This window comes from Parus major, chromosome 1 (assembly GCF_001522545.3).
Source record: "Parus major isolate Abel chromosome 1, Parus_major1.1, whole genome shotgun sequence".
NCBI lineage: Eukaryota > Metazoa > Chordata > Aves > Passeriformes > Paridae > Parus > Parus major.
Genome location: NC_031768.1, coordinates 38,760,773 through 38,822,357, shown reverse-complemented (window position 1 = coordinate 38,822,357; position 61,585 = coordinate 38,760,773). Strand labels below are relative to the sequence as shown.

The 61,585-nt window shown below is 40.4% G+C and overlaps 2 protein-coding genes across 2 annotated transcripts in view; both read left to right on the top strand.

The window, feature by feature from the left end:
• The first annotated feature begins 10,160 nt into the window (after positions 1-10,160).
• On the top strand, positions 10,161-40,056 carry TM9SF2 (transmembrane 9 superfamily member 2). Its single transcript, XM_015638574.2, has 17 exons — positions 10,161-10,422; positions 15,081-15,148; positions 16,245-16,338; positions 17,029-17,156; positions 22,800-22,929; positions 24,512-24,636; positions 25,493-25,604; positions 27,508-27,587; positions 27,677-27,785; positions 27,898-28,030; positions 28,273-28,392; positions 30,550-30,607; positions 31,254-31,413; positions 32,891-33,042; positions 34,069-34,180; positions 34,792-34,963; positions 38,894-40,056. Exons 1-17 carry the CDS (start codon positions 10,291-10,293, stop codon positions 38,959-38,961), a joined length of 1,953 nt encoding a protein of 650 aa, XP_015494060.1. The 5' UTR covers positions 10,161-10,290; the 3' UTR covers positions 38,962-40,056.
• A 16,116-nt stretch (positions 40,057-56,172) lies between these two features.
• Positions 56,173-61,585, top strand: part of CLYBL (citramalyl-CoA lyase) — a 166,188-nt gene continuing 160,775 nt past the window's right edge. The window contains exon 1 of the mRNA XM_015635160.1: positions 56,173-56,227. Coding sequence (XP_015490646.1) covers positions 56,175-56,227 — 53 coding nt within the window. The 5' untranslated portion in view covers positions 56,173-56,174. The remainder of the gene's footprint in view (positions 56,228-61,585) is intronic.

The following is a 61,585-nucleotide window of genomic DNA, read 5'->3' as shown; positions in this document are numbered from 1 at the left end:
GTGTTGTTAGCAAATTCACCTGTCACATGCGATTCTTTTTGTTAGAGCTGCTATTTCCTGCTCCTGCCTATTTGCACAGTGACCCATGCTAAGTAAACCTCCCAGGGAACATACTATAATTTCCAGAGAGAAAAGGTCACTGAGAGCCATCTTCATTTCACCAGAACTTCACAAGCATTTCTGTCTCTTTCCTATGTAAATAACATGCATGGATTTTTTCACATCTGATCAACGTTCTTCCCACCAATCATAAATTGAAGAAGTAGTTTTGCATTTATCTGTATTTCACATAATCTTATTATCTTTGGCGAGATATAAATCAGCATGTAATTCAAAATTTCCAGTATTCCTCTGGTTTACAATGAAGTAATAATATGGAATAGCAGAGATAATAATTCCCCTACCTGGTGTTTTACTTCAATTTTTGACATCCTAATCCCATTGATTGCTAATTTAATTAAGTTTTACACTAACCTCCTTCCTGTTATTGAGTAGGACATACAAATAATTTTTAAAGCATGTGATACTTCAAAAATTGTATCAGCAGAGAACTTATACAAAAATCTATAGGAGGACTTACCTCTCCTGCTGTACTCTTTCCCCTGAAATATCTAAGCATTCCTAACACATCACTTTGAAAAGGGTAATGAGGGCACCTAAAAAAGAAGTTTATTTGCAAATGAGGCCACATAACCTTATTAAACCAGTTTGTGTCTGGGAGCTGGCAAAACCACTTCTTGCAGTCCACCCTGTAGAAACAACCTCTTGGTTGTTTCTAATCATTCAAATTTGGATGCTTAGAGACCCCACCTTCTAAAATATGAAAGGGAATTCATTATGGGAGGAGTTGCAGTAGGTTTGCTTGTTTTTCTCCCTCACTTGGGAACACAAAAAGCTTCATGCAAAAGATCTTAATATTTTTGTCTGCTTAGGGCAGGTTTGTATTGACTGATCCAGCAAATCCCGTTCTGTTTACAGTCACACACCATTGCAAAGAAGGCAAAGGCATTTGCATGAAACTACAACACTAGATCTGTAATATTTTGCTAAGTTTTTAGTCTGGACATTATTTTGCTATTCTTAGAGGAAACAAAGTTACTCCATTTTGTGCCACCTTCTTTCTCCACACCTTTCTTCCTCTTCTGTCTTCCACATACTTGGCTGATCCCTTGCCTCCTTTTTGCCCCATTCTGCAGCAGTTTAATGAAGACCACATGTCCCTAGTTTACCCGGCAGAGTGTTATATGGGACAGCATCAGAAGCCTTCCTTGTACTGCCTGCAAGCCATCTTTTATACCATTTATACCTTTTTGACTGTCAGGTCATCTTTCCAGGTGGTCACACTGGCCTCTCCCCATTCCTGCTGGGAGTCTCCTGCATCAGAGTGGTTTTTCATCCCATCTTCAGTGCCTCTTTTAGGAGCTGAGAGTTCTCCAGGGCTCCCTTTCCCATTAAAATTCCTTTCCACAAGACTGCATTTACCAATTCTTTTAGTCTGTTGAAGTCTTCTGGTTTAAGTTCATTAGTCCATTGCCTCTACTCACTCCTCTCCTGAAGCTCAAGAGCTCTGCTGATTTGTGATTTTCCACTCAGATCACCTTTCTCAGCAGCAGCAGCCTCTCATCCAGTTTTCCCACATTAACCAGCAGCAAACCACAAGCCACCAGCTACAGCTGCACACACCTCATGTCACTGCAGAAAAAACCTGCTCTTTATCCACAAAACTTCAGGGATGGGCTACACATTGTAATTGCCTCCTGAACACATATCTAGGACAGAGTTTCCAGTGCTGTGGGGTATATCCTATAGGAGTTACAGGCATCACTTTCCCGCTGCGCACAAAGAAGATGCTTGTGGCTCTGCAATCAGACTCCTTTTCTCCATGCAAGCATTTCCACTAGGAGCCAGGAAACGGCTCAAACGTTTTGGCTCTGTGCTGTCCCCCACTCCCAGTAAGACCTAGGATGTAACTGACTGGAAAGAGATGAATCTGGGAACTTTAAAGTTGTGTTGGCATCCCCGTCCCTGAACCAATGCACTTCTTTCCACAGTAACGGGCAGTCAGATACTCAGATGCAGATACTGATTTTGCAGTTCTCATCTTGGCTGCTGAATTTCTCTCTGAAGCCAAGGAAACTAGCATCAGGAAACCAGAAACACTGAAAGTTTTACACATCATCTTAAGAAAGGGCAACAAAAAAAAAGCCTCAGAAAATGTGGAGGCCCAGGGGCCGGTTACCAAAATGCCTCAATCCTGGAGGGGCAGAGGCAAGAGGGGAGAGATGCCCCACTAGAATAGAGTAAGAAAAGAGTAAGAAACCATGGGCTTTTTGCAGCCACATGTCGGTGCCTTTTGGGTTCTAGTGTTCTGATAGTGCGTGGGGATTGATGTCACCCTTGTTCAGCCCCTGTTTACCATTCATGAACCCTTCCCAGAATGTTCTTCTTTCCCTTAACCCTCACTGGCTGTTTTGCCGTATTGTTCCACCCCTGTTACCCCCTTTGTTCTCCCAATGAAGAGAACTCCCCTGCACCACTATCCCTAGTCTCTGTTCAACCTCGACCCTCAGATCTCCCCCTTTTACCCCATATTTCACGCTGTGCCCTTAGCCCAACCCTTGATTCTTGTCCCTGCACCTATTTGAGGCTGTGTTCAATAGACTAGTTGTTGGACTGCCAAATGAGAACCCATCTCTTTGTCTTAAATCATCAGCATTTTCTTTGGCATGCTCTGGGCTCAAAGACACAGGTTGCTCTCTGGGGTATCATTGCAGCACGCACAGTAACAAGCAAAATCCACAAAAAACAAGGTGCCTATAGCTGAAATGCAGAATTCACAAACACAAGAAAAGGTTTTTGCCTGTATTTCTAACAGAAACAGCCACAAAAAAATTCTGTTAGGCTGATGATCAAGAAAATTATCCTTTAGTTCTACCCACATCATTTTACATGGTATTTTAAACATAATATTATTCATGCTAATTTTTCAATTAAATTCTTCTAATTGCAATGTCCTTTCACTTCTTTTACTTCTAAGTGCCAAGCTTACAAGAGCTAAGCAAAACTCTTTTCAGTGTCAAATTCTCCCCAATTTAAAGGGCTAGGTGCACTGCACTGCCATTCCCATTTAACACACATCCTGCTTTTTGTGGTTCTCCGTCTTGCTTTTTTCCGCTTATTACTTTCCTTCCTTTCTCCTCTTTCTATTTTAGGCTGTCAAGGAGAAAGCAGTCCGACTCCCACAATGAAATGCTTCACCTGCGGAGCCTGCTGAGAGTGAAATTGATAAAGGACAGCACCAGCCCAGGCAATTTCACTCACAGCGGGCACTTGCAGGTGAAGCACTACCATAAAATGGAGCAAGGTTACTTGCCTGCTGCCTCACCAGTTGACAGCTGCTTGTTTCATGACCTTTTCAGTCATCTCCTGCTATGCACCACTTGCTCTGACCCCAGGGTGAGAGGCAGGAATCAGGCATGTGGCCCAGTGTTTGCAGGCAGGGGCTGAGCCCAGGTAAGTGGTCCAAATGTTCAATGCCTGGTCATGGGACTGTTCAAGCCACCTTCCCACCAGGAGTATCCTCGGGAGGATGTTTGCAGTCCCACCCACCCCTTCATGTAGTACAACAGTCCCACAGAGCTGTCACCATTGCAACTGCCTGACAGGACAAAGACAACTCATAGATGTTCCTGTAACATATCTATAAGCTACCAGCCTGATGCCATTTAAGACAACAATCATTTTATCTGCTGGTTCCCCATAGATCTATTTCAACATAGGTTTGATCCCAAGGGGTATCACTCACTATCCCTCCAGCATTGCTTTGCCCCAGTCCCACTTTCTTCACTATTTGAAAACCTTGTGTACTAAAGAACATTTTAGTCTGCTCAGGAGTTTTTTTTAAAATTTTAATAGGAATGATCCTCAGAGCCTGACAAATACCAGGGCTGATGTTTTGCCCAAGTCAGGTTAGTGTAAGAAGTAGTCATAAGAGAATTGCGGTGATGCAAAGTAGGGAAACTGGGCCCTGTCATCTACCCCCTTTTTCAATACTAGGAGCAGGACATGAAACTCAGAATCTAAAGATTTGGAAAGAACAAATAAAACAAACAAACTTTTGGTATGTAATTCATCATGTATTTAACAAGGTAATTACACTATTTCGTATCCAAGACCAAAATATTTTGAAATCTAAAAGAGCTCAAGTCTTTCAGGAGAACAGTCATAGAGTCATAGTTTAGATCACATGGATAAAGCAAGCTTAAAAGTTACAACAGATCACCTTTCTCATACTTCAGGGCACAAAATTCCAGGAACAGAAGGGATTATTGAGAAACTCCCTTTCTAAGCAGTGCTTCTTATGGAGTGCTGTATAGTCCTTGTTAGATACGCAAATACCAGGCAGTGCTAGACATGTGGCAAAGTAATTCCTGCAGCACTGGTGGGGGGAAATCATTGCTACAAATATTCTTTCTATAAATACCCATCATTCCACTTACAAAATTCAAGGACTGAAATTAAGACCTAAGGAGCACAGTGAAAACTCAACATACTTGAATACCCAGCTCCTAATTTGGAACATAATTCTCAATTGAAATTAGTGGAAAAATAGGCATCTCAGAAGGATTTAACTGCCTCAATGCTTTTATGTCTAGATTTCCAGTGGATGCATCTTAACTCAGCTCTGCAGCCTTCACTGTGCTGTTCCATAAGGCTTCTCACCATCTGAAGTGCAAAATTCACCACCAGGAACTGGCCTTGGGTAAATACCTTTATCGGTGATTGTGGCTGATTACAAGTGTGATTATTGTCATGCCATGGGAGAATACAGGGCAAGGACAGAACACTTCAGAAAGTGTTCTGTAAATTAGAAATTAATCTGTAAACCACAGATTAATTTCTAATAAGCAGATGGTCTCTGTGTGTTCCCATTCATGAGCTATAAACAGATTGTAATACCTTTTTAAAATTATTTTTTCCCAAGAGATCTAGTTTAACTCTTGTCAAAGAGCCTGAGCAGTGTCTTCTTGGAGGAAAAAATTCTACAGCAGATTCTTCTTTTCCCAGTTGATAGAAGTCAGTGACCACTAAGAGTGATTCAAGCTTGAAAACTTAAATAAAACTGTGCATTTAAGATGGCAGTAAAACTACAAGACCATGCTCACCGCTGAACAGGTAACCAGCTCAACTGATTTGGGGTCACAGATCTAGAAAAATAACGCATTTCTCTTTGTTTTAGCCACAAACATATTACAGCATAAGGGTTTGTTTCTTTACAGTCTCTGTAATTAATATTGATGTTAACAGCATTATACTTTTACACACTAATTGGTGCAGCCTGAACCAGACCCACTCCAAACATGGGAGATGTGAGCCAGGCAGGCAGCAATCTTCTCACACTTCCTTTTGTGCCAGTTTAAAACTCACCAGGGACCTCACAGAAACCTTACCAATAGCAACAGCTGAAATGAGTCATAAACGTAGCTGCTCCCAAGGTCCAGAGTGTGCAGGCTGCTTTGGCTGGTGCCACGTGTCCCCTCTCCCTCCCGGAGGAGTCTGGCTTGTGTTTGCTGCAAGGCATCACCACTTCCCTCTTGGCATGCTCATTTCTCCGAAGGCTCTGTCTGCCCCATTGCTCAGGCAGAGGCAGCTGAGCTGAATTTACCTTTAAATATACTCTAATTGTCTCAGCGTTTTCTTTTTTAGATGCAATTAATTAGCTGTTTTTACCTGACAGAACTCTTCTTTACCTATTTTATTCAGTCAGTCCTTTCTCTTTTTAACTTAGAGTCAGGCATTGGACTGATTGCATATTTCTAGTGCCCTGTACAACAGAGGGGAAAAAGGACATAAGCCTGAAAGGATTTATGTTAAATATTAATTTGAAGTTGGTCATAAAATCACAGGAAGCGCTCAGTCTAACGCCTGAACAAAGATTAAAAAAAATAATAATAAAAAAAAAATATGGTGCCATAAAACCAGACTTGCAAGTCATAAAAACCAAACAAAATCAGCAGTGGCACAACCAGATGAGTTTCTGCGCACCTTGTGACTACTCAGAACACCGCCTTGTTTACTTAGGTAATGAAAGGACAAGTCTTTCCTGAGAGGCTGTGGCTCTGATTGGGCCTGAAGGAGAAGCACACCTTGCATGCCACCAAGCCCTGATGAAGTCTTCACCATTATTTCTCATTTTATAGAAAATGGCCAACCTACCAGTGTAAGGGCTACTTAACAGCAGGGCATTTCCCCCCAGATATGAATGACAAGCAATATGAAATTTGTTGTTGTTAGTGTTGGTTATCTCGGGAGAGAAAAAGAATGTACTTATTTACAAATCTCTTTATTTCAGTTGCTAGGGGAGCTTCGGGTTCCAGGCTGCAAACAGGTATTTTATATTAAAGCTAAAAAAAAGGAAGTTGAAACTACAATTAGCAGCAAAATGGACATTAGTTGTATCCAGATAGCACCCTAAACATTATGCAACAGAGCATTATTTTGTTCTTCTGGTACTAAAACTGGAACAGAACTCTAACCTGTAGTGGGGGAAACAACTGTGCGCTTGCACCTGCCACAGCAAGGATTATTTATCTGTTCCACAGCAAGGATTATTTATCTGTTCCACAGCAAGTGGAACAGCCTCACAGCTTGGCTGCTAAGGTGCTCAGGCAAAAGGGGGAATATGCTAGGAGAAGGCATTAGTCACTGAGCTATAGAATATGAGGGACTTTGGGGACTTTGTTTCTGAAATGAAGAGCTAAACTGTGGGAACTGTGAATTCTCAGATGAAGAAGGCACCCCTTGGAGCCCAGACATGAGCAGGAAAATGTGAGAACCACTACAAGAATAGCAAAAGTATTCACCATACTTTCTGACAAAAAGAAGTGGTAACACTTTTCTAAGAGTGACACTTATGTCCCCAGAAGTTTCCAGCTGCTCTATATTCTTATCTTTGTGTTTTCTTATGACAATAATTTACCAGGACAAAAAAACAGAATGCCTTTTTGCATTGTCTTCTGTTGGTTTGTTAGTCTCTGAGACAGTATTTTTTTCTTGCATTTTATTTCACAGTCTTGCATAACCTTGAAATTTCTGTTGATAAAACCTATGATACTTGTTCTTCCACTACTTAAACCACACCCCCTGAACGATAACCTACGGCTATAAAACTCGCGGCAGGGAAATTAAAGAAGAAAAATTATCAAGCAAGTTCCCACTGAATTTCTCATTAGATTAGAGAGGATGGGTTTTGCCCAGCTTCAAATTGGATCTCAAGGACCATGGCCATTCCTGGGATTTTTTGTAACCCATGGTTATAGTTGCTCCAAAATAAATAGGCTCCAAACTGTTTTTCCACATCACCTTTGCTGAGCAGTGAGGAGGGAGCATCATAGCATATGGCACCACATCCACAGAAATGCTGCTTGGACCAGCTGACAGAGCAGTCCTTAAAATAGCTCTGAGTCAGCAGGTTTTGCAGTCACGAAGGCAGAGCAAGAAGAGGGATTTAAGCAGATCACAAAGCATTTATGCACACACCGCAACTCCTACTCATGGCGCAGCTTTCGGAGCGTTCTCAAGGAAGAGGAGGATTAGATGGCCAAAGGCTTTTAAATATTCTCTCATGCAAAGGAATGGAATTAGGCCCACAAAAGTAATTTGCTTGGAATATTAACCTGGGAAATGGGAGATACGTTTGAACTCCCTTGTGGCAGAAAAGAAACTGAACTTGGGTCATTTACAACCTGATTATCCTAACCATGAGTAATTTTAAATAAAAAGAGGGAACAGGGATTTCTTCTCCAGCTGCGCTTGTCATAAGGCTTGATCTTATAATTGTGCTCTTAGGATATCTACAGGATGAGACAAGTAGGAATTGGAATGAGAAAGGTAGAGGAATAACTTGTATTTTATATATATATAAATATATAGAGAGTTCTCTATATATAAATATATAGAGAGTTCAAAAATATTTAATGTATAGACTATAAATTAACATGCATTAATCTCAAACTTGAAGAATGGTTTGTGCAATGTTGAAAATTCATAAAGATTTTTTTTAAATAACCTTACCTAAGGACTGTGTTATGTGGTCTAGGTACTTAGATGCTCAACCCTGTTATTTGGTCAGATGCTGGGTGAATTGACCCACCTGAAGCTTCACCCTGCCCTAGACAGGTTGGCTACTGTAGGATTGTGTGATCAACAGGTGTGTCCCCTGAGCCCTGTAATAAATAGCAGAAATGAAATAAAAGAGGTTGTGAGAACCAAGGCAATTAGTGGAAATGCTGCAGCATTTACAAAAATAGTTTTTGTATTTGTATTGAGAGGGTGTTGTTTGGAGTTTCTGAAGCTGCACAAACCCAAACTGATGGAATGTTCTAGGAAGTAGGGAAAGGTAAAATAATTATCTGAGCAATGTCCTCTCCTACATTATCAAAACAGACATTTACATCTGCCCCTCTTATAGGGTGGGGGTTTTTGGGTGGGGATTTTTTTTCAGTAGATTTTTGTCAGTGCTATATGACAGCAGTGACATGGAGGGAACTGGGACACAGCTGAACGCTCAGCTGCAGTGGACAACCACCACAGCCAACATCTGTCTGTCTGTCTGCCTGCCTCCTCCCCAGCTCCACTCAGCCAGCTCTATGTCTCACCCTGAGAATTCAGTTTGAAAACTGTGAAGAGTTGTCCACCCATGAGAATTTAAAAAACCAAAAGCAGACAGGGATGTTGTTTGCCCTGGGTCTGGTATGGGCAGGATTATGCCATAGTCTCACAGCATGAGAGGCCATCCTGCCTCCTTTACCACACAGACTTCAGGGGTGATTGCTCCCTACCTAGCTCTGTTGGTCATTAATTCCCCACAAGAGCCCATGGGAAGAGAAGTGAGGAATAAAGACTGGATTTTCTATTTTAAAAAGATTGTATTTTGCATGAAATTTTTCATATTTTTGTTTTAAAAAAGCCTTGCTTCCCCCCCTCCCTGTCTTTTCAATGACAAGCATATCCTGCTGCATCTAGAAGAAGCTCCTGCTTTGTTTCAGTGCTTTGAAATTAATTCTATATTCTAACAACCCCTTCCTCACTTAGGAACTCTTGAACTAAAAACTATTGGGAATTCAAGGGTGCTGCCAAGAGAGGCTGGACATGGCAGTTCTCTCTTCTCAGTGAAACCCTTGAAAATAAAGAAAATCCACCAAAAACAAACAAACAAAAAAACCCACCAAAAACTAAAAAACCAACCAGATAAAAGTTACTTAAAAATATATAATTTATTTTTAAAAATGACAAAATTAATTTTTTAAAAAAGCAAGGACTGCAGGACAGGCATGAAGCCAGTGCAGCCTGACTGGGATTGGTGGACCCAGGCTTTGCCGGGGTTGACTGCCCAGGTGCAGGGGTCCAGAATGGCAGCTGAGCACCATTCCCGTCTATCACCTGTGCACATTCACAGCATCACTGAATGGGTCAGGCTGGAAGGGACTGCAGTGGGACACCTGGTCCAACGTCCCTGCTAAGGCAGGGTCATCCCACAGCACACGGCTCTGTGCTCAAATGGTTCTTGGGTATCTCCAGTGAGGGACACTCCACAACCTCTGTGGTCTGCTCCAGAGCTCAGTCACTCGGCACAGTAAAGAAATTCATCCTCATGTTCAGGTGGAATTTCCCGTGCATCAGTCTCTGCCCGATTCCTCTCGTCATATTGCTTGGCATCGCCGAGCAGAACCTGGCTCCATCCTTTTGGCACCCTCCCTTCAACACTGACAAACACTGATGAGGTCCCGCCGGAGCCGTCTCTTCTCGAGGCTGAACAGGCCCAGCTCCCTCAGCCTGTTCTGGTAAGAGAGATGTTCCGGTTCCTTGATCATCTCTGTCCCTCTCCGCTGGACCCGCTCCAGGAGCTCCCGTCTCTCTCGTACTGAGGAGCCCAGAACTGGACCCAGGCTGGATCCGGGCTGAGGAGAAGGGCAGGATCAGCACCCCGGGCCCTCCAGCAAGGCTCCTCCCGACGCGTTCCCGCGGGGTCGGGGCCGCGCTGCCGTGGCAACGGGGGCGCGAGACACCCCGGAAGCGAACGCGCGCACCGGCCCCGCCCCCCCGGCGCTCGGTCAGGCGGTCCCGCGCGCGGCGGGTGACGACGTGTCGCGCGCGCGCGCGAGGGGGGAGCCGGAAGCGGCGCGGCCGCGTCAGGGCGGGCGCGGGGGGCGAGAGACGGAGCCGCGACCCCGCTGCCGCCCAACGACCCCCGGCCCCGCCGGCCCCAGCCCCGCCGCCCCCCGGCCCGACATGGCTCTGCGGCGCCTTCTCCTCATCGCTGCCGCGCTGGCGGCGGCCACCGCGCCCGCCGCCGCCTTCTACCTGCCGGGCCTGGCGCCCGTCAACTTCTGCGAGGCCGGCAAGGAGAAGCCCGAGTGCAAGGTGAGCCCGGGGAGCGCTGAGGGGAGGCCCCTGAGGCCGCCCGGGTGCGGCGCGGCCTGGGTGTTGTCCCCTTGCCGCCGGGGCTGTGTAGTGGGGCTTGTCCGCAGGGTTTGAAGCCGCCCCGCTGTGCCGTACCGAGGCTCCCCGGCGGTGCGGGGGCTGTGGCTGCGGGGACTCGGAGCGTGGTTCGGTTCCCGCTGTGCTCAAGTTACTCACGGAATTGTTAGGGTTGGAAGGGACCTCTGGAGATCGTCTGGTCCAACCCCCCTGCCAAGGCAGAGTCGCCGGGAGTAGGTGGTCCACGAACGCGTATGAATGTCTCCGGAGGGGGAGATTCCGTGACCCTCTGGGCCAGTGCTTTGCCACCCTCAGTGTAAAGAAGCCCTTCCTCGTCATGAGGTGTAACTTCTCGTGTTTTAGTTTATGGTCATTGATCCTTGAAAAGGAAATCGATGAGACGGAGGACCCAGGGGAATGGCAGAGGTACTTGCCTGTCTCAGCTCCGGCCTGGCTGGGTAGTGACCGCGATCCCTTCCAGGGAAGGAGAGAGCTGTCGGCTCATCCTGTAAGTTACGGCCGCGTCGGGGAAGTAGGAAGCTCCAGCCGGTTATTTCTTGAGCCCTTTCAAATCCCTGCAGGAAAGGTGCAGCAATAGTGGCAGTGACAAGTCATGCTGAGGGGTGTGTGTGTGGTTCTTGGCAGGAGTGAGCAGCTGGTGGCGAGAGCAGATATCAAAGTAAGCATCCAGTCACACTTTCCTTGCTGTGTCTTCCTGGCTGTAGGAACGTGAAGTGTAGGGGCTTGTAGCAAGGCCCCGGAGTGTCAAAGCTTAAATTCACCTTCATGCCTGCAGAAGTGACGAGCAAAGTTCGCATAACAAACTAACTCATTTGTAAGAGTATTGGTGGAGACCATTAATGTAAATGCCCTCTGATGAAAAAATCTTCTTTGTTCCTTTGGGGCACCTTTTGAAATTGTTTCCTGCTGCTGTGATGGAAATTACAGCAGACTGTGCTTTAATACTCGAATGAGAAGGTTAAAGACCAATCAGTTTTACAATCCATAGTCTTACTACTGTAGAAAGTGGCTTTCACTTTCTGAGCTCTCAGCTTCTGTGTTGCATGAAACACTGGTTCATAATTCTTCAGAATAAGAGCCTGCTTAAACTACATGCTTTTGGTAAATACCGTGTGCTGACTTTATTCTTCTGCTGTCCTGAATCAGCAGAACCAGGAATAAGCCAAGCACATAATGAAGGCTCTTCGCTTGTAGTAGTAGAATATGCTGTAGACATTCTTTTATAGTACCACAGAAATGATGTTTGGAAGTGGCTACAGCAGGTCACATACTGCAACCTCATGCCAGCAGCATGAGAGGACAGAAAGCACTGCTGTTTTCAACACTAGATCAACTCAGCTCTACCTTTGTCTAAGCTTTGGAAACAAGCAAGCATGGAGTATCCATCTCCTCCCTGGATGACCTGTTGAAGTGCTGCACCACCCTCTTAAGGAATGGGGTTTTTTCAAATATGGGCTGAAGCTTTCAAGCTGCAAGTTTGTGTTTTTTCACAGCATCCCTGGAAAACATTGCAATGTTTGGATTATCCCTTTTTTAAGCTTGTAGAAGAAAGATTTATTTTTTTAAGTCAGGTGAACCATGTAGCCTACTATCTTTTGTAACCATCCTGAGACACTTATAGGGTGATCTTCCTCAGAAGCCTCTGTTTTTATTCTTCATACAACACATACAAAATGTTTGTCTTCTGAGAATTTATCATTTAATGAATGTGAAGAGAGGTACTTGGATAATGTAAATGTACCACTAGCAGGCAGCTGAACACCTCAACAGCTGTAGTAGTGCAAAAATTCTTTATGCAATTAGCCACCTCTTATCAATTTCCATATTAGACACAGGCATATGGAGAAGTCTAAAGCACTCTTCACGTCTAATACTCTCCATGTTGTCTGCAGCTGAATGTACTCTGGTCCCTGATAAGGAAAAACAATATATGGTTGGATTATTGCTGTATCATATTTATGTAAGTGGATTAAATTAACCTTCCTTGGACAGGCTTCATTTTTTACATTTCTCACAGATTTCTTGCAGCTATCACTGTTAATTGCAATGTCAATAATAGTGAATTTTCCTCTGCCTGAGGATTTCAATCCACATGCCAGATCTCAATACTTACTATTTGTCTATTATGATCCCTTTGATCTCCTGTCCTCTGTTGGTGAGATGGGATGAGATGTTAATGGGGCATGTAGCTAAGAGCAATGAGATATGTGGCTTTCCCCCTTTCTGCAGGTTTCTGCTAATCTGCATGGGCAAACTCAGTTTGGCTGTTTCTTCTGGTTTTGGTTGAAATAACAACAGAAATGGAATGGCATCTATGCAGACTTAAATAGTAATTCTTGTCTGAAGATTAAGAATACTTACTCACTTTTAAAAGATACTGATTGTTCCAAAAAGGGCTTGGTGTTGTATGGGAAATGGTTCATCAAATATGCTGATCTGCAGTAGTGCATATAATTTTTAAGAAAAATTGCAGCATTCACATGAATCTCTTATGAAAATATCTGATTTAAGGCCATGGTTCTGTGGCCAGCTGAGGCAGCCTAATTCCCTGCTGCTGAGAGTGAGAGATTTCATTCCTGTCTTCCTCTGGGCAATGTGTTCCTCTCCTCTGCATTGACCCAGCTGTTACTTGTTTTTTTGAGCTTAACATGGCAGGAAACTATCTAACTTTTTGCCACTCTAGTTTCCTGCTGTTTTAGGGAGTTGAAGTGGCTTACAGAATTATGGCAAGCGTGCACTACCCAGAGGAGAGCAGCCGGTCTGCATGGCTTAGGTCAGGGGAAAGATGAGCCTCAAGGTGTGTCTTCACTTAGTGGATCATGCTAACAGCTCACACAACTTCCTGTGTCTCCCAGGACTGCATCCTGACTTGCACATGGACAGCTAAAGTATATCAGCAAAACACAGTACCCAACTGAAGTATCTGAGCTGCAGATACATGTGAACATTTCCATCTCTTATTTTCCTCCAGATTTTCTTGGTTTTGCTAAACTTGAGGGAGTTTTCATAGGGAGGAAATGCTCTTCTGTTGGTAAGAAAATAGATGGCTTGCTGTTGAAAAGGTTGAGGGCTTGTTCTGGAGGGCATTCACCTTTGTTTTGCTCTTCAGCTCTTGTCTGATTACACAGTTAGGCAGCTGAATTTGTGTTGTGGTTTAACCCTAGCTGGCAACTAAGAACCACAGAGCTGCTCGTTCCCTGCTGACCCCAGTGAGATCATGAGGAGAATTGAGGGGAAAAGTAATTTGTGAGTTGAAATAAGAACAGTTTTATTGAAATAAAGTAAATATAATCATACTACTAATGATAGTAAAAATAATAATAATAATTTTAATGAATCGGAGAGAGAGAGAGGAATAAAACCCAGGCAAAACAAGTTGCACAGTACAACTGTGCTAGTCACCACCCACTGATGGATGCCCAGCCCATTGTGCCTGTCCAGCCAACTCTCCCAGTTTATATACTGAGTGTGGCATTCCACAGCATGGAGTGGCCCTTTGGCCAGTTCAGGTCAGCTTCTCCTGCCCATGCTCCCTCACAGCTTCTTGTGTACCTCAGTGCTGGCAGAGCCTGGGAAATGAAAAGTCCTTGACTCAGGGTAAGCACTGTCTAGCCCCAACTTAAAGCTTCAGTGTGTTATCACACTTTGCTGACCGAATACAAAATACAACACTGTCTCAGCTACTAAGAAGAAAATTCTATCCCAGCCAAAGCGAGGACAGCCTGCTGTGATACTAAGAACTGCTTTTTAAAGTTTAAGCCCGTTGGATTGGTTTACTGTGCAAGCAGGTAACTGCCAAAAGCAGTGTAAGGCAAACACTTGAAATTTATTGTAACTGCAAGACTAGAATAAGGGAAGGGATTTTGAGACTAAGCGGGAAGAGTGAGAGACCTCTCCCTTTCCATAGAAGCGGGCTAGCCCATCTGTAATGAATGTATATGTACACCAAACTAGCATGAAACTACAGCAGACTTAATTTTGGGTTCTTACACAAGAGTTGATAGAGTTACCGAAAATCTTTTATAGGAAGGTACGTGTGGGTATCCTTGCCTTCTCTTTGAAAAGCGATTCTGTTCAAACTTAAAATGTTGTATCAGTCTGAACACATCGTTGAAATTCTCATAGATCAGTTTTTAGTTACTACACAGATAAAATTGTGGAGCATCTTAATTAGGGGAGAAGTATTGGTATCATCTGCAGCTTTCTTCACGTTCTTGTAATACTTTTATTATACAATAGTTGTGGTGATGACTAATATGACTCTAACTTCATACATTAAACACTGGCAGCTGTGCTAAGGATATTATTTTTGTGCATGATTTCCTGCTATCTTGTAGTTGGAATGGTTATGTTAGCCTTTAAGTGTTTTTGTTATGTGGTCACTGCTTTTGTGATGGTTAGATAGTGCTTTACTATCTAACTCACAGCAGATATAGTTCATTAAACGTCAAGATGTACAATTACACAATTCCTACATTTTCAGCTTTCCTTAACCTTATTCAATCAAATCTATTTTTATATATCCATGGGAATTGAAGAAGTGCTTTAAATATAACTGCTGATTATCTCTGCTCTTTCAGTCTGGAATCGAGCTGTTTGTGAACAGACTTGACTCAGTGGAGTCTGTGCTCCCCTACGAATACACTGCGTAAGTATATTATAATGTTTGTGCTATTTTAACTGTCAGTTTTTCCCAAAAAATGGGTTTAATTTACTTAAAAGTAATATCTACGTCTTGTTGCAGCAGTGTGCCACTGAGGCATGGCTATTAATTTTGCTAACATAAGTTTACAAATGCAGAATTTTTGATGAGCAGATGGATGCCTACATTCCTTTGTCTCAGTTGCCTTTGCTCATACTTTAGTGCATGGATTTATAGGCCCTCATGCAGGTTGAATCTCTGTTGTAGTGTAACTTAAGGTTAAAAATACATGTGTATAAATATATGATACTTTACTGCATTAGTTGTCATTGTAGATCAAAGTATTACCTCTGTCTTTAGTTGCTGAGGCCAGATGAGTTGAAGTGGTAATGAGGTGCGAACATCCCATCAATTATCTTAATGAGGTGTTAAATGTTTTCTTTGTACACATCATAGGAGTGCACAAAATGTATCAGTGCCTAGTACAACTATGTAAAGTTTTTGCTATAAAGAATATTTTGACTGTTAATATTGAGGAGCTTAAGCACCAGTTACGTCTACACTTTAAAGAACACAAATGTGATGTATTTAAAAATAGACTGGAAAAACGTGGAGGATGTGCTATTAAATGTGTTAGTGAATGAAACTGTAATAACCTGTTCAATAGTGTTTGTTGTAAGGGAGCTGTCTCTGTCTGTGCTATTTTATTTTATATTTTAGTTTAGTTTTCCTCAAATTCTGGAATCTGGCCTGCATGTGTTTTTCTCAGAGTCATTATTAAACTCTAAGTGAAGATTTAATTCTTGTCTAAAATCCCTGTTTAAATAGGAAACTTCTAATTATTCAAAGAAATTTATGCTACGGTCTTGTGAAGAAGATGAAGCTTCTGAAGCTGATGAAGAGATTTGATTGTTGGTTCTGTTTTGTCTGGTTTATTTTCAAACCAGGATAGTGATTTTCACACTTCACAGGTTAAATGAAGAAACTGTTGTCTACAGGGAAAGCTGTATAGTTCCTTTACTTGTGATGAACATGTTGATTTGGGAACATTATTTGCAGCTGGGAATATTTTATTCATTTTTGTATCTTTTTTCTAATTCAGGTTTGACTTTTGTCAAGCAGAAGGAAAGAAGCGTCCATCTGAAAACCTTGGCCAAGTCTTGTTTGGAGAGAGGATAGAACCATCTCCTTACAGGGTTTGTTCTCTGACAGGGGGTGTTGGGTAACGTGTGCATTCACATGTAACCAAAGGAATCTTGAAGATGATTTAGGGCTTTATCTGAGAAAGCTTCAGCATCTGAAATACCACACAATAGAAATCTGCCAGTTTAACCTAATTGTAACTGTGTGCTTTGCATCGTGGAGCTGTAACCTGAAATGCTGTGCAGGTTATCTTCTCTCTTTGGGATCTGACAAAACCTGATCATTTCTGCTCAGCACTCTTGTTTCTTGGAACTGGATCTGAAAATATTGCAGACATAAAACAGAAGAATTATAAATGGTGTTAGCTTGCTGGTCTTTTCTGGTGACTGAAGCTCTCACATTCTCTTCTACAGAGGTAGTAGGAGAGAAAGTTACCAGTTGAAGCTGCCTGTGGCAGTGTGTCTGCTGTGAAGTCAACTGGCTTATGTGGTAAATCATGTCAGAAAACGTGTTTCAGTCAGTAACAAGGAGCTCTTGCTGTAGTGCTCCTACAGTGAGCACAGGAGGGGTTTATAGCACACACTTACATAAAAACCTCCTCTGGAGGGTTAATGTACTCAGTAATTTGTTAGGTGTTTTCATTATAATACTATAGATAATTAAATGTATGGGGGAAATCGTTATATACTGAAATAAGACAGCTGTTACAACCTTTTTGCTCATGAGTCTTTCATTTTTCTTAGTTCACATTCAACAAGAGGGAGACATGTAAATCTGTTTGTACAAAAACATATGATACCACAAAGCCAGAAGATAAACAGAAATTAGACTTTCTGAAAAAAAGTATGCTACTGAATTATCAACACCACTGGTAAGTTGGTACCAAAATTCATAGTTTGGTTAATGTAGTATGTTGGTGATAATTTAGTTTATACTTTTGTGTTTGCAAGTTAATACAGATGGAAAACTAGATATGTACACTTAATTTCCTCCCCTTCTGTTTTTGCATAAAATGTTACATTGTTTCTTGTCCTCATAAAAGAAACTTCCTTCACTTGAAGTATAAGCATTAGGAACAACGGAAATGAATCTGTTTCTAAACACCAAACTTTGTGCTTACTGTAAAATACTGCTGCTCTTTTTCCTGTAAATGTAGAATTTGGTCCTGCCTTAGCTTGAGAAAAGTTACAGGACCTTTATTCTGTTACTGTATTGTCTTTGTTTTCCTCAAGAGCCCTTGCACTCACCTTCAAATGCTGTGTCCAGGAGACAGGATCAACAGTTCTAAAAGACTTTTATGAATGTTTGTTTCTCATCTATGGATGTGGAAGGGAAAGGTGACCAATGAAAACTAATTAATGAAATAATTTTGGGGAATGAATAAACACTTGGTCCTTTCCTGTTCTCTGAGCCACTCTGTAACCATCTGATTGACCTTGGAGCATGTTTGGGCTCTGTTTCAGCTCAGCATTGAATCCCTGTCCAGTGGGTAGGGTGGGGCAAGGCTGAATGTGTGTGTTGAGTCTCAGGCAGATTTTCAGTTTCCCAGCGCTGCACCCACATCCAAGAGCTGTGAAATGTTTATCAGGAGGCTCAGTCTTGACACTGGAAATACCCAGCTACATTATCAGTGTTTATTTAGTGCTTGACGTGTTGGCATGCTCTGCCAGCAGCAGCTTTCAGGTACAAGAATAGAAGGAATAACTTGGGTATGAGTTTCTGAGGCATGTCTGGGCAAGGAATACATGAGAATTACCTGATGTCACTCATAGGTATGCTCTGATTCCAAATATGGGCCTCCTGCTTTATGGGAAGAAATGTGTTGGTCTTCATCTAATAGGATTTAAACTTTTTGGGTATTATAATGCAGGTTGACTGTTGCCACTGTCATTAACTGTTTTTCTGTAATCTCACATTCCATTCTTTCAATTTTGAAACAGCTGAAAAGGCAACAAGTGCATTTTCTCCTGTTCTCAGGAAATGATACAGGATATCCTTTTGTGGGGATAAACTGTGGTTCACTGATGTAAATATTTCTGGAAATCTCTTGAAAATGAGTGTAGTAGGAATTTGATAGGTTATGTCAGAAGGGTTAACAGGCAGTAGTCATATGTTTAGATAGGTGAACAAGGATGCCATAAAGAAACTCTGAAGTGTACAGCTACTTTTGCAGGGATTTGAAGTGTATATGCCTAATGCTAAAATAAGTGGAGCTTCAAACATGCTGGACTTGATTATGTTCCTCTTAAATACTGCATATGTTTATAATATTTGCACCACTTTGAATTTCAGTAATGCATGTGAGTCTGGCATCAAAGACTCAGCTATAAAAGGTTGTGTATGTTTTGGTGTGTAGGTTAAAAATAGCTTCCTAAGGCTATGAGGCTTGAAAGAAATTAATTTTTTTTAGGAAAGCCCATAACTTAAGCTGACTGCAGCTGAAACAGAACTGTGTAAAACTTATCATGCAAAAAATACTTCAGAGTGGTTTGGGTTTTTTTCCCCATAGATTAAATTGTTTAAAAAATATATTTAGTGTATTTAAGTATACTTTTTTTTTTAAACAGTGTAGCTAACTTAATGTGACTGTTGAGATTTAAGTAAGATATAATTCTGTTTTTCAGTGAGAAATCTTTCCTTGAAATTTAGATTATTTCTTAATTCTTTTAATGGCATTTTTACTGGGGTTTTTTTGTGTTTTTTTTGTTTGTTTGTTTTGTTGGGTTTTTTTTTCCTTGCTCAGCCCACTGCCCTAAAACTTTAGAACCAGAGAAAAATCCCTGGTTATGTCTGTTAGTCCTCCTTAGCCACAGATTCACAAAGTGGCAGTGGCTGGATTTTGTGATTAATGATGCATGCTCCAGGAGTATGGTACAGAGGTATGTTGTACAGGGATCAACAAGGTAGCATAAGTGAGGATTCAGTAGAGGTTTATTATCCGGCTTCAATTTATCATGAAATTCCTGGGGAACACAGATGGTGCAAAGTACTTTTAAGGTTTCAAAAGCCACTTAATAAGATTAGGAACTGACATACTGAATTGGACTCAACAGCTATACTGATATCTTGGCTGACAATGTTCATCACCAGATGTTCTTGAGAGACATATAAGAACACTGTTGAATAGTATATTTGCTCCACATGTATAATCTCTTCAAGTCATTTTAAATTTGAAGATTAGCTGTGAAAAATGATTTGCTACTTAAAATATCAATTTGTTCCGGCATTGCTGCTTGAAGACAGCTCAGTATGTCTTTGCTGCAAAGGAAAGCCGTTCTCCAAACCAAACTTACTTGCAATATGTTAATGTTGCCTTGTTTTGATTAAGAGAGGAAAACACTAACAAAAGCAAGCAATCTCTCTAGCATATGTTATGGAGATCAAATTTCAAATATAAAAGCACAGAGTCATTTGCGTTGGAAAAGACCTGTAAGATCATTGAGTCCAAACATGTGGTGGGTTGACCCTAGCTGGACACCAGGTGCCCACTGAAGCTGCTTTGTCACTCCCCTCCTCAAGTGGACAGCGGAGGGAAAATTTAGTGAAAGGGTCACGATAAGGGTAGTGAGAGATCACACATCAAAGCAAAAGAGACTTTAATTGGATAATTTAGTTTAATTTATTACCAGTCAAATCAGAGAAGGGTAATGGGAAATAAACCCAAATTTTAAAACTCCTCCCAACCACTCCTTTCTTCCAGGTTCAACTTCATTTCCAGTTTTCACTACCTTCTCCCCCCAGGGGCACAGGAAATGGAGATTGTGGTCAGCACACCAGACATTGTCACTCCTTTCTCCTCAGGGTCAGGACTCCCTGCACTCTGCCCTTCCACCAGTGTGGGGCTGCTCCCATGGAAGAGTTTTTACTGAACTTCCCCAATACAAGTCCTTTCCATGGGCTGCAGCTCTTCAGGAACTGTTCCAGTATGGGTCCCTTCCATGGGGTGCAGTCCTTTGAGAAGAGGCTGCTCCAGCGTGGTCTCTCCCATGGGTTTGCGAGTCCTGGCAACCCTGCTGCAAAGTGGGCTCATCTTTCCATGGGGCTGCAGGTCCTGCCAGGAGCCTGCTTCAGTGTGGGTTTCCTATGGGATCACAGCCTCCTTCAGAGCACATCCATCTGCTGTGATGTGGGGTCCTCCATGGGCTGTGAGTAGATATCTGCTGCCCTGTGGTCTCCTCCATGAGCTGCAAGGCGACAGCCTGGCTCACAAGGGCTGCACCATGGTCTGCTGGGGAATCTTTACTTCTGTGCCTGGAGCATTCTTCCCCCTCCTTCTCCACTAACCTTGGTGTCTGCAGAGTTGTACATATTCCCACTCCTCTCTTCAGCTGCAGATGCTGTTGTTTATCCCTTTCCTAAATCCTGTTTCCCAGAGGTGCTGCATCTCGTCTTACATGCTTGGCCTTGACCAGCAGGGAGTCTATGTTGGAGCCAGCTTACACTGGCTCTCTCAGACTTTGGATTTCTTACAAAAATTTCTGGTAGTTCCTACAAAAACTTTTATACCCCTTGCTAACCAAAACCTTGCCACCCTGCAAACCAAATATAAACATTAACCTAACACTGCCAGTTCCACCACTAAACCATGTCCCTAAGTGCCATATCTAGTCTTATAAATGCTTCTGAGGTTGATGACTTCATCACATCCCTGGACAGCCTGTTACAATGCCTGACCACCCAACTAGACACTGGATTTGAGGTGTGGCCTCCCCAGTGCTGTGCACAGGGGGACAATCCCTGCCCTGTTCCTTCTGGCCACACTATTGCTGGTACAGGTCAGGATGACACTGGCCTTGGCCACTTGGGCTGGCTCATGCGCAACATCTCTGGACCAGCACTCCAGGTCCTTTTCTGCCTGGCAGTTTTTCAGCCACTCTTGCCCCAGCCTGTAAGTGCTACATGGGGCTGTTGTGACCCACATGCAGAACCCAGCACTTGGCCTTGTTGAACCTCATGCCATTGGCCTCATATAATATGGTCAAAGTGTAATGAATCTAAATCTGGAATAGCTCTTAATGTGCAACTTCATTGTACTCTGTAATGGTGAGTAGGACTTGGTTGGTGCTGCTGCTGTTTGCAACTGTGATAGTCTTCACAATCTCCTGAAAACCTGGCAAGTCTTGTTTTTGTAGGGCCCGTCTTCACCTTTTCTATTGTGTCAATATAACTCAAGAGTGCAATGATTTATTTCTGCTGGGTAGCTACTGGTTGGGATTATGCAGCTCTCTCCCTGTTGTGTGGATAAAGGCAGCACATACTACTCTTTTCTCCCTCATCTGCTGATGTGCTTTGAAAAGTTGTACTAATTTAGAGATTGTTCCAATATGCATCAGATTAAATAATGCTTTGTTTTTGTTATCTGAAGTCATAATTCTTGTGTTTAATTAGGTATTTTAAAGTATCTTTTTGCACTTAATTGTAAAGACATTCAGTAGCTAGGTAAGTTGTACAAAATTGTGTTAACTTTCAGTGGGGTATCCTTTTTTTGATTTAGTGATGCACAAAATGTGGCAGTTGTCTAATGTTTTCATATATAAAGTATATTAATATACCTTTGAAAATATACCTTGGGTGGGCAATTAATACTGAATTTTAAGTCTTCTTTACATGATGTGTTTAGGGGATTTATCTTTTATCTAGTTAAAACACTTCACAAAACAAATTGTTTTAGTGTCTTCTACTAGTTCGTTTTATGAGGGGGCAGGATCCTTTCTCTGTTTAAAAGTATGGTTTTGACATTTGTACTGTTAGTTGCATGGTTGATACAGTTTGTATCTTACTGTCTTATAACTTTCTGCAGCTCATCATGGGAGTGCGCACTTCCATGAAATTTTCATTGAAACTGACCTATAAAATCCCCTGGTTTTAGGTGATATGAATATAAATCTTGTGAGGCAATAATATAAAAGCAGCAGGTTTGAAAGTTACTATTTTTCCAGTTGTTTGGTGGCTTACAATTTTTTGGTAATGCAAATCATCTATGTTGCATACTCTTTGGTAGCTATAAATAGAGTTAATGATTAGGAATTCACTTAAATAGCAAAAGTAAGTTTTAAGAGTGCTATAAAAAATGTATTTTGCAATGGAAGAGCAATAAGGAAGCTGGAGAATTAATAATATGTGATGTAGACTTTTTCAAATTTGTGCTTCATCTTGAAATTGTCAATTTTAGCTGGTTTAGCAAATTTGATGACTTTGGCCATTTTTAAAAGACAAAATAATAATAAGATAAATTGTTATGACTTTGGACTGGGCAAGTTTTCTGCTTCGGCTGTTTTTGTAAGGGGGCTTCATGAAACAGTGCAGTGAATAGAGTGGTTTCAGTTGAAGAGCTCCATGCTTGTAACTCATTTGGAACTTGGATTGGCAATCAGTGCAATTCCATGGGTAGTACTATTCTTGTAGTTAATATTCCAGTAATGAATGTAGCAAGGTCAGATTAATGTTAATCCAGTTTTGTTTCTGGATTCTTCACATTTTGAAAAATTGTGAAGTGTCATTATGTCATTTACAGGATTGTGGACAACATGCCTGTGACGTGGTGTTATGATGTGGAAGATGGACAGAGGTTCTGTAATCCTGGTTTTCCTATTGGCTGTTATATTACAGAAGATGGCCGTCCAAAAGATGCCTGTGTTATTAATGTATGTTTATGCAATTATATATTTTTTAATATCCCCTTTTTATTAATTTAGAGACTAGCATTTCTCCTGTGTCATGTTTCTATGGTGACTCCTTGCTATTTTAAGAACCCATGTTGCCTAAAAACAGGCATATGTTTTGGTCTATGCAAATACCTCAATTTGAAAGCCCGATCTAAACCTAAGAGCCTTGTCTCTTATGCTGCATAGTACAGAAGGGCTCTGAAAGATCAAGGGATGAACATGCATAGCATTTAGTACCTGTGGAGGGTAAAGGTGAAGGAAAGAATGTCATCCTTCATTGCCTAGGAAATCGAAACGTTTGAAGGCTTGGACTTTACGTTTTTGTGGGATAGAAGTGTTTTCATGGAACCAAATTTGCATAGGTGTGTTTGTACCTCTGCATACTTTTTGAAGGTTTGCTTTGCCTGAAACTGGGAGCTGATGGAAAAAACATAATACGAGATTTCTGCATAAGCAGAGATTCTCTTGTGGTAGATGCTATAGTGGTGGAGATCCAGATAAGTGCACTGAAAGCAGTATGAGATAAGAATATGGAGATAAGAATACAACGAGGAGTCTTTAGACTACCATAGACATCTTCCATGGCAAGGTCACTGAGAACTTGGAGTAAGTTTTTGGTTTTTTTCAAAATGGTTGGTTTTACTTAATAGATCTTACCAAAGGTAACAGTTTCTGTGGTTGCCAATTTTGTTTAATTGCCTCCATAATGAGTTATGGGGCTCCATATGAATGGATGCATTTATGATGAAATATGTAATCTGACAATATTATTTTAATCTTATTTTAATACCTGCTTTTAATGAAAGGAAAATAATTTGAAGGAGTAGCAGATGTACGGTAGAAGAACATTTCATTTATGTAACTATTCTTGGAATGTTTCATTTATGTAACTATTACTGTAATTGGGGTGCTCTATAGAAAGGACGGGGATAGAACCCTTAAGAGGTACTAACTGAACTTCAGTAAACATAGCTGTTAAATTACTAGTGAGTTTAACAATCTCTTTAACTAACTAAATTCCAAGGTGATGTTTCTCTTCACCTGAGGTTTGCATTTAGCATTCTTGGCTGCTGCTTGCTGTTCATCCCTGTGCATCTTCAGTTTCAAAGGTGATTCTGTCACAGAGAGCATATATTTGCATTGTTTGTCTTGGGAGGTTCTGTTAAGTTTCTGAAAAATACGCTTACTGTTTTAAAATAGTTGATATTTATGAAATGCTTCTGGTAACAGGAGTTGTCACATACTTATCTATGCAGTTTGCTACTTAAATAAAATAGGACTTCTTCATTTAGAGAAATTTATTAATAAATATATATTAAATATTTTAAATTAATTTTTCTACTTTTCAATTGTTCTTAGCATTGACTTTTCGAACTTGTGTTTTTAATGCAAGAAGACACTTACCATCTTTATAATTCCCAGTATCTCACATTCATATTTTAGGAGAACTTCTTGACAGAAAAACTGTATGCAGTCTAAAATTCTATTATGCTGGCTTCTGTCTAAGGCTTTGACATGTCTATATTTTTTGATTGTTTAATGTAACCTTTTGTCATTGCAGTCAGAATTTCATGAAAAAGATACCTTTTATATTTTCAACCATGTTGACATAAAAATATATTACCATGTTGTGGAAAATGAAGCTCTGGGAGCAAGACTAGTTGCTGCTAAACTTGAACCAAAAAGGTTAGTAGTTGAAAGTAGCTTGTCATCAAAAAGTGATCCATCCCAAGACACTTGCTTTGATCCGGGAACCTGCTGCTAGTCAGAAATGCTTTCAGATACGTGACCTTTAGATTACCTCTCCTGTTGATTTATGTAGTGTAGTTAGGACAGTCTCATGTCATTTTGTTCTTGAGTTTGGTGCACTTTTTCCTATTTGGACCAAGAAAAGATAAAATAAAACTTCTGTTTGTGGGGTGTGATGAGTGTGTGTGTGTGTGTACATGCATGTAGAATCCTAATTTCCCTACCAGGGAATATTCTGTCTTCTGTCAGAATAGGCCACCAGGGTCTGCTGCAGGCTTGGCTGGAGTGCAAGATTTGATGTCTTCAACAATCAGGATTTGAATAGAAGGATTTCATGGATACACTCACTAGTTGTTCTGGTGTCTGTGTGGCTTTTGCACAACTGGTGTCATATTATTTCTTTGCATCTTGTCTTTCATGGTATAACTGAGCTTGTTGTATTGTTGGTACAGTTGAAAGTGTTTTTTGCTGACAGAAGTTAGTAATTCTGGTGGTGTAACTTTTTAAATGTTTTGGAGGTTCACAGCAATACTAAGGCTTCTTTCATTTTAGGTACTCTGCTTTAGAGACTGTGCTCTTTTTAGAAGAGACAAATCTTGTTTAACAAGTTCAAGTTTCAGAGATTCCTGAGCTTAGGATATGTTCCTTATGAGTTCTGAAATTTATGAGACATTAAGTACAAATCTTATAGTTAAGGGAAGAATCCTTGGTATGCTTTTCTAAGATGGATAAATTCTTTCTTAAGAATGTTGTTAGTGAAGTGGCTTTCATTCTGTGTCTTTTCTTCCTGCAGTTACAAGCATACTCATCCAGACAACCCCGATTGCTCAGGAGTACCTATGGACATAAGCAATAAGGCTAGTGGAGAAGTCAAAATTGCGTACACATACTCAGTTACTTTTCATGTGAGTACTAAGATTTCTGTGGTAGTTACCTCTCAAAATCAAGCATTAATACTCTGAATTATAAAGATGGACAATTAAAAATTAGCTCAGAATAGTGAATTTGTAGTTTTAAGACTTTATTTGAACTGGAATGTCAGAGGTGGATTGGGATTTAACCACATACATTACAGTTTTGCATACCAACACACAAAGAGTGGATGTGAAACATATATGTGGTTTTTAAAAGAGTCACACTTTCTACATCTACCTGGGTTGTCTGGTAGATGATTTTTCAATCCAAGTTCTAAAGTCTGAGAAATGTGTGTTTTGGCAAATTGCTGTTTTAGGTAGGTTAAAGCTGGTAATTTTCTGCCCTCCTGCTACAAAAGCTGCCTTCTCTCCAAGGTCTTCCTCCCATGGAAACCTGCAAAAGAGTACCAGGAAGAGCAGTAGATCAGGCAACTGCAGGCAGCAGATAGCTGAATATTTCTCATTCTGCTGACAAATAAGAGAGGAGGTTTTGATTTTGTTTTGTTTTTCTGTAAATGGAGTTTGCTGAACAAACTTTATCAAAATTTCCTACTCCTTCTCAAACTGTTTCCGTGTTACTCTGAGTTCAGAATTCAATAAATAGTATAAGAAATATACTCAGGAGGGATTATATTATGTATATACTGTATAATTATTTTGAGAAATTATATCAGTTATGGTGCAGAAATGCATTTGTATGCCAAAAAGCAAGTATTTCTGGAAACCTGTGAGAAGTTAGTAATTAAGAGTGACCTCAGCTTCATATTATTTTATTGTTTGTCCTTGAAAAGGATGTGCCCAGCTGTGTGTGTGCAACTGTCTTGTGCACAGTGTTACATCAATTGGAGGTAGTCTTCTGAATTTCCATTGGGTTGGCAGACCAGGTCATCTCAGGAAGACAAAAAAAAAAAACCAGTTTAGATATGAGGGAGAATGCAGTTCTGTCTAGAGTCATTGATAACTGGTTTAGAAATTTGTTGCTTGCTTTGAGACATGGTGTTATTTTATGAGTGAAATAGATATATGATCTTGACTAAATTTTTAACCTTCTTTTTTTTTTAACAAACCTGGCTTTACTGGAACACTCTGTATGTTATAAATTACTGAAATAACAGCCTGTCAGGCACCTAGCCAATTTTATTCTTTGATAGTGTTTATGGTTTGTTTAATAGCAATCTTCACCTTGATTTGTACTGTTTTTTCCTTTTTTTCCTTTTTTACAGGAAAAAGGAAAATTGCAAAATTTTCATTCATTGCAAAATGAAGCAAAGAAATGGGTTTTTTTTAAGTGTTTCTGATTAATGAATGTTAATTTTTAATAATCTGTTGAAATGCCTGAAGGAATAATTTGCTTCCCTCTATTAACAGTGTAACTTCTGTAGTCTTGTTTCCCCACCTGTCCTGGAGTAAAAGCTCTTTGTCATGGGATTGGTAATTGGCACTGAAATGAGGTTGAATGAAAGCAAAGGATAATTTGGACAGAGCATGATCTAGAGAGTGAAGTGTGATGCTGGAGACTGTATAGCATAGATTAGTTTCTTGATACATGGACTTACATGTGCTAAAAACTGTATGCTCTTTCATTATTCTGCTAGTCCATTCCAGATGAACTAATACAGTTCTTGAAGGGAGTATGCACAATTAAATTAATTTGGTAAGCCTTAATGTCTTAAGAAGACACAGGTGCTCAGATTCAGAAAATATTTTGGTTTAGATTCTATTGTCAAATCTTATGTTTGTTCTAGATAGCTGTTATTAAACTATTCCCTGTAAGGCATGGAACTTGAAATTTCAATTAGTCATGAGATTTAAGATTTATTTGCACGAACATCAACTTTTAAATGTAGGAGTTGCATACTGACTGTATCTGAAGTTCATGTGTTTACTCTTTCAGGAAGAAAAAAATATCAGGTGGGCATCAAGATGGGATTATATTTTGGAATCCATGCCTCACACTCACATCCAGTGGTTTAGGTAAGAAGGAAGTTTATTGCATTGAAGTGTTCACACTGGAGTTTGAATGATGATTTTCATTCATTTTATTTTTATTTTTTTCTTTTCAGTATTATGAATTCCCTGGTGATTGTCCTCTTTCTGTCTGGAATGGTAGCTATGATTATGCTGAGGACACTGCATAAAGATATTGCAAGATACAATCAGATGGATTCCACTGTAAGTCTAAAATGTAGTTCCTAAAATTTATTTGGAATTTAATTTTTTCAGTTAAATATGGGCTGTTTAAGTTGCAATCAATTGTATTAAAATAGATGTATTTCTTTTACAGGAAGATGCTCAAGAAGAATTTGGCTGGAAACTGGTTCATGGTGATATTTTCAGGCCTCCAAGAAAAGGAATGCTGTTGTCAGTTTTTCTAGGCTCTGGCACGCAAATCTTAATAATGACTTTTGTGACTCTGTGTAAGTAAAGTGGGGAGGATTTAGTTGATTGTACATGATTTTTCACTGCTAACTGCATGGTGCTAGTAAAAATAGCAGTATTGTTTTGCCTAGAAATTTCATAAAAATCATTAGAAACAGCTGAGCTGAGCTGTGCATTGGTATGCACAGATTTTAAGCTAACTGATGTAGTGGCTTTAAATCAAACATACAGTCTAAGGTTTCTAACATAATTTCTAAAATTGTGCATCTCTGTTTCACAGTTTTTGCTTGCCTGGGATTTTTGTCACCTGCTAACAGGGGAGCTCTAATGACCTGTGCTGTAGTTTTGTGGGTACTGCTTGGAACTCCAGCCGGTTATGTTGCTGCCAGATTCTACAAATGTGAGTAATAATTACTGAAAATGACAAGGCTTAAGTTCATTAACATAAATTATCATTACAGAACTGATTTTTATTTTGCTGCACTGTTTGTAGCTTCCCTCAGGGCAACTTGGAGAAGTGTACTTAACAGCAGAAAATATATATAGAAGATGTAATATAGTAACACTGGTTTCGATGTAATCAAGCCTAAAGACCCTGAATTGCTCTCGCTGCTGTGTATTTGTATTTTGAAATTAAATAGTATTAGTACTAAGGTCATTACATCTTTACATCAGACTGTTTTCTGCTTCTGTTTCCTATCACTACGGGGATGGTGTAAGCCTGCATTTAAGTTGCAGCCGTGGATGTTGCTTGGTGACACACACCTGCACCCACAAATTGTGAACCTCAGTCCTTGCATGCCTGAGATTTGTGACCCCTTTTTAGCTAGCTCCCAGGTATTTTGGAGAATAATGCATTATTGGACTGTGGCTGGAGCACAGGGAGGATTGTTAGGTGTTCTGTAGTTGTAGAAACCTACCCCATGGTGTTTGGGTCCCTAACAGTTTGGCGTTAGTTGATACTGTTTTCCCTCCCTGATCCCAGCTATTGTTCCAAGACTTGTCTACCAGCTTCAGGTGGTTTACCCCTGTACCCTTTGATTTATTTCAAGGTGAAGCATCTCACTCCACATACAGCTTGTTTTAATTACCTTGCTCAAGGTGAAATGTTTTTTGGCTGAGATGGATCTTTTGGACTGCTTTAGTTGTGAATATACCGGGTTAGAGGAGAAGTTTATTGCAGAACTTCAGCCTGGCAGTAGATATTTGAGTCCTTTCTTCTAACCATTTTGTAATTTTTATGTGGAGAAAACCAGAGAGAAAAGTGAGTTTGTATCTTGTAGGGAGTTTTGGCATGGTGGTGTTGACAATGTGATAGTGAAGTATTCCTAATATCCAAGCCAGTTAGACTTAAAGAGAAGGAAATTTTAGTACTAAGAGCATAATTGAGGAGAGAATTATTCTTTATATTGTTGTATACTGTGTATATTAAAAGATATTTTGAAGTGTATTGATGGTAATTTGAATCCTGTGTCTTTGGTGGAGATGTAGTTAATAATCATAAAATTTCATGTTTTACTTACTGGGAATCACTCAGTTGATACTTAAATGTGGTGTTTAACTACTAAGACAGTGAATGACTGATGCAGAGACACTTGCTCTAACAGGAAGTGGTTGAAACCCTGTATAGAGATACATTAATGAGGTTTTTTTTATAGTATACAAGTAATGTGAGACATAAAACAAAATGCAGCTGAAATGGATATCTAGTTTTAAAAGTTGGGGTTTTTTTTCAAAACTGCATTTAAAAAGGGAAACCTGTGTTGAAATTAAATGGTTAATCTTAATAACTGCTGTCATGTTCTACCAAGTTTTTATGAAGAAATAGAAACTTAATTAAAATTACTCTAACCATAATCACTTCTGACTCTTGAAATAAAAAAGCATGTCATTATGGCAGTGCTCAGATGAAATTATCAGCTTCACTGCACTCCAGCAGGATATTTTCATTTGAAAGTATACTGACTAGAATTTTTATCAGCATAGTGCAAATTCACAAAGATTTTCTTAATAAAGCTATCTTTGGTCTTTTGGTATCACCAGTGCTTAATGCTGTTAAGACTCAAGAAAACATCACTACTTCTGTAAGCGTGTTAGTTCTGACTCTCCTGTAAGATTCATAGGCAAGAATTATTTCAAGAAAACTGTTAAGCTTGGTTTTCACATATTTATGTATCTTTACCTACTGAAACCTGCAGTCAAATGCTAGAAAGCTTAAAGTTCTTAATCACCCCAGGTTTAAAATATTTTTTAAAGACTTAGAAATACTGAAAATCTGTTCCCTCCTTTTAGTAGATAAAGTGGTCAGAGACACAGTTTTAGTTGGATACCTTTCCTAACCTTGGTCTGACACATTTTGCTTTGAAGTTCTGTGGTTAAGCAATAGGATAAGGAAATCTAATGTTATTACTGAATATTTAGTTAAGTGTTTTAAATTCGGGCATGATAACACATTATTTGAGTACTTGCAAGCTAAGTATAACAGGTAAATGGACTGGAAAATTAATAGTTGAGCTTAATGCATGTTTTAATGTCTGTCAAATGTTTTAATATACAGCATTTGGAGGTGAGAAATGGAAAACAAATGTCCTGCTGACATCATTCCTTTGTCCTGGGTAAGTTCTGACTATTGCCATGATTAAGAGAACTAAATTGCTTCTCTGATGGGCATAGTTAATTTTTTAAGTTTCAGCTATCTAAGTAGATCTTACATTATCTCTTTATTCTGGAAGCTACAGGAGTATCAAGTGCTTTTGACAAAGAGGAGTGTGTTAGTGGCATATCATCTTTAGATTTATTTTTTTTTGTAAGCATTAGTTTACTCTCACCACATGAAAAGGTTTATTAGGAAAAAGCATTATGATAGTAACAAGTTTTAGGCCCACTTTTTCATTGTTTTCTTTATTCTCTAGACTGTTTCTCTGACCACAGCTGTAGTCAGTCTTATATAGTGTCATATAATGTATAACCGCTCTGATAATTTCTTCCACTTAATCACAGCAAGCAGTCTTACCCCGAAGTGTAGTTAAGACAAGCATATATTTGAAATAGCTGAGTAGGAATGTCAGCGCCTGCTGGAGTTCAGTCCCAGTAGATTAACAAAGAATTGCTTGTCTGACCTCTTTGTTTCCATATTTTGTGTACATCATTTGGTTTTGGCAGAGATTTGCGCTGAAATCTTAAACCAGTGCCATTGTTTTGTCAATGTTACTAAATGGTAAGAAGTATTTCTGTGCTCTAAGTGTGCTGTGTGTTTTTCAGAATTGTATTTGCGGATTTTTTTATCATGAACCTCATCCTGTGGGGAGAAGGCTCTTCAGCTGCTATTCCGTTTGGTACCTTGGTTGCTATTTTGGCACTCTGGTTTTGCATATCTGTACCGCTGACGTTTATTGGTGCCTATTTTGGGTTTAAGAAAAACGTAAGTGTTTCTGAGAAATTGTTTCAGTGTATACATAAATGAACACACACAAATATTTTTCTCTGTATAGGCTGTGACTGAGGCAGCACCTAAGCTAGTTGCACTCTTGGCTCCAGTTCTGTTCAGTTACTTTAGAACTGCATTAGGTAACTAGTCTTGGTATTCCAAGGTTGTGACACATGGCTGGTGGCAGTGATACTTCTCTGCAGAAATTTGGGTTATCATTGTATTTAATTGAGTGACTGCTACAGATAAATCAGTGATGTAAGCATCATTTTTATTTTAATTAGTGTCTTTTTCATAACCTAAAGCAATTACTTGACCCAGCAAGCATAAGGGAAAGCAAATTATGCATTTCTGCATTTCTTCACATATTTCTTGTTCCTGTCTGCCTTCTACACTGAGGATGTTTCCTGATCTGTGAAATCTGTTTGCATAAGTGTTCTGTAAATGGTTATCTCTGCTTGGCAGACAATAACTGTGATTTACTCCTAAACTAATCAATTTTACATATTTTTATGAGCTCTCCTTGTGACCAAACATTTCATAATTTGGTGACCAAATCATTAAAAAATGAGATTGGTTGGGTTTTTTTAATCTTAAAAAAGTTTACTATCTCCCACAAATAAATTTCTCTAAGTGCAGATACATTTGTGTTTTTTTTCCTGCATAGGAAGCCAGGGTTCCATCTCTCTATAGATCTCCTGTAATACCTTCAGAGGATATTGTTTTAGTAGGCACTTTTTAAGTCAGCTGTGTTGTTATCCTGTTTTTCTTAACCAGAATTCAGTGGGTTTTTTCTGATAACCATGTTGAAATTCCATCAAGTCCCCCTGCATTGTGCAGGTGTTTACATCTTCTTTTAAGGAAGGAATATTTGATAAGCTAATAATGCAATGTGGTAGGTGTCACAAAAACTTGAAAATCAAATCAGAAAGGAAGTATCTATTGATGCTCTTGGTAATCTTTATGAAAGAGGAAAGATGTAAAGTATGCATGTATCTTACAATGCCTTACACTGTTTTCCCCCACCATGCTAATTCATGCATGTGTCTTAAATTAGGATTAAATTGCCAGTTTGAGTCCTTTCAGTAAGTTTATCCTAGTGAGATTCTTGAAGTAAATCCTGAAAAACACCGTGCAGGAATTTTTAGAAGGTGAAAGCAGGAGTCTGCACCACCACTCCCCCAGCTGAAATGTGGTAAATCAGCTCAGGCTCTGTAACAGATGATAGATAGGCAAACGTTAAAAGGGAAGTCCAAAATATCTGTCAATATGTTTTCAGTAAGAGCTGTCTTTTTAGCAAGTTTGCCAAGCAAGTGTTGGTAACTGAGCTGGGAGCAAAAGCAAATGTAGTGTAGCTGGGCATGCACATGCTCAAAACAAAAAATAGACTTTTTGTCACCACTCATTGCAAAAATAAAGTTAAAAGGTTTGATATTTTATTTATTTAACTGTTTGTTATTTTCATTTAAAGGCTATTGAACACCCTGTTCGCACAAACCAAATTCCACGTCAGATTCCTGAGCAATCGTTCTATACAAAGCCATTACCTGGCATTATCATGGGAGGCATTCTTCCTTTTGGATGTATCTTTATACAGTTATTCTTTATTCTCAATAGTATTTGGTAAGTTCACCATAAATTGAATTTTAAAATTCTGTCATAAAAAGTGGTAATTCCTTTGTGAAAGTTTTTCAAGATGCTTTGCCTGATTTTTAGAGGATGCAGGGTTACCATAATACTGGTTCAATAAAATTTAAATGTTAACATATTTTTAATGTTTTGTTTTAAAGGTACTCAGTGCCTGTTGTGCTTGTTGGGGTATACAGAGAGGTGGCTGTGATATGCTTAGAAATTTACAGCTGACCTACCTTCAGATAGTTTGTTGTTTCCTCATGTAACTCTTCTGACTTCATGTGGAAATGGCTCTGAAGCTGATATATGGCATATAACTTGACAGTAGTAAAATTTATTAAAAAAAACTGGAGATTTTTTGGTAGTTGTTATTGGGCTAGAAAAGCATTAGTATTCTTGGGAGGAAAACAAAGAGCCAAGAAAAAAATTATTGTGAAATCTTTATAAAAAAAAATAGTAATTATTTTAAAAAATAAAGCACCATAGACTAGTCCAATATAAGTGAATTTTGATGTGAGCTCACTGACAGACTAATCTACTGTGAGGAATTTGTATTCCTTCTGGCACAATTTAGTTATTGGATCTTGTTAAACTGTTTCTGAACCTTGAATAGGTGCCTCTACCCAACACAGACAGCTACAGCATTTGACATTTCTTGTTATTTTGGAGCTCTGCGCCTTTGATTGAAATGTGAGGTGAAATCCAGGTTCTGCTGAAGTCAGTGGAAGAGGTCATGCTGACTTCACTGGAACTATGATTTCACCATTATGTTTAGTCATTTCTTTCTCTAAAATCCCAACCAGGGGCATGCTTTGGCCTTCCTTTCTCAGTGTTCTCAGACTGAGCTGCCAAGGTTCCTATTCTTTAGTTAGAAAATAAATTAGTCAATTGTATGGCTGCACAATTGACAGTATTTCAATAGGAAATACTTAAGTTGAAGGTGATGTTACTACATATGAAGAAATAATAATAGCACAATGGCCATTTTAATTTTTTTTTTAAAACTCCCTTTTATAGGTCCCACCAGATGTATTACATGTTTGGCTTCCTGTTTCTGGTATTCATTATTTTGGTTATTACATGCTCTGAGGCTACAATATTGCTCTGCTACTTCCATCTATGTGCAGAGGTAGGAAATATTTCCTCTATTTTCAAACCTGATAATGTTCCAATAATGCTTAAAAAAAATTTAATGCTTTTGTAGCTGAAAATAGGTATTCCAGAAATCAACATGAGTACTAGCGCTAGATGAGATATACATAAACCATGCCTTTAAAAAGTAAAGCAGGCTTACTTTTGGCAAGAAATATTAAAACCCTGCACTGGGTATTGCTGAGTCAGATATCACATCTTTAGATTCACTCCCTCTTTTCTGAAGGTACTAAGTTAATCCATTAATTTTGTTCAATCAGAGTGCATTTTGGACTTCCCATGCCCAACCTTGGGAAAAAAAAAATCTCTATGGCTGGAAATAAGTACATCTGGCTTATTTGGGGTTTTAGTATTTTGTGTATTTACTACTGATCTTTAGGTTATTTATCTCTAATTTTGAATGGTATAATTAAAACAATATTGATTATATAGAGTTCTTCTCCCTCTAGACAAAAAACCTTACAAAAACTTACTTTTGGATAAAGTAATAATAGAGAAAACTAGCTCTGCATTCACTAGTAGGGTCAATGGGCTAGAGGTGTATGCAATATTGCTCACACATTTGTATTTTTTCCTCACTCCTTCTAGGACTACCACTGGCAGTGGCGTTCATTTCTCACTAGTGGCTTCACTGCAGTTTATTTCCTAATATATGCAATACATTATTTCTTTTCTAAACTGCAAATCACAGGAACAGCTAGCACCATTTTATATTTTGGTTATACCATGATTATGGTTTTGATCTTCTTCCTTTTCACAGGTAAGTGTATTGAACCTGAATTTTAAATTTTGAATCTGCCTTTAGTTTCGCACAGTTAGAATCCTTGGCAAAACTGATCTTGATACAGAATTATACATTTACATATGCCTTTGATTTTCTTCCAGGTGTATGTTATTTCAAAGTTTAATAAAAGAGATAAGTGAGGATGAGGCAAAACTACTGCTAATTTAAGGCGTGGCCTACAATTAAGTCTACAAATATGTTATAAGTACTTTTCCAGATTTCATTCTTATGATAGTCGTATGGCAAACTCAGTTTTTTAAATTAGTTTTTTTGGAGAAGCACACTTCACACACAGTCAAGTATAAAGTTACAGTCTCAAGATAAAAACTGCAGATTTTATGGAATAGCTGAAAGGAAGAGAGAGGAGTTAAAGTTGACAAAAAATGCCTTTTTAAAAAAAATTTGCTCTCTTCCAGAATGTATTTACCTTTATCCCAATTGCATTGAAGTGGCATGGGAAGCAGAATTTCTCTATCATTTTTTGTATCAATCTTGTCAGAACCTTATAATCTTCCTTGTGAGAGTTTGGAAAAAACATCTGTCTCAGGTGCTGCATTTCAGTTTCCTCTTCAGTAATTGAGATGAGGTCACAAAATCTTCCATTGTAGTTTTCAGTCAGACAGAAATAGCCCTTGTTTATGAAAAGTGGAGAAATGCCAGTGAAAATGCATGAAGTCTCCTTTCAAACTGATGCAAGAGGACAGCAACCACCAACTCCGCAAAAACATCTTAAAAATTCTATATTCTGCTCCAACAGAATGCAGTCTGTCCTTGTATACTCTACCCTACAGAGCAGCACTTCTGAAACTCTTTTGAACTAATCAATGGTTTAAATTATTTCAGGCTTCATGTTGATGATGACTTTTAATGATTCCAAAGATTTGGATACGTATTTATCTATAGACACTATCTTTTGAGGCCTCCTAGACTACAAATGGCTTGACATCAGAGCTTTTAATACAAATCTCACTATGACTATTAAGTAAAATTTTCATTTCCACTTAACATACGAGAACAAAAATAGTGAAAAAGAGAAAAGAACTAAGAATGGTGTTCATTTTAAATGTAACTGAATATTTCAAAAACATTTCCACTTCAGCTAAGGAAATATTGAAGCTGTTTGCACACTGACTGAATGCAGATGATGATGAACAGGAGCAATGGCCTGCAAGGATTTTCTTGGGTCATTGCCTGTTAAAAGGAAGAAATGGGACTTGAGTGCATTATATAATCTCATTGAGAAGTGATCAAGCTGTGTCCCAAAAGTGGTCAGTTTTATCCTCTGTCCTTCTTTTTAAGTCAGTCTAATGTATCCTGGCATTGCTTGCAGATAGTTTGTAATTTATACATCTCTACTTTTTTTCACATTTCTGTACCAATTTACAAGTCATTCTGAATGCATAGGTCAGGGATTCTGCCTCCCTTGCTCACTTCTTCTTCTTTCTCACCCTGCTTTTCTCTTAACCTTTACTTTTGGTCTGGGTGTACTGATTGTTTCATCAAATTAAAAAAATCCTAGGATGTGTGGTTGTTCAACTAGAAGTGAATGTGTTCTGCTGTATGCAGATTGATTTTTCAATGCAGTGTAAACTTACAAAGTAGTGAGAAAAATAATAAGGCCTTACATAAGTGTAAGGTCAATTAAATTAGCTTCACCAGCTTTCCCAGCAGATGTTCAGCAAGTCTGCCTGTAACAGTGAACAGTTTTGCCCAAAACCAGAATTGTGTTTACCCTGTCTCATTTGTTCATTCTGTTTACTTTGGATGCATGCAGTAATTCTGGAGCATATTCATTCAATATAAAGGGGATTTACAATAATTTTCTATGCTGAGACTTGGTTTAGCTTCCTTTTTGCATCTCAGATACCCATATAATTTCCATCTTTTGCCCTTATTCTTTCAAGTCAGTTATGTCACATGACATTGTCTAGAGGCCTTAAGATGCATCTACTGCATCCCCTTTTTCCTTTGCTCTCATGTTCACTTTCAGTAGACCAAGTGGCTGTGCAGCACCTGCCAGCAAATTTTTAAGGTAGGTTCACAAACATGCAAAGAAGAGGAGGTTTATTCTCATCTCCTTTCAGTTGCTTTTTGTGGCAGTCGTTTGTAATTGGGACAGTGAAATACAAGTCATCCTGTGCAACTAGAACTAAGTTTTCAGAGTCTGTATGCTCTTGTTTTTTTTTTAAATTTTCAATTTCTGTGTTGAAGACAGGGGAGAAAATATGTGAAGTTAATCACACAAAATTGTAAAACACTGTATGCTTAATGATTTTTTTTATCTACTTCCCTTATGATTAAGTGCAAATTACCTTTTAATTTGTGGAAATAATCCTGCTTCTTAAGGTTTAAGAAGAATTTTGTCCATTTAGGTTGATATGAATGTAAAAGCAGATTATGTTCAGTTCTCTGAGATTTACTGAAGAAATCAGAGGTAGGGTAAAAGGACAGGCAGTTCTCCATTTTTGTAAACAAAAGAACATATTAGCAATTTAGTAAAAACTGCTCCCAAAGGTAACTGACTTCCCATATCAGGATGATAAAAAAGCTAAAACAAAAGAGTCATAATTGTTGTATGAAAACTATTCTGCTGCTGCTTACTCGTCTGTGAAAAATTGTCAGGATCAGGAGGAAGGGTTTTGGCGGTGCCCTGCTGCTATGTCGGTGTAACACATGCTTCAGGCACTTGCATCCATACTGCATTCCAGGTCATTGATCAGACTCAGCAGGCAGAATACCGGGAGCTACATGACAAATCTTTGATTCACAGCTGGGATCACAACTACGTATCATAGTAAATGAGTCACTTAAACATCAGTAGTTTAGCAAGCGTAAAGTGAAAAAAAATGACCATGATATCATTCATGGTTCCTTTCAAGCTTTTATAGTGAACAAATTACCACACAACTTTTGTTATTCCACTTACCTGATGTAAAACAGGGAGTTTTTTCCTCTAAAGAACTTTATTGATGTTTGTGTAAGTTAAGGATATGATTTTAGAAGAGGTATTTAGGCAAAAATCAGATGATCTTCAGGGCTTTTTTCATGTCCTAGTTTTTGTGGGAAATTAAGGTTCCTGTAACAGGTGTTCTGAGCTGATGTTTCATCCAATATCATTCTGAGACTGAATTTTGATGTAATCCAGTTACATTAACAAAGCCCAACTATATTAACTATTTCATATTCAAAATAATACTTTTGTTAAAAGTTTCTTTTGGAGTTACACAAAGAAAAGGGATGAAGCTGTTTTTATTCTGCTAGAAGGATGATAAGTTGTCAGGAAAATGGCCGTCATCTCTCAATTTTAGTTCAAATCTGTGTGTACCTTTTGACTGTTGTGTTTATTTTTAAGGTATGTAATACATGTTTTCAGTAGAACTACAGTTTGTGTAATAACTACACTATGGTTTGAAATTTGTATTAACTCAGTCTCTGGAGAAATAAAGGTAGTGCTGTAGTTTTTCAAGACCTTAAAGTATTGCTAAGTAATGGGAACTATGATGCTGTTACGTTTACTAAACGTAATATTCTGACAGCTGAGCAGATCAGGTAGTGTGAGTAGTCACTGAGAAAGGGTAAAATGGAGCAGTGTGAAGGAGTGGGACTGCAGCATGCTGGAACAACAAGAACAAATATGTAGGACAAGTGACAGAAACATCTTACAACTAGAGTCTTCCACATGATCTGTTCTATGTTCTTGAAAATAATTAGATAGGTTATAGAGTAGTTGATGCCTGTAAGGAAGAGGTACTCTCTGTAACTTTCCATTATCTGATGTGATTGATGTGCTGAAGTCTAAGGACAGCAGATCACATATACATACAAACTGACTTAGAAACTACAGACAGAAATTAATGTCTCCTGTGTCAGTGTTCTAGTATGTAATTTTTTTTTTTTCTCTTTTAGGGACAATTGGATTCTTTGCATGCTTTTGGTTTGTAACCAAAATATACAGCGTAGTGAAAGTCGACTGAAGAAACCAATGTAAAGAGTTAACACAAAAGAGGTTTAATCTTCATTAACGTAACTTAAAAACCTGGTCTCATTGATGAACTTGAGCTTTATCAGAAGTATTGGCTTCCTGTTCTTTGAGAATGATACTGAAATACACCTACTTTTCCACTAACACGTTTGTATTGTGACTTAACAACCTGTTTTCATTCAAACCTTAATGAAGATCAGAGTTATGATATTTATGCATTTGTATATACAACTATACTTTAAAAGAAATGTTAAATTCTAATGGCAGAATAGAAGTGGCTGTATTACACAACTTAATGATACTTCTGATCAAAGTACAATTGTAAATAGGTTTTTCTAGCTTGGTAGGTGGGATGAATTATTTTTCTTTGAGGGAAATGAGAACTTTTTATTATGCTAACTTTGAAGGATGACTCTTAAGAAGTGTTGCTTTTAGTCTGGATGTGATTTTTATTTTTTACTGGTGTTACGTCCATAAATATTCTGATTTCTGTGACTTAATTAGTTTTGGTGTTCTTGGCCTTTTAAACTATGTGCCTCTGAGTCTTTGAATTTATAAATTCATAATCTAATAAACGTTGTAAAAATGTCTTCATTGACTTATTACATATTATCAGTTCATAAAAATATGTAAATACAATTCTATTGAAGACAGATGCTTAAAGATTGCATAGAGTATTTTATGGCATTTTCTATGGTTTAATGTATATTGACACACATTTAGACCTGCAGGAATTTTTCCTTGTGCTAAATGGCTATAACATGGACATGTGATTGTGGCGCATGAGAACTAAATTATACACACATTTAATGAAATCACTCTGCTGCATTTATCCAGTCCTTAAGCCAGAAATGTTGCCAGGGACTGCTATGGAGTTGTCACTATGTTGAGAAGATCTTACAATGCGTGAGTCAGCATTCTCTGCTGATCTTGCCTTTAGATCTCAATGATGCATATTTTATAGAGCAACTATTGCTGACTGTACTTAATGTAGGTTAAAAAATAAAAGAAGATTACTATTTTTGCCTTATAATAAGAGTCTAATGTCAATTTTGGATGACTGGCATTAAACCTATATTTGACTTTTTTTGGAAATGGAGTATTTTTTTCAAACCTTGTTCGGTAGTTTTAGACTCATAGCACAATTTGGCTGGTAAAATTTTATTTAAAATTAAACTTAATGTAGCAATTGCCATTCATAAGGTTGCAGAATTTTATTCTTACCAGTTTACTTTTCCAAAGGACCTTAACCTGATGATGCTTGAATATTGGACCAAATAAAAATGTCCTTGGTTAAGGTAACTTGTCATTATTAACCTCCCAAGAGTTGCCACATCAAGGCTTCAGGAGGCATTCCCATGGTTGCAGTGCTCCACAGCCCTTCCCAGATGAACCACAACACTCATGCTCTGCTTTTCACCAGACACAGCTCTGCTCAGATGTGGATAGGTTTGTTTCTTGTGCCCCTCACAACATGTAGCCACTAGGAAATGCTGAGTTTAGTTAAATCTTCCATGCTCTAGGTTCAAAACAGGAAAAGGGTGAGTATGGTGTTTGCTCTTTACTACTGCAGCGAACTGTAGTGTGACTGTAAAATTGAATAGTCTTCATATCCCTGATTTTGTGATCACCTACTGTATAGCCACTGCCTGAAATCATCAGTAGCTTTTACACAGAGATACTTAGTTTGAGAAACATGAATCAATTGTCTGCTATTGAAATTCAAATTCAAAAAGACAGATTTTTGGGATGTATTTACAATTGCTGTATAAAACTCAGGTTAATAGATGAAGCCACTGTGGTGTGTATGTGGGTTTGAAACTGATGGCTGTATTTTCCTGGTTTTTTTTCCTACAGACTAGTTGATAAGTCATGGCAGCTTCTCACGTATTTTATTTCCAACTTTAAAGGCAGTCTGTGAAATGTGTCACTATATTTTGGAGTCTGAACCTGCTGCATACACAGCTTTTCAAGCAGACTTGCATTGTAATTATTGCAGCTGTTTCACAATTTAAATATTAAATGATCAGTGTGGAGTACTTGAGACAATTCAGAAAGTTTAATACATCACAGATTTTACAGAAGAGCTGTTCTATAGTTGTTTTTGCCCATGTAACATTACTTGTAACCCTTATAACATTACTGCCTCAGATAATTTTAAATGTTTTTTTACAATTTAGGCTTCTGGTGTGTGTTAGGACATCTAAGTGTTCTACTGTGTACTGTGTCTGTTTTTCAGATCTCTAGGGAAGCCCTTTTTTTTTGTCTAAACTTTCAAAATACTGAGCTTTTCCAAAATCTTACTGTATTATCTAGTATTTTCTTAAATTGCATTTAAGGCATGAATGTCTGAGAAAATGTAAGCTAACAGGAGGGTTAAGAGGTAGGACAAATTGCTGAGCTCCAGGAAGACACAGGATATTTGGACAAAACACTTCAGAGAAGTGTCAATTTTTTGGTGGCTGATGAATAATTTTAAAACTTATTGTTCAAAGCCTGAAAAAGAGTGGCCATCACTGCCAGATTTAGTCTGAAAGGAATCTTTGGTCCAAATCATACTTTGAAAATATGATAAGGGAATTGGTGTCCTGATTTTCTTTCTCCAGAAGAAATACAAAAGCAGCTTTATGGCAAGCTGTCACTCACAGCAAGCTTGTCATGCCATCATTAATCTGTAGTTTCCTCTCTTACTCAAAAGATTGGCTGTGTTTGAACACCCACGAGAGTCCTCAGGTTTCTGCAGTCATAGAGTTTGTGTGTGCCTTCAGCTGCTTGGCTGGATCTTGTAAGCAGTGTCATAAATATCAGTTCACTGTGAACCAGTCATTTGATGCTTTTTCTGCCATTTTCAGGCACAAAAAGGCTGTGAGAAATTACTTCAGGAAAAGTCTGGAAGTGAAGAAAAGAGCTGAAACAGGACAAAATTCTGGCAGGAACCTGCAGTGCTCAGTTATACTGATCTGAATATCTGTTTTGAAGGACTGGGAGGCACCAACAAAGTCCTGTTTGAACTGATTTACAAATCAAAAAGATGAAATGTGGATGTGAAATGTTGTTTTGCTAACACTGGTAAAGGCAAAAATACCAATCTCTAAGTAGGCTGGACAACATCTGTATTTCAGACAAGGTAGGGGAGAAGTTAGAGACCTTGAAAAGAAGTGTTTTTAGCATATCTGACTTTGGTCAGTGGAGTGAAATTGTGGCCAAATTTTTCTGCAAAGCTTGGTGAGAATACTGGGGAGGGACTGCTGCAGTTGGTCCTGATGACATGAGTGGTGCAGAGCAAGTCAAAACTGAAGTTTTTCACTGGATTGTTACTCAGCTGATTGAGATCCTGAGTTTCACAGATAAGAAGTTACATGAAATTTTGTAATGGAAGTGTGGAAAATACTTCAGAGCTGTAGATGTTTTTGTGTTTAATGACTGATAAAGCACAGCACTGAGCATAGAATCACAGAATGGTTGACTAGTCCAACGTACTTTTCCCCCCCCCTTTTTTGTTACTGTATTTTGGGGAGTAGCTTTTGGGTTGTGGTTTTGTTTGCTATTTGGTTTTTTTTGGTGAGTTTTTTGGTTTTGTTGAGGTTTTTTTTCTCCTTTTAATTGAGTGTTACTGCAGTGTTAGATTTAGCAGTGTTTCGTTTAGTGGTCCTGCTCCAGGAATTGAGCAAGAACTTTAGTAAGCTTAGCTGGTGTGGGACACACCCATCCATGAGTTTTTGCCATGAAGTTACAGGCCATCCTCTTAGTGTTTGGGCATCTTTACCAGTTTGGACACCACCTTCATTTCTGGGGGCAGCTGTATCTCCAGCCCATCACAACTATGTATTTCCTTAAAGGAAGGGAGATTACTTGTGCAGAGATGTTCTTGTCTTGTCCCAGATATGCTGCTTCCTACAATTCACCTCTAATTTAACTTTTTTATTCTCAGTACAAAACCATTTATCCTTACGCCAGACACTGGTGATCTATTTATTTCCATATCTCCATAAATATATATTTCTCAACAGGCTCATGAAATATTTCTGGTACCTTAAAAAATGACTTCAGGTACATGGCCTACACAAGTGTGTGACACTTCAGATTAAAGCACAAACCTTCATGGACTGCTGAGAGACTTAATTTATCAGTTGATTACACCTGCCATCATGCATATTTCTTGTTACACGAAACATCTGGAACTTGTTGTTGACGAGATTGAGAGTAGTTAACTACTTGTAAATCAGATAAGCCAGAATACAAATGAAGCCTGTCATGTTTGGGTGATGGCACATTCTTGCCACTTGCCAGGATTCCAGGACTTCAGTGAAAATGCAGGAAGTTTTCCCTTCCCTCCAAGGTATTTGAGCATTGCCTGCTGGCCACAGCACACAAACAAGTACAGGGTGCAGCAGCAGAGGCAAAGGGATGATAGGAAGGTTTGATCAAAGCATTCTACTGGAGGAATTTAGCATTAGATGTTTAAATATGCATGATCCTAAGTTTCTGGAGGTGCACAGCCAAAAATCTTGGCAAAGAACCATAACAGTAATTACACAAATAATTTATCAGTGAACGTGCTAACGTGTCTCCTGCATGTAGTATGGGCATGCTGCTAGCAAGGGCCCACTAGAGTTCACTGTATTTTATAAAGCCTTGCTTTATAAGGATTAATTGTCCTTACTCAGGAACTTGTTCTGATGATACCTTCAAACAGTTTTTCTAAGTACAAAAGGCTGCTTCAGACAGAGGCCCACAGGGTGTCCTGAGAGGCTGTCCAGCCTGGGCAGAGTGAGATGGGCAGAATGCCACATTCCAGCTTCTCGAGTTCAATAGTGCCAACGCCTTGTTTTCAAACAATTCAGCACAATCAGTTTTGTTGATGCTGCTGTAAGACTCAAGACTTGGATGTGGCTTGTGTGGGTGGTTTGGTTGGGGTTTGGGTTTTTTTTTCAGGGGGGGAGCAGGGTTGATTGGTGGGGTTTTGTTCAGGGTTTGTCAGGGTGTTTTTTTTCAGTAATTAAGTGAATTTTGTCTCTTTTGGGGGAAATGGTTCAGGTAGAGAAGATGGTCTTTCTGATATTTTCCCAGCCTCCCATGACTGTCTTTTGATTTGTTTATAATTACACATTTGGTTGAGGTGTATGAAATCATTAAACTGACTTGGCTACATGATGTGAAGGGAAATGTGCAACTGAGAAGAAAAGTGACATCCCAGCAGGGCAGCCACATGCTTGCCCTCTGTGCTGCAGAAGGTGAGCAAACATCTCATTCTCTGGAGGTTGGTAAAGGCAGGTGGGCCATGCTCAGCTCTCACCTATTGCATGCACCAGTAATTTGTTGCTCTGGGATATTACTGAGGAGGTTAGGGGGCTTCCAGGATGCCCTATCCTTTCCCTTTGTAGCTTAAGAAGCAGTAGGGTTGTGATATTTCTTCTCCAGCCTTTCTTAGGAGCTACAAAATGGAGCAGTCTGAAAATCAGATGTTTCCTACATTTTTCTGCAAGTTCTCACAAGGAGCCCTTTCTACTTTCCTGCTGGAAATTGCTCTTCTCTGTCCACCGGAGGAAGGCTTGCAAGACAGCTGAGAACAAACTGATGTTCCGTCACTCTGTCTCCTTCTGCAGGCTGTAGTGACAACTAAATTATATGTGTTCTGGTGCTGCATGATGTCAGATCAGTGCAGCCCCAAGGCAGGTGGAGGGCAAGGCAAAGGGGAAGCAGCAGGTGGTCTTAAATTTGCTGTTTATCCCAGAAAGCTGGGTGACCATAGTAACACTGGATAAAAATTAGAAAGAGGCTTCCTTCCCTTCAAGAAGGACAATATCTACCTAGGGGGCAGAGTCCAAAGAAAGAATTGACTAATGTACCAGGAAAACGATGGTTTATTAAACTCAAGTCTTTTCTGTCAGTCTGTTACCTGTTGCAAGTGGGGGGTTTTGCTGGAAGAGACATCTTAAATCCCGTACTGAATTTCTGAATAGACCAAGACTGGCATACAATGTAGACGGATTAAGAATGTGACTAAATTCCCAGATATTTTCTTGACCAGTGGATTATTTTAAAATTACTGTGTCTGTCTTTCTGTCTTTTCAAACAGCTTTACCAGTAGGTTTGTGAAGGCCCTTTGGTGCACAGAATGGGCCAGAACTTTTAATCTCAGTTTGGTTGCATGGGACACTGTCTCCTGTCCCACTCATCCCTCCCACTTCAGAGAATTGCTGGTAAAATAACCTGAGCAAGCCATCTACCATAATCTTTGATACACAAATACTCTTCTCATTGCTCCAAGTGCACAATGTCCATATTAATACCTAACAGAAATCCCTAGAATTGGATGTAACCTCCCAAAAAAATTAAATAAATAAAAAAGGATAAGTAGGAAACAGAAATTTCATGAAAAATGTAAGGTTCTTGGGCTGCAAATAGATGACAGCAAGGACAAATACTCCCTCTTGCAATTTTACTCAACTTTGAATCTCACAGCCTGAGCAAATACAGATAAAGCTGCAGCACTGCTAGTTCATGTACGGTAAATAGCAGAAATCCATTTAAGTCAGGGCTTGTCCCACCAAAAGAAGTTAATGGAAGAATAAATGAATATGCTCTTAAAGGGTTTATAGGAATCAATAATAAGAGCTGTATTTACCACAGTTAAGCTTCAAAAGAAAATCTGGGCAGTCTGGAATAAAGTGAGAAAGGAGAGGACAGGCTTCCCCAGATACAGCACAAGCCAGAGGGTCGAGTTTGGTATGGACATGTTCCAGCCCTTCACATTTATTTGTGTGGATGCAAACATTTCTTTCACTTTTTAGCGCAACTTCAATAGAGTAATGAAGGCATAGGAAGAAGTCATCCACAGCTGAAGTAAAAGAGATTGGATAGGGCTAACAAATTAGAGAACAGTAATTATTCCCCACCGTTTTCATTATAACTTTGGACCATTTATTTCATCATTTCACTGCCTGCCCTGGCAGCTCAACAAATTGGTCAGGTGTTTGTTGGGCTTTTTTCCTCCTCTCTGTTAGCTGTTGTTCATTGTCACAGGAACTCCTGTCAAAATTTCAGTTAGAACCTGCAGGCCTGTCTTAGCAATTAGCACCTAGTGGACTTTGGGAAGCAGCATGGAAAGCTGTGGTAGAGGATCACAGATTGGTATCAGCAAATTGGTAACATTACAATTTAAATATCTAAAATTTGGCATTTCTGAGGGGCCAGGTTTATTCTTGTCAATAAACAGTGACAAGATTTTTATACATGGAAAAGACTGAATTCATACTATGGTCACCAAGTGTAGCAGTCTCATTTTCAACTATTCTGTTAAAGACTGAACAACTGAAGGCTACATCTGAGTATCCCAATGCCACAATGGTTAATGAGGCCAGCCGTCGTTATCTGGGAGATACACGGGCGGCTGTCATAGTAGCTGTCACTCACAGCAGCATTAAGTATAAACCATGGCATTAAAATAACAAACAGAGAGGAGAGGAAAGCTGGGCTGCAGAAGGATTATCCCAGGTCCTGTCCATGCTGAAAACACCACATGACCTTCTTCCCCAAATGGAAGGCAATCACTTGGTTGCATGGCCGTGAGTGATCCCCTGGTGAAACTCTGAAAGGCAGCCTCTTCTCAAAATTACTCCTGCTAGAGATTCTTCTTGTCTGCTTAGAACATGGATTTCTCTTAGAAGTTTATTTCACTGTTTCTGAAGATGATCTTTTTTTGAAGACTGTGCTTCCACCATGCATGACAATGACTTTCTGTTTGGTGTGTGGTCTACATCTGGCCAAAATTATTTGTCATTTTTACTTTCAGTTTAACTTGGGTTTAATTGTCTTGATTTAAGCCTCTTGCACTAACACTAAGCTGCTTTTGTTTTTACTTTGTATCCAATAATTTTAATGTTTCCTCCATATGGCAGTGAGTTTCTGAAGGAAAAAACAAGGTCTGAGATGAAGTTATTTGAATGGATTGAAATTTGGAAAGTGAAACTAAAAATATAGGTAGGAAATACCAAGCTAATGTGACATAAATGTAGGGGATTCCTGTGTGATATAGACATACTTAAAAAATTGTCAAAATTTTTCACTTCTTTTGTATCTATAGTGGATGCCCTATGCCTTCAGCAGCTGGATAAGCAGCGCAGCTACTCCTTTGGGATGAATGCCAGAGAATAACAGTTATAAAGTACATTTCAGTGATTCTAAACAATGAATTACACCTCCTTGTCAAAAGTATTTTTGTCAAGCATAGCTGGCCAGTGGGCTTATTCTGTGAGTGTGGTATGTTTTGTTAGCCAAGTTCCTTTATAGTCAGTTGGATCATTATCACAGGGAGGAATATGGGTGTGTCAACCCAGTTTTTTAGTCCAATAGGTATATTGGTAAATATCTCCCCTCTGAGAATATTTAACCATTTGTTAAATTGGTAAAACCAATATTGTTTCACCAGAATCTGAAATTGGGTCCTCGTCTAGTTGTGGCTGTGTCCTGTGAGGCCAGGCTGGGGGGCTTTGCTCCCAAACACGGTATGTCAGAGACTACATTCCAGTTAGATCTGCAGGCTGAAACATTTATGTGAGCACCCTGAGATGGTCACATAATGTGATCACTCATTTCATTTCAAACACACTTGTTTAGCCAAGATCTCCTACTTAAAACAGCTGATTTCAACTAAGCACCTTGGGGAGCAATCATATGATCCCTTCTCTCAAGCCACCCACCAGGCAGCTCAGGAGGTCCTGCAGGTCACAGTAGACCATTTATGACCACAACTGGTGCAGATCTACCTGAACCAGTCTCTATATCACTTTGCTAAAAGCAAAACTCTCTTTTTCCCTGTAAAAAATATGAGATACAGGAAGTGGCATATTTCTGCATCTGCTTGCACTCCTTTACTTGCATTTAAGGCTCAGGCTGCTGTCTAAGTTTTAGTTTGGGCATCTAAGGTGAGAATATTTTCAGTCCTTGACTGATCTAAAGGTAGCCCAAGTTGTTTGAGGACGTGTGGCCTGCCATGTGATAGCCATATGGCAGTATCTGTAATGTTGAATTATTCTGCTTTACTTGATGGCAGAAAATATTTACATGTCATCAAAATCATTGTAACAACTACTTTTCACACCATGTGAGTCACAAAACGGGAATCAATCTAAATAGAGATTAAATGGAAAGTGATTCCTGTAATGTCAGTCACTGTGAGGCTACTGAGATGCAGGGGCTCTGTGTTCCTGATGAGCATGATAAACGTGGATGAGAAAGTCAGCAGATACTTCATTTCAGGATCTGCGACCAGGACTAAATTTACATCTGCCTTGTCCATGTGGCAGATGAGAGCTCCCAGTTTGATTCTGCTGTGGAATGTGCCATGGAGCACTGGCATGAGTCAGTGACTGAGCTACCTGGCAACTTTACCCAGTGAAATGAACACAAAACTTCAATTTGAACCCATGCAAAGGGGAAAGGCAAACTTAGTTGTCAAATTTCTAGCTGAGACAAAACATGGGAGGCAAGGCACTTAGGTAAATTTGCAAGGGGTTCCAGGTTTTCTCAGTGGCCTCCTAAGCACCTGAGCTTAGAAGGGGTTCTGCTGCCAGCATTAATGGTCTCTGCTTAAGAATAGGGTATGACAAATTGTCCTACTATTCATCTGATGCTCTGGTACCTGGCTTATTTGAGGGAAACAAAGTAATTTCACTTGATGCTTCACACATTGAAAACACTCACAAAATCTAATAATACTTGCCAAATCCTTTTTTTTTCTTTATAAAAATGAGAATATTACCTTACTGAAGTAGTGTGAGACACCAGCCTTTGGATGTTTAATGATCTTTGGAAAACTATTTTACCTTGAGATCCAATGCTTTTTGACATGACAGGAAGAAAGCAGCAGCATTGAAATGCTCTGCACTTTTTTTCACTCTATAAACAGAATAATATTTTCCAAATATACACAGTATTCAGAACATGTATTCTTACCTTCTTGATCTCAGCAAATTTACTGTTTGAGAAAACCTTACTGGAAATCAGTGAAAGCTGTGTTTCCTGGGGGGGTGGGGGTTCTGCTTTTTTTAACCTTTTGTCATTAAAGGATAATGTACTATGTATAATCTTTTATGTAGGAACTTCAGAAATGTTTAAAAAGTGTGTAAAATCAATCCAAGTGGTAGGTAGACAGACTAGTTTCAGGTTCTCTATGATTTCTTTAAATATTTTTTTTCATCTGTCTTTTCTTATAGCAGAGCATAACCTCTGAAGCCAGCAACAACTAAATCTAAATTGCCAGTACCACAGGTCTAAGTTATAAAAGACTTTTAACTAAGGAGAAGTAAAGGCTAAGTTGTACAAAGCTTTAGTTTAGAATTAGAAAGTGGACATTCCTTATATGTTGCCTCATGGAGAGCTGTGCAGGTAAATCAAGCTCACCAGCTTTTTCCTACATATTTTCTCCTTCCATTTCCCAGAGCTGATTCCCCGGTTCTTTGGCCACAAGTACTCTTTTGGAGATGCCCTGAAAGGCTGCCATAGGTCTTTCTTTCATTTTGATTCACGTGATGCTTTTTAGGATATGCAGGCTCCCAGTCCCTGCTGCATGACCCTGGGCACGAGCATTTGTGGCCTACAAGTGCTGCAGTCATCCCTGCTTGCGAGTCACGCTTGCTGCCGAAGTGATGCCTTGCGCTGGCTCCATTTGCTGTGCCCTTCTGCTTGGGGTTTCATAACCTTCTTACAAACCACAGCATCATATGCCCAGAGGCTGTGCAGATGTAGGAAGTGGACCTGAAAACTAACAAGACGATCAGCTGGCGGATAGTCCATGGAAGAGAAATCTCCAGCACAGGCACGCTCACAGGAGCTTAATCTGCTTGATCTGAAAGTGTCTGAACCTCCATTCAGAAAAATCAAGACTCTTCTGTAAATTTTAAAAATTTTTGTAAATTTTTAAAATATGACTTGCAGTATAACTGAAATTTAGTATAAAGATGTTCCACCTTGGGCCGAAAAAGTGGTTCTGTTCCACTTACCTTGTAAATATCATGATTTCTACACACAAATCTTTCCTTTACATGTTGGCACCTCACAACTGAAATTTTATTTTGCCTCCTAGTTTGCTTGAAAATGAATGTCAGGGAGAGTTCAGCTTTCCCAGAGCTCTTTACACAGAGTGAGTTTTAGAGACAGCACTCCAGGTACACACACAAACAAACCAACCCGAGGGTCTCTGCCTTTTAGGCACACCCATTTCCCTCCCCCTTCAGCCAGTAAACAGCTTCTGGCTGCAGATTTGATCCTTTATGGAAGAGATTTTTAAGATGCTGGCTGACCTGTCCAGCACCCTGGTAATCCTCAAATCATCTGTTCGCCGTGCTCACGTGGAGATGTTGCCAAAAAGGCTTGTTGACAACCTTCTGCTGCATTAAAGAGAAGTCTGTAAAACTGCCACTATCTTACTCAGTTCAACTTCATCACATAGTAGAATAAAACTTCTTCTGACAATTCCACCAAAGTTGTTGACAGAAGAAGATTGTATGGAAAAATACTTCTGTTTTCCAGTCCACTTTGTCTTAGATTAGATTGGCACTGATCTGTATAACAGTTTGTGAACTCATTTTAAAAAATTTAAACATTTATAAATTTAAAAATTTATTTTTCTGGAACTCTGAATGTCCTTTCCATGCACATTTTCATATAAAGCATTTTAAAAATCCAAACACCATATTTTATATTTGTATGAAGCGAAAATATTTTAATTACATTTATGTCAGTTATTCAGTTTTTATTGTTTTCATATACAGTGATTAATTGTCAGATCTTAACAAGAGTTTGTATGGCAAAAAGTCAGTAATTTAGTGATAAAATAAAAACTGATATTATAAACACCTATGAATCCTTCAATCAAATTTTGCATTGAGTAATAAATACTAATCTCAGCTAAACTGTTTTGTTACACATACAGCATGCTCTGATCCCAAACAACTCCTTAATCCACTATTTTAATAATAGTCTATGGATTAAGGGATCTATACTGTACACTGACACAACGTATTGAGTTCAGGTTCTATAGATGAACATTTCCATGATCTGTTTTAATGGCACACAAGCCATCATAGCATTATGGTGTCAACAAGCCTGCAGATTATCTCCTGGCTTTCAAAGCATCCTGCAGGATAGCGAGTTTAATGAATCTCCAGAAAGGTGAAAACATTATCAAATCTATAGGGAGACGGGACTTTAAAATAAAAGTGATTATATAATTGCCAACAAGCATTTATATATAATCAACTATAAGATATGCAGAATGTTTTGAGTTTTGAAATCTGTCAAAATAACAATGTTAAGAAGCACAGTCTGCTCCCTTGGCCCACTCCTTCTGTACATGTGCATCATAATTTTCTCCTAGCAGCCTCATTTCCTCTCACAACTTGCCAGTATTTCATTTAGGAAACCCATCATGATGCACTTTACTCTTTCTTTAATTAACTCGCTCCAAATAGCCCTGTGGGCTGTTACATTCCTGCTTCTGAACTACAGAGTCGCTGCCTCGCTTTAAGTCAAACCACTGTGCCTACAGCAGAGGTTCTCCAGCACCCTGCAAACGAGAGGAGTGTCCCACCAGCCACTTCACCTGGCAATGTCACCATGGGCTTAAGGTTATTTTCCTCAAGCTCTGCCTGTTTCAGGGAAAGGACACACTCCTGCTGAAGTAGGAATTGTTGTTTCCAGCTCATAAGAAACCCAATGCAGAAACCACACCTCTTTTTGTAATAGATCACCTGCTCCCACCTGGAGAACTGGCAAGCGCATCTCTCCAAAATCTCTTACAAACTCTTGTTTTCCAGTTGTTTCCCCAGTTTCCCCATCCCCCTTTCCTTCTAATGTTTCCCAGCCTGTGTATAGAGCATACAGGGTGTGTTCTGCTTCCCAGCATGAAAATATTTGACTTTTCTGAATTCCAGTGATTCCATGGAACCACTTTTCAATGATCTCCTCCAAAAATTGCATAGTACATAACAGCATCTCAATTGTATGGCAACGAATTCACTGTAATGTCCTCCTGATATCTGGAAACAGGAATTCTTCGTATCTCTTATCAAGCATTTTCTTCAATTTATGGCTGCACCTGTTCTCATAGTTTGTACTTCCTGCAGCTTCACCTCAGTTACTGGCCCTTTGTTTTCTTCCAGATGTTTCTGCCTTTTTTGACTTTCTTTTTCTATTTGTTGTTGATGCTTACCAGTATCCCCAGATTACTGGGGAAGGGAAGAATTTGATTTCAAAGGTGGAGAACCAGACTTAGACAAGCAGTCTCTAGAGAACATCCCAGGTAAGCAGGGGTTTTTACCTTTCCTGAGATCTGGAAAGGATCCAAGAGCATAAAGCTGTGGATTTCCCCTGGTTCAGTAGGATGATGGTAGCAGGGCCCTGCCCTTCCCAAGTGGATGAAGCAGCTGCCTAAGCGGTGCTTTTGAGGTAGTTGAGGAAGGGGAGCTTTGGGCCCTTCAAGACCACAGAGAAAGCTTTTCTTAACAAATTGATCCTGTCTCAATATACCAGGGCTGTTCAATCAGTTTTCACCAAAATCCACCTTCCATCATGCTAAATGCTCCAGATGATGTACTCTACATGGATTTATGGTGGATTAAAACACTATGCACTTCTGGGATATGACATGCACTGCAACACCATTGAACATAATGGTGCAGTGAATAGACACTGGACAATTAATTTTTCATCATGAAAATACTGGCTTATTTCTAATTGTAGTATAACACAGTTTTGGAGGATGTTCTCAAAATTTTTTTTGTTGCTGGGGAGCACATTCTTCCTTTGGCTTTCATTCTTCAGGAGGTGACATGTAACTTGAGTGTGAGCTGTCTGGTGGCACAGGAGGCACCGCAGGAGAAAGCTCCCTGGGTGATCAGTGATCTCCAAGCCAGGAGGCAGCAAACACTTGGGCAGGTAGGAGTTCAGCCCCAAAGCAGCATGTTCACCACAGGAGCACTGTAACACTGCTGGCCAGCAAAAACAAGTGCCTGTCGGAAAGAGGCACAAGAGCCTCAGCGAGATTGGTGCCGACAGTTATTTATTTCCCATTCTTGCACAATGAGCTGAGGAGGACATCCTTTTGTGTTCACACAAACACAAAGAGGAAGGCACAACATGCCTTGGCTGTTATGATGCTCATTTCTCTCTTGAAAATCAAAGTAAATGAGTGTCAAGAGGACACTGACGTGAAGTAGCTTCAGGCAGCAGCACAGCTCTTTTTTTCTACTAAGATTCCAATAAAAAATTATTTATTTTTCTCAGCGTGGCTTATTAATAGTTCTACAGTACTGCAGAGTACGCTACTTCTTTTTCCCTTTCTCATTCAAAAATACTTGTTTTAGTCACTATCATACCATTCAGAGATCATCATAGAATGAGAAAATTCTTATGGAACAAGGACCATATATCCTGCCAAAACATTTGGTTTGCTCTTTTGTAGCAACCTTATTCATTCAATATCTCAGAAGATACAAGACCCAGATTACAAAAAAGATGTTTGAAATCCAGCAATTGAAAAAATACTGTATATTGAATGTACACTGTGTTTAGTGTGATGCTTTATTGAAATAAGAGAAGAAAAACTGGTAGGTAGTTATCTTTTTAAAGAATATTTTTCCTAATCCATTATAATTGCTATATTTTTACCAACACAGTCCATGAGTCATTTGACCTTCATAATTTATTTTCTATCTGAGAAATTGCAAGATCCCTCTCTCTGATTAATTTGTTTGCCGTTATCTCACATTGAGCTGAAACATTTGTGCAGATGAAGTTTTGCAAGGAGACAAAAAACCCAATAGCACCCACAGAAGTATCATTATTCTCATGACCAGCCCCAGATGAGCTCAGCAACCCTTTTCTGTATGTATTCTTCATTCCTCACTACTCTGGGGGTCTTAGCCACAACTATACTGCTGCTATAGCACTCGTATCCTTAAAAGTACCTTGTGCCTAACTCTTGAGGATGCCAGTGAGAGTTCTGAGCATACTGGAAAATGTTACATTGGCTTAATCCAATTAAGTGAAAACTTAGCATCTTTAAAAGGCTTCCCATTTTAAAAGGACAATACATACGAACAGTACTTTTCCCAGAATACAGAAGGCAAAAGATGGTAATGAAATGTAATTAATGTCCCTGTGTTCCCATAATCATTTACAAGACAATGGTATGCAACAGGCCAGGATACTCCAGCTTTTCCAGCACTGGTTGATGCAAAACCTACGCCCAGCTACTAATGTTGAAGAAAGGCTATTTCGACTTCTGACAAAACCTGAAACCTGTTTGTGTCAGCACAGTGTCCTGCCTCCCCCTGATGCTGTCACACTAAATGCTGTTGCTGAAAGGAAGATTCTTCTCTCGTATCTGGTGACCAGTGACAGGACCCGAGGGAAAGGCATGAAGTTGTGTCAGGGGAGGTTTAGGCTGGATATCAGGGAAAAGGTTTTTCACCCAGAGGGTGGTTGGTCACTAGAACAGGCTCCCTGGGGAAGTGCTCACGGCACTACCCTGACAGTTCAAGAAGCGCTTGAACAATATTTTCAGGCACATGGTGTGACTCTTGGGGATGCCCTGTGCAGGGCCAGGAGTTGGACTTTGAATATCTTTGTGAGTCTCTTCCAGCTCAGGATATTCTACAGTTCCATGACATGCATTTCAGGGGTTCTGCCTGGTCTGGCTGTACTCCTGCTCCCCTCCCCTCCTCTCTCTGTGGGGAGCCAAAGACAAACAACCAGAAGGGTCTATCAGGTGCCACACACCTCTTTTTTTCCCCCCCACTGCAGGCCATCCTCATCAGCAAAGTGGGGAAGGAGAGCATTTTGTACACCTGAGAGTCTTGGAGCTGGAAGGGGTAAAAGACAAGAGAGGTGCCAAGAAAGAAATCTGTCCCTACAGAAATGAGAGGGGCAGGAGACAAGTCCAAGGTTTTTCACCATCTTGTGCAATACCAACTTTCATGAGGAAGTTCCCCAAGGAGGTAAGAGTGGTAGGAGGAGACAGCAAAGGGAAGGAGACATCAGTGACAGGAGGGAGAAGGAAGAGTTTCTGCCACACACAATTCAGTGGACTTGTGCTGAGAAGGGTTAACACTGTCATGCTGCTGCTGCTAACAAAATGTTTGTTATCACAGTGTCTCAGATCCAAGTGGTATTGCCCATGACTTGCACGCAAGATTACATAGGGGAAGGAAGCTGAGAGCAGGTCACGTTCACGGTTCAGCACAGCTCTATAAAACAGCGTATTTTATTTTTGCTAGGAGGCGAAACTCATGCTTTGCTGACACCGCTTCCCCAGTAAAGTGATGCTAAGCCAGATTAGAAAATTTCCACACGGCTCTGACAAAGAAAAGCCGAATTTCAGGAAAAGAACAAAGTTATATGGTAAAACTCAATGACTCTAGGAAAGCAAAAAGCCCTTCCATGAAGACTTGCAATGAACCTATGTGGATGTGAACCTGTGTTTTTGAAGCAATGGGGGCACTGGTTTGGGGTGTTTCATTATCCGTCTCCTGTTTTAATAAAAGCTGTTGCAATTGAGTGTCTTGGGGATCTCTCTCTCATGCCCAGGACATGTTCAGCAGCTGTGGGAGGGTAGGAATGAGAGGTGATGGGACTGAGAGGTGGCATGATCCAAGATCATGTCCTTTGGAATGAAGCTGAAATATCCACAGTATTGAGGAGCTTGCTGGGATTATGCTTTGTGGGTCTGTCTCATTCAAGCATCATGGCAAAGAAAATTATATTATATGCTCAGTCTGAGTTTGGACTGATGCAAAATAGAATCAGAATTCCTATTTCTTTTTCCAGACCCTTTTCTTCTCAAATTCGTTTCTTTCCTAGCCCATCCACTGCTACTTCCCATGTTATCTTTGGTCTTGTCTCTTTATCCTTTGCACGAACGAACTATTCCTACTCACGGCGGTCACTTGCCCGCTGAGAGGAGCGGAGCTGCAGCATCCCAGCCACAAGAGCCTCCGGAGGCTGCGGGCCCTGGAGCCGGGCCAGAGCGCTCCGGGAGCCCGCCCCGCCGTGACGTCAGAGCCGAGCGCGCGGTGTGGGCGTGCCGCGGGCGCCCCTGGAACAGCCAATAGGAGCGCAGGGCGTGTCGCGGAATGATCAATAGAAGAGCGGGGCGTGTCGCGGCCCGGCCAATGGGAACGCGGGGCGTGTGGCGGCGGCGCGATGGCGGCGGGGCTGTGCTGGCGGGCCGGGCTGCGCGCGGGGAGGCGGAGACTGTGAGTGACGGGGCCGCGCGCGGGCGGGGCGGGGCGCGGGACCCCCGGCGCCGCCTCCCCCTCCCCCGCCGGAGCCGCGCCCGGGGTCTCCCCCGATCCCCCCTCAGTGCGGGGACGCGGCCGGGCCCGGGACGGCGGGGCTGGCTCTCGGCCACCGGCAACGTGGGAATGGAAGCCGACTTCCTGCTCTAGTGGACGGCGTCCCTTCCCACGGCAGGGGAGTTGGAATGCGACGGTCGTTTAGGTCCCTTCCGACTCAGAACTGTTTTGTGATTCCTCCAGTTCCCAGAGCATTGCCCTTGTCCGGTTGTCCGCTTTGGTGCAGCTCCTGCCTGGAGAGTGACCTTGGGTCTTTTCCATTCGTGCACCCAGTCTCGGACCGAGCGGGCTCCTCAGGGCCACCGTGCCCCATTTCCCACAGGGGGAGCCGGGGCAAGGTAGGCTGGATTCACACCGCTGGCTTTCCCCTTGTTTTAAGAACGTCCTGTGTCGCTTGCTCCATCGGTGGCCCAGCATAAGTGGTGATGTGGGCAGAAGCGGGGCTCAGCAGGGACGCTGTCAGACGTCCCCTCAGCATCCCTTATCCTGGGCCTTGCGAGCCCCCTGTGAGTCCGGGCGTGCAGAGTCCCCGTGCTGCTGTGGTGGCAGTGCCTGGATGAGGGAAGGTTGTGTAGGAAACCTGTGTCCACTTGTCAAGAGCCCGAAATCACCAGGTGCTTTCCCACAGGTGGGTGAATAGCTGTCAGAAATAGCATGGATTTCGGGTGGGATGCTAGGAGAAGCTCTACTTTAAATAGAGGATGGCTGTATAGGTCAGTGTGCAGGATCAGGCTCCGAGTGACAAGTGCCACGGAAGACAAAAGCTCTGTTGCATCTCCCTCCTGGAGATGTGTGTAGGTTTGATGTCCAGCTTTCTGCCTGCAGGTATGTGCCTGCGTGTTCCCGAGGGGCAGAGTGACTTCTGCCGAAGGGAGTGATTGATGGGTCTGTGCTCATTTAAGGCACGTTTTCAACGGCTCTGCTAGAAGGAGAACACATTTTTTTTTTTAGTATTGATATTAGGAAGGCAATCAAGTGTTAATACATTTTAATATCAATATTTAAAGCTTTAAATTCTCACGTTCTCTGCTGAGACCGTGGTTCTGTAAATATTTTATATCTGAGTGACAAAAGCCTATGCAGTCTGTAAAACTGTAGCGTAGATGTTACTGTGAACATGCAATATTGATGCTGGTGTTCTTGGGGAACCTCAGGGACAGCTGGAGTGCTTTGTGCTGTGCTAGAGGCACAGTGAAGAGCTCAGTAAGTCCATGTCAGTCATTCCTGCCTGGAGTAACTGTCTTGCATAGCACTCAGGGTCATTTTTCCAGCCTAGCTCCTTCACCATACTTTTACAGCCAGTTTCTGGAGAAGATGCATGCATGTACATGCCTTTTTCCCCCCCTTGTTTTTGCCCTCTTTTCCCCTCATTTGTGCAAAAGCATAAATTCTATGCCATGCTATTTCTGGTCATGAGGAATTTTGAATATTCATACTGTGGGGTGAAGAGGAGCCTACACCTCTGTATGAGTGTGAGGGCAGCTGGGTGATGACATTTATGTGTGCACAGCACCTGTTCAGGGCTGGGAGAGGAGGCTGCCTGCATGTCTGCGGTGAGGTGGCTCTCTTTCAGCTGTGGCTCAGAAAGGGCTTCCTTGGCTGGTGCTGCCGTGGGTTGGGACATGGCTGCCAGGTGTCACAACACCCTTGCATGATTCCCTCCCTGTGGTGGCATTTGCTTACTCCTTGTCATCAGTGCTGCTGTGGAGCCCAAGAGGCCACTGGGCAAGTAGAGACCACAGAATTTTGGGCAATGCACCAAGCAGTCAGAGACCAGAGCAGGATGAGGCGTGAGGAATCCTTGCTCACCTTCGAGCTAGGCTGTGTGCACTTGGGAGATAGAATACAGGGATGACTGCAGATGTCAGCAATCAATGAACATGTTGATTGGATTTAATTAGCAGCTTCCTGGTCTTTTGCAAGAATTGGCAGGTGCCATTGGCTCTGGACTGTGGTTCTTGTGTCCCACGGAGCTCTCTGCCATGCTGTTGGGTTGGGACCCTAATTACAGTGGGTACCTCCGATGTGGTGTGGCTGTGTTTCCAGCTGCTGCCATCCTCTCTTCATGTGCATGCTGCTGCCCCTGTGAAGCTGGGGGGAAGCAGTGCTGCCTGGAAAAGTATTTATGTCACTATCAGGCAGGTGCCCAGAGCTGGGTTTTCTTATTTGCCATGTTCCAGAGCCTACTGGGCTCTCCCTGCCTGTGAAAGATTTTTGTATTGGAGAAAGTTAAAAAAACCCTTCATCATCCAGCTGTTTTTTAGTAACAAATACAGCTGGTTTTTTTGGTTGTTCTCTCTTTGCTTGGTGGTTATGCTGTAAGAGAAGCATTGCACATGTAAGCATGGTCACCTGTTTGCCCTCAGCGAGCCAAGTGCACGTCTGCCTCACCCATGTATGACAAGAAGGTTTTATTACATGTATTAATTTACATGGCATATTCCAGGCAGATCCATACCCACATGCCTGTACTAAATCAGTCAAAGGCAGCATCCATATCTCAGTGGAATGCTGCAGAGTATGGAATGAATATACAGTGCGGGCACGTAGAGCCTGTCATGCCAAAGGTGCAGACACCAGCATGCCTGCTAGGAACAAAGGAACCTGACGAGTACTAACCCCGTGCCAGGTCTTCTTCAGAGACTGTGCCTATATCATTTAGCATTTCTAGCCTTAGGAGCTTCTTCTCTCATCACCAATTGCCATTGTCCCTCCCAGGAATCCACCACTCCTGTGTCTTGTGTTTCAGGCTCCAAATCTGTGTCTGCTCGGTAAATTAGTGAAGATGTTGTTTTTCATGTGTTGGACACTGGAGGGTGCTAATGCAATGGGAGCTGAAATTGTTCTAGTAAATTAAAGGGTTCCCCTTTGTTAGTTGTGAAATAGTTTTATTCTTTGTTGCAGGGTTTAAATGGAAAGACATGAATTGTGGTCCTTACCAGTAGCTGATCCTGTTCAATGTGTGCAGAGCTGTGACCAAGAATATCAATAGTGTTATGTCTGTGAGGGATTTCTTTCCCTAACCTCTATAAAAAAAAAAAAAAAAAAAAAAAAAATCACTCATTTTATGTTCTACACATTTTTAAGTGTGTCTTTCGAGATTATGGCCTCAGGGTGAAAATTATTTGAAAGTGTGACTTTCTAGTGACAAAAACACTTTATCTGGCAGAATTGTTGAGCCTAATGTGCAGAGTCTGCTTTTCTACAAGGTCACTTTGGTTCACCTAAACTAATATTTTTGTGTTGCTGGTGAGGTGAGAACCTGATAGTAGCTCACACTGGGAAGGGAGGGGACAGTCTGAGCACCACTAATCGAGTCGCTGGCACTGCAATCCTGTCTTTGGGGAAGGGCCTGATGGAGCCCTTCCCCAAAGTCTTCCTTGCAATCAGCATCACTGGGCTGTGTGTGAGGGCATGTGTAGGATGCGATATCAGCGATATCAGCCATCGCATCGCTGCTAGGCCTGGTGAAGCACGATATAAAACTGAGTCTTAGCTCTGGTGTTTCAAATTCACTCAAACATTTTTGTCAGGTTAACGTTACATTGAGATGTCTTATAGTGAAGGAGATATTACCTGTCCACTCTGCTCCGGCTTTCTGCTCAACCAGGTCTCTGGTCTCCTTTACCCTTGGCAGAAAGACATGGGGCCAATATAGGGTCCCTGTTGTGCACTCTGGTAACTCACAGTTGGAATTAAGGACTGTGAAACTACTGTCCAAACCAGTTTTCATCCTGGCAGCAGCAGAGGTATGATGATGAGTAATTAATGCTAATGAGAAGCAGGGTGCAAAGCTGAGTGTGTCCAGCTAATCACCACTGGCACCTCAACTGGTCTGCTTATGCTGTTCTGGACAGTCCTGTGTGGTCCTGTACCTGCCTTTGCAAACTCGTTACCCAGGCGAAAACCAGAATTCATAAAATGTGTGAGCAAACAGAACTGAGTACAAATACATCTTCCTTAGAAGCCTTTCTTGTTTGATATGCATGGCAAATTAGTTACTCTTCCGTCTCATTCCTTTTGCAAATGACTTGGGCTGTCCTCACCTGGAAAATGTCATCTTGCTGTGTTGTATCAGCCAGGTTTTATTCTCACACAGGTGTTGAGGTTTGCTTACAAATGGCTGGTTCAATTCTTATTTATTTTAAAAATACAGCTTTTTTCTGAATTCGTCTTCGAACTGAAGATGTTTATGAGCACTGGAGAAAGACCCTGTGGATGGGGAAACCAGAATCTCCTGTTCTGATACCAGTGGGAGCCTGCTGTTCATCTTGCAAGCAGAAGCATGGACCATTTCACAGCAGAGTTGCTTGGGTGTTTTTCAGAAGCAGCAGATACGTATCCAGTTAAAAGTTTACACTTCTTTTGCCAGGAGTTTTAGTAGTTTACCAGAATAGGCTTATAAGGGGATGTGAACAGAAAGTGAGAATTTAAAATCATTGTAATAGGTAGTGGTACTGAAGACACTCTGCTTAAGAGTAGTCTAAGCACACAAATGCAGTCTAAGCAGACAAAAACAGATCTGGTTGACAGTATTGGACTGGTTTACCAGCTTTTAAGAGAAGACTACTTCTCATGCTTACAAGCAGAGAGTCTGGGTACACATCCTGGCATCGTTTCCAGAACCGATGTGCTAGTTGTGGGGCCAAAACGATTTGAATTTGTGGATTTTATGTAGGTGGTGCCCTAACTCAGAGTGAGAGGCCTTTCTCCAGGAGAGAAGGTTAATGGACCTTCCACGGAACCTGTGTGTGTGATTGCATTGTTTAAACACTGCCAAATGTGGGATGGCATCTTGAGGTCCAGTGCCACCCCTGCTTGGTGGCCCTGCATGGGAAAGGAGGGTGTGCGTTCCCTTGGTGGGTGCTCAGTGCCTTCCACTGTTGAGCTTTCACACATTTGTGCAGTATTTCTTGGCTACTCATCAAGGCTGTGTGGGTGAGGCCCCTGGAGTTTTCATACCTGTTGGGGAGCTTTGGCTGCTGTACTTGATGTCTCTTAAGAGCCATTCTGACAGGTAAAAGCCCCTTGATGCTAAGAGCTTTGTAGAATTTCTGCTGATGAACCTCCGTGTATCTCATCCTGTCCTCTGCATATCATGTGAGCTTCTGGCGGTGGTTTCTCCTGGAACCCCTTTCTCACACATCCCTGAGTTCTGAACCTCCTTGTCTGGAAAGGGGAAATACTCAATTTGCTCTGATTTTGTCAGCCGGGCTGTGTGTGGAGGTGTTTCTACAGCCACTGCCTTTTTATGCACTT

Coding starts and splice junctions, on each gene's coding strand:
- TM9SF2 (XM_015638574.2), top strand. CDS start 10,291: ATGGCTCTGCGGCGCCTTCTCCTCATCGCTGCCGCGCTGGCGGCGGCC. Junction 15,149..16,244: donor CTCCCCTACGAATACACTGC/GTAAGTATATTA, acceptor TTTCTAATTCAG/GTTTGACTTTTGTCAAGCAG. Junction 33,043..34,068: donor TTTATTCTCAATAGTATTTG/GTAAGTTCACCA, acceptor TCCCTTTTATAG/GTCCCACCAGATGTATTACA.